This window comes from Schistocerca americana, chromosome 6 (genome assembly GCF_021461395.2).
Source record: "Schistocerca americana isolate TAMUIC-IGC-003095 chromosome 6, iqSchAmer2.1, whole genome shotgun sequence".
Lineage (NCBI taxonomy): Eukaryota > Metazoa > Arthropoda > Insecta > Orthoptera > Acrididae > Schistocerca > Schistocerca americana.
The window spans coordinates 77,114,782-77,186,568 of NC_060124.1; the positions used below are offsets into that span (position 1 = coordinate 77,114,782).

Sequence of the window (71,787 nt, forward strand, 5' to 3'; positions counted from 1 at the left end):
TCTAGAACACAGAATTGAGTTTTATACAAAAGTCTATAACAGGTTATCAGTAGGCTTCAGGCAGCGAACTGTATATTCCGACTCGGGAAGAAACTAAACTATAGCTAATTGTCTGCATATATAATTTATACGAATGTACAAACTTTTACTATCTGTAACCTGTCATAATTGACGTATTATAAACTTTATTTACTCAATTTGCCGTCGCTAAATATTACTTCAGGATAACGCAAATAACTTCACTTGTGTTGGGTACAAGGAGGCTAGTTTGGTATGATTTCACTCAATGCTTGTTTCAGAACTGCAGTAGACAATTCGATCTCCTTGTAGATTCTTCTCGTTTCCAGGAATTTTAACCTCAGTGTCAGCCGATCGTATAAAGTAATTACTCTCCTCATACAAATACTTTTGCGTATTATACTAGGGGTTACTAGATCAAAAGAGAATTGAATGTTTTCAAATCCGTCTGCAAATAATGCGCCTAGGAGTCGGGTTCTCTCTGGAACTCGCGAAGTAAATTAATGTGTGAAAACTGCCTGTACTTAAACTGCCACTATCCTGAAAATTCTGATCGGTGATTCTCTTTTTTGCGTTTTGTTGCAGTTTCTCCCCCAGTCCAGGTTGTCACACAGACCTTAACAGAATTTCCTCCATTACAAATTTCTGAATAAATTGAGGTTGAGACATCCTAGTCGCTTGCTTCTGAAATTTCGCGTTCGAGCAGTAGAATGAAACTTGTATCGTGTGGAAACCCAACATTTGCAGCGATTTATTGCGCGCACGGAACTGTGTGTGGATGTCTGCGCAGACAGATCCTTGCATGTGCTCGAGCCATAAGATATCTTTCGATATGAAATATATTCTTAGGCGTTGTTGCATCGTGAAGGATGCGGAGGGAGGCAAAGAGAAAAAGAGGGTGGAACATGAATGGAATTATATAGAAAAAGCTTTGCAAGATGATGAACTGCTTCTACCAGTTTTGTTTTGCACAAGGTGTATCGAGTGTTTTAGTTAGTTCGGAATATTCAATTGTGAGAGACCGCTTAAAACTTTTACAAAATATATCGTAGTGTGTGACAGAATTTGAAATCATTAACAAGCTTTAAGCATTTTAATATGGTACTTGAAAAACACAGCTGTTTGTGATGTACTGTGAGTTTATGCCAACAGTAAAAGATACATATCAATTAATATTTATAATTGTGTCTTGTGTTGAAGCAAGCTATTTGTTGTAGTAATACGCCTTTTTTGTTCTGTTTCTAGCCAGCACATACGTTGGTGAACAATGTTCCAGCCTGTACGTACAAATTTTCAGTCCTGCTGCATAATAGGACAATGTTGCAATAAAGGTGGAACAGTAGAGCTAATGAGGTATTTACCTCTTAGCACTGTGGTTGCTGTGAAAAGAATCAATTTAGACAATTATGATACAAATGGCTTTGCGGAAGAATTAGAGCTTTTGCAGGTGAGTATTTAGCAAAGCATAATTTGTGTCAAACGTTGTGCTTTAAGCGTAAGTTTGAAGTAGAACTCTTAATCTGTTGACAAACATAATAGAGCTGTTGATAAATACAAATTTCTTTTTGCAGACTGAACTCTGTGTTTCACGACAGCTTTCACATCCTAACGTGCTGTATTATCACCTAGCATTTGTGTCGGGCACTGAATTGTTAATGGTATCACCATTGATGGCCTTTGGTTCGTGCCAAGATTTAATACAGAATCATTTTGTTGGTGGTTTACCGGAACTTGCAATTGCTTTAATCCTCAGAGATGTTCTTCTTGGTCTCGAATACATTCACAAAAAAGGATTTATTCACAGGTGAGTTTTGTTATTAAGTCTAACAACAAGAATAGTCTCATGCAAAATGTGTTAGCGCATATTGTTCCTTGGGATTGGAAATGTCTCTCTTCCTCACTTGTGTCAGTGGGAATAGACATATCAGTAGCTTGTTAAGTGCCCAATGAGAAGGCAGCAAAGATTTGAAGCAACTGTCAATTCCTTTTATAAGTGTTTCCACGGAATGTGCATTATAGTGGAAGTGGTTGTAATTGCAGAAATATAAAGGACAATCACCATTGATATGAGTTTGTGGCTCATGTTTTAGAGGTCAAATTACAATGCAGAATAATGAGAGATAAATGCAACCTCTGACCGCCAACTATTTTCTGAATCTCTGTGTGAATTCTTAGCTGGCTGTAATTTCTTTTCACATCACTACAGGCTTTGCAAGCACACAGCCAAACTGTCTCATTCGAACCTAATGTAGACCTTGAACCATGCTACTGATAATGCTGTCGCTACAATGTTCATTGAAAAAATTTTTAAAGCTGTGGCAGTGTAACAACAAAACAGATAATTTTCAAAGGATATACACTGTCCAGTCACATTAATTTGATGACTGTCAGAAGCCTGAATAACCATCATTTGCAGCCTGGACTGCTATGAAATGTGCAATAAGTGTGTCAGTAAGGTTCTGGAGTTGCCGACAGGTATGTGGAGCCTTGCTGACTCCAGTGCCGTTGCCAGCTCATTTGATGATCCATGGCACAAGCAGTCTGATCAAGACGGTCCCACAATTCTCAATTGGGTTTAAATCTGGGGAGTTTCGTAGCTAGGGGAGCATGGTAAACTCATCCTGTTTCAAACCATGCACATACACTGCTCACAGTGTGAAACATTTCATTGATCTGCAAACGGATGCCATTGTGCAGAGGAAAAAAAAATTGCATGTATTTGTTGATGTGGTCCCCAAGGATACATGTGTACTTGTGTTGATCTGCTGTTCCTTTCAGAATGAAGAGATCACACAGGGAATGGTACGAAAATATTCTACATATTATGACACTCACCGAGGGAGTGCCACGAAAACATTCCCCAGGTCATGATGCTCTCTTCTCCGGTCTTGACTATTTGCTTTCACATGTTTCATGCCATACACACCAACAGTCATCTGCCCGCTGGAGCATAAAATGTGATTCCTCTGAAAAGTCACTCGGACATCCAGTTGCAGTACTGGTGTGAAATTCCAACCTTTGTCACCTTTGAACAGCAGTCGGCATGGGTGCATGAAACAGCCACCTGCCAAAGAGGCCCATACACAGCAATGCTCGCTGAACAGTCGTTGAAGAGACACTGTTGGTAGCCTCGTGCTTTATCTGGGTGGTCAGTTGCTCAACATCTCCACAGCTGTAGTTCACTGCCATCATCTATGGCCCACAGTGCACCACAGTTGCCTTGGTGCTGGTTTTGGTAGCATCGTGTTGCCACACATGGTGTACTTAAATCATGGCGTCTTGTGAACAGTTTAGAAACTTAGCCATTTCAGAAGTGCTTTCACCCTCTGCACAAAAACCAGTGATCATGCCTTGTTGGACATCAGGTAAATTGCTCCATTTTTGCATTATGACAACATCTGCACTGTTCTTTGCCCCCCCCCCCCCCCCCCCCCCCCAATTGCTAGTGCTGCCATCTGAGTGGTTATTGCACATGGATGTCAAAAATATGGGTGGTCGCTCTGTGACTGCCCGTGTATAATGGTTTTAGTTTTGATGCTAAAAACAATACCTCTTTTCTTGCCACTTCCGTTACTTAAAACTATAGTCCCATTGACTGAGTGTTACATGCTTAAACTTTTGTTCTGTGTAGGAAAAGAACTCCACCTACTCCTGTAGATCACTAGCAAGTTTTCAGTGCAATTCAGACAAACATTAGCATTTAATTGCAGTTGAGAATAACATAATTAAATGTTTTGGTTATTGTCTAAAGGGCAGAATCCATTAGCAGAAATGTTATTTCAACCTTGGAAACCTATAAAATACAAACATATGGTTCACTCATAAGTTAGAGTGTGATGCACAGATCAGGTGCAAGTAGTGTGTATGCTGGTCTGGCTTAGCTCAGTTGGTTTGAATGCAGCAGGTGTTGACAGAGTGGATAGTGACATCTAGCCTAAACCATATGCTCATTGTTAGCATGTTCCAACAGAACAAAAACATCCTGCAACTGCAGAATTGCAGCACATCATTTATCATTCTCTCGCAGTGCATTTGCTTACTAGTGCATGAATGTGTTATTGCTCTGTTTGGAACCAAAACAAAATGCTGTTACTGTGGTACCGGGTTGTGTCGCAGACTGTCTGGATAAATAGCCACCGACAAATGGAATGAAGCCTGTGTGTTTTAGGTTCACTGAGGTCCCAGCTAGCTACAGATCATCCAATGGCGTTTGTTCATGATCAAGAGGCTTTGTTAGCTATCATTCAACAAAACACTTACACATGGACACTAGGCATCTGTTAAGCATATACTGTACGTACATCACTGTCACTGTACAATATGCAGTTAACACATGAATGTCAATGATCATGTTTTTAATGTTCAGGTGATACGTTAATGATTTTTTTTTTAGCACTGACTGTGCCATTACCACATATTTTTGTTTTAGAATCAATTTCATTGTCTTAAACAGTGAATCCATTAATCACCACAATGTGCAGTGTTGGTGTCACTTGCCCTATTGTATGCCATATGTCAGAGAGCTCTTAACACTTTGTGGACAAAGGCCAAGCATAGCTTGGGTGACAACTTTGTGTTAAAAAGATCACGCCCGATCACAGGTCGGGCAGCAATTTTCTTGACATGCAACCCATTTATTGCTAGAAAATTGGACCCACTACATATGAGAACGTGTGTGGACGTCTTGCTACCTATCCCTTAATAGGTGCTGCTTTCTGTTGTCAATTTCAAAAGCAGCATTAGCAAACGTTTAAGCCTGTCACAAGGGACTGAGCCAATATGGTGATCACATTGATGTGATTTCGTTTGTGTTCTCGTTAGGTTTCACAGTTTGCTGTGATTCTGCTGTAAATACACTATGTGATCAAAAGTATCTGGACACCCCCAAAAACAATTGTTTTCCATATTGGGTGCATTGTGTTGTCACCTACTGCCAGGTACTCCTTATCAGTGCCCTCAGTATTCATTAGACAAAATGAGAGAGCAGAATGAGGCACTCCGCGGAACTCACAGACTTCGAACATGGTCAGGTGATTGGGTGTCACTTATGTCATACGTCTGCACGTGAGATTTCCACACTCCTAAATATCCCTAGGTCCACAGTTTCCGATGTGGTAGTGAAGTGGAAACGTGAAGGGACACGTACAGCACAAAAACGTACAGGCCGACGTCGTTTGTCGTCTGGCAGAGACCACCAACAGTTGAAGAGGGTTGTAATGTGTAATAGGCAGACATCTATCCAGGCCATCACAGGAATTCCAAACTGCATCAGGATCCACTGCAAGTATTAAGACAGTTAGACGGGAGGTGAGACAACTTGGATTTCGTGGTCAAGCGACTGCTCATAAGCCATACTTCAAGCTGGTAAGTGACATACAATGCCTCGCTTGGTGTAAGGAGTGTAAACATTGGACGGTTGAACAGTGGAAAAATGTTGTGTGGAGTGACGAATTGTGGTACACGATGTGGCGATCCGATGGCAGGGTGTGGGTATGGCGAATGCCCTGTGAATGTCACCTGCCAGCGTGTGTAGTGCCAACAGTATAATTCGGAGGCGGTTATGGTTTGGTCGTGTTTTTCATGGAGGGGACTTTTTGCACCCTTTGTTGTTTTGTGTGGCACTATCACAGCACAGGCCTACATTGATGTTTTAAGCACCTCTCAACACGATCAAGCACCTATTCATAATGCCTGCACAGAGCCCTGACCTGAACCCTATAGAACACCTTTGGGATGTTTTGGAATGCCGACTTCGTGCCAGGCCTCACCGACCAACATCAATACCTCTCCTTAGTGCAGCACTCTGTGAAGAATGGGCTACCATTCCCCAGGAAACCTTCCAGCACCTGTCTGGACGTATGCCTGCAACAGTGGAAGGCTAGGTGTGGTCCAACACCATAATGAATTCCAGCATTACTGATGGAGGGCGCCACAAACTTAGAAGTCATTTTCAGCCAGGTGTCTGGATACTTTTGATCACATAGCGTATGGCATGTTTGTTGAGTGCGCAAGAAAATTTCGAAGCGGGGAAGGAAGAAATTTTTCAATATCTCATCTCGCACTTTTTCGTTGGAAGGCTAATTATACTTTGTCATCATTATTTAAAAATTTGTTATCTATGAAAGAATACGAAAAATAAATCTTGAAGCTTGATTTTTTTTTTCAATAGCTTGATCTTTTTTCAGTATGTATTATTACCAGGACTGCCACAAGTTCTGGAATTCTGGGAATTTCAAACATGCCAGGGGGGGGGGGGGGGGGGGGGGGGAAGAAAACCATTGTTTGCTTACTGAGATGCCACGCATCGTCGCTGGCTGCGTGCAGCTGAGTACATGCCCCGCTTCCCTACTCCCTCCTTCTTACTCCTTCTCCCCTTCCTACCACTCCACTCAGATTGCAGTCAGTGCTGCCACCATTTCTTGCCGACAGCCTAGCAGATGCCAGGGAGAGGCAGGGGGGCATGAGAAGTGGTTTGTTTGGGTCTGATTCTCAGAGACTGTTGACGAAGTGGCCAGAGGCAGAGGTCATGTGTGCATGAGATATGTCTGAGTGATTGTGTGAATGAATGTGTGTGTAGGCGGGCGCGTGCGCGCTCTCTCTCATTTTCTGACAAAGGCTTTGACCAAAAATGTTGTTGTGTGTGTTGACTTGCTACCTATCCTCATTAGTATTGATTCTCAGAGGATTCGTGCAAGTTAATCTGTTGCATGGATTGGTCATCGTGGTCTCATTTCATCAACATGGTGACACGTGAATAGCTGGCCACGCAAGTGGAGTTCCAGGACGGGCCAAAACTCAAGCCATTTTTGTGGGTATCCCTTAATGGATCAGGTCTGCCAATCTGAAGCCCATCGGTTCTAGTCTCACCGGGGCTGTGTCTGTTTGTGCATGGCGTAATGCAACGGATTTCCATGGCTTATCCACGAACGCAGGACTGTGGTGCTTATCGCCAAGACAGAGGCCATGGGCGATGGATTTCATGAACTGTGACTGTCTCACCGCAAGTACACTGTACAGTGCAGCATTTTATAGATATTTATTTATTCTAGTACGTTTTTGACACTTTGAAAGTACGTTATATATTAGAAAGTATGGACGATAAGAAGGAGAAAATTTGGCAATTTTTATGCTATGTACTCATTTCTTTCTTGAAAGAAAAGTCACACAATACCTGTAAAAAATAGATGTAACACAATGGGTAATAACCGACAATAACAGATGTAGTAAAACCAACATTTTATTGCCTGTCACCTACTGTGTTGGTTTACACAGCTCTTCCCTGCCTTACACACTTCTTTCAAGAGGCCTACTTTTTTCCGAGGTTATTTCTGAAATCAGTGAAAATATTTTAAATGTGTTTTTTGACTCCAAGGAAGCATGTATTTTTTGTCATAAATTGTTTCATTTTATTGAAATAAATTAATATCAGTGGTCTTAATGAAATATATACACCATTTGGCTTGCTTAACAGTTCATTACAGATGATGATACACAATTTGGCTTACTTTCTCCATCTAAAAGCGGTTCATTACAAAAGATGTTAATGTTAGTACTTACGATTTTTGTTCTTACATTTAGAAATATGGAAGTCCTTACATTTTTTTGTCTTATCCTTGGGATCTTAAAATTGTCTGGGAAAAAAGCTAAAACTTATCTGGAATTACTGGACATATCAGGGAATTTCACTTGGGCTAATTTGAGCAACCCTTGATTACTCTTGAACATACATCAGTTACATATGTGCCAGTAATACTTTAAAAACACCATAAATAGCTGGTTTTCTAGGCCTGATATTCTTCTAAATGGCCAGTCTCTAAAGTGTTCAGAGAAGGTGTGTGAATGTACGCTGTGGAATATTGGCTAATCATCTCATTGTTTGCAATTTCTCTTGTGGTCATCTGACGAAGCACGCTAACTGCCATTTTTGAAAAATGAATTCCCACGGGTGCTGAAATACGTACCACTACTGGACAACTTCAGGATGTGGTTCTAACATGACTGGGCTCCACTGCCTTCAGCAGCAGTTATAAAGTAGAATCATCTCCATGCTATATATTGTGGTAGATGGATGGGCCTGACTAGATTTACCCAGTAGCTTAAAGAACACTTAAACTGTGATGTTAACTGGTGAAACTAGTATACTGATAAAGGGTGCAAGTGCATCCATACCAGATAGAGTAAAAAATAATGCAACACCCTTACTATTAGTTCACAGCAAATGGTTTAACCCTCTCTCTTATAGATATGCAAGCTATACAATTCCAAGCAAATCAAAATGACTTGCAGGAATCAAAGATATGGGCATTGGGGTGGCCCTCGGCTGAGGATAATTTTCTGAAAGATAGTATTTTCCTGCTCCCACCCCATTATTCTGTTACATTTGATACCAACAAATTTTCTGTACAAAACTTATGCTCAATTGGACAATTATTAAGGGGTGTGTCAATGCCCTATTCTGATAATAGTAAATTTAACATACTTATATCCTGTTTTCTCAGGAACTATCCATGGTAATAAAAAACATTTGCCAGGAAATAGTTACATCTTATATACTCACTGATATACTATCAGCTAGGTAACTGTGCCAGGAATCAAGATATGAATTTTTAAATGAAGGTTTTAAAAATTTATGTAATTTTTAAAAATATTTTTTACGATTGTGCTATTAGCACAATTCAACCATTATAGATCCACACAAAAGTAATATCTATAAGAGAGAGCTATGCTTACTATTTCCTCTTAGAACATCTGTATATCTTGAAACATTAGTAGGGGTGCATGAAAGATTCATAAGAGCACACAGTTATTTGCAGCTCTAGGTCCTTTACCCTCTCAGCCCATAGAAATATCTGATGGTCATCCCAAAAAAGTTATTGTTTTTACGTTTCTCAGATGTCCAGAATTCTTTCTTACCCTCACAAACAGAATAAGACTCTTCCAAACTTAAGAACTGGAAGTTTCTTTTGAAGACTTTTCAGAAATTATCATCTCTCTACCACACAGGTTACAGCATGTGGTTTGATTAAACATCATTTTTAGTACACTTAAATCTAGTGTTAAACTGATATCACTGGCTCTGGTTTCACTGTACACTTCATTACTGTTTACAAGCTTCTTCTTGGAAGTACTTGGTGGGAAGAACTTTGTTCAGTGTTGCTTACCTTAATCTATTTCCCTGTATATAAACTTCCAACAGGACATGTTCTGTAGAATCTATTTTGCGTATTTCTTCTCTTCTAAATATTCTCTTTGGTAGAGTAATAAGTAACCTATGCAGCAGAATGTTTACTATTAAAAGAAAAAAAAATATTGCTTTCTAGAGCAAACAGTTCCTTAGATGTCTTGTTGTAATTGAACAAGTGCTCATGTAACATGTAGAAATTATTTGCATGGAAAAATTATTTCGAAGTAAATTGAAAGTACTTAATCATCAAAAATCAATTAAATGAACATTAAATTAAAGTGAAACCTCAGTTTTCCATAAAAACTAAAAACTGATGATTTATACCCACACCACCTTTCGCACACAAGTGAACCTGAAATACATCGAAGTTGGAACACCCAGTGATTAATTTGATCCTTAAAATTGTGAGAATCCAGCTGTAACTAAACTTTGTCTGCTACTGACATTTCAGCTGTATACCATTCAACAAGTTTCAGAGCAAGCTGGAAAGAGTGATGGTAAAGTGCTCCCATCCACCTTATTTACTAGTAGGTTGAGCCACGGCTCTACAAGAACAGAAAGTCATAGTAGAAGAAATACCATGCAGGCAGTAGAGATATAGTAGAAGAAATACCATGCACGCAGCAGAGATACGTGCTACTGTGATGACCATTGTGAATGATGATGTCTTAAAAATTCTGTTCGACAGGGGGCTGTACCATTGTCTTTTGGAGTTAACTATCACCTTTACCTAATTCCACATTTCATTAAGGTTAAAACTATCATCATGATTAATTAAATAATTCATCAAATGTTGTTAGTGGCTTCCTTGAGAACTGACAACTGTATATCCAGAGGATGGTAAAGTGTTAAAATGTGGATGTTCTTCAAGTCCATAGCGTGGCCTGCATGAATACAGTGCTCTGCCATGGCAGGTTTATTAGGCAGGTATAGCATCAAGGTTTCACACATTGTTTTTGAACTGCACATAAGGTACAGGGTGATTATAATTAAACTTCCAAACCGCTGTAGAAATAAAACCACTGGTTAGAATGACGTCAAATTGCAACAGAATATTAACGGAGAAGGGGGAAAACGTATGGCAGAAGAAAAATAAAGAGTTACTAGAAGGCACTGTAAGTATCATAATTTAATATTGGTCAACTACAAATGACAAATGAATCATACAACAATGCCTAAGGTGTACGTTTGATGTTACTCAGTGTGCATGGTTTTACAGGTGTGATACTATTAGTTACATAAGCCCATCTGCCATGGCAAGGTCATATCACATCAGATGGGAAAAATTTGTTTTTAGTTGTCCTGAGGCCAAAAAGCACAACTCACATCAGTTTTTAATTGTCCTGAGGCCAAAAAGCACAACTCACATCAGTTTTTAATTGTCCTAAGGCCAAAAACTGCATAAAAAGCATTAATCAAATCAGATTATTAATTTTCATGTGACTGGCACAAAACATGTTCAGTATGCTGTCCACCGTTTTCTGCAACAAGTTGAAATCGAGAAACAGCATGTTCCACAACTGATCGAAGAATGTGTTGCGCAACACGTGCCTTCAATGCAGCTAAATTTTCAATTGGGACACTGAACACAACAGCTTTTTGATAGCTCTACAGCCAGAGGTCACACAAATTAAGATCAGGTGATTGGGATGGCCGGGCTGTATGGAAATTGTAGCTGATAATTCTAGCATTTGCGAAATGATGCTTCAGCAGCTGCTTAACTATATTTGCAATGTGCATAGGTGCTCCATCTTGCACAAAAATGATCCCATCCAAGCTGTTGGAGGGCTGGAATGATGTGGTAGCGCAAAAGACACTCATAGCACTTTCCAGTGATGGTACAGGTAACAGAACCAGAAGCACCTGTCTCTTTGAAGAAATATGGCCCTATGATAAATGATGCCGTAAACCTGCACCACACAGTGTCCTTTTCAGAATGAAGTGGTACTGATTGATTTACATGTGGATTTTCCATTGCCCATATTCGACAATTGTGTGTACTGACATATCCAGTCAGATGGAAGTGGACTTTGTCCGTCCACAAAATCTTCCATGGCCAATCATTGTCCACTTCCATGCGAGCAAGAAATTCTAAAGCAAAGGTCTCTCTTGCAGGCAGCTCCACAGGAAACAAGTCGTGCAGATGGGTAGTTTTGAATGGATAGCAAAGAAGGACGTTTCTTGGGATTTTATGCACTGTGTGGGTATGTCCGATATGCAGACAATTCTCTGTGCACTACATGTGTGCACACAACCTGCCATCGCCTCCTGCATTGCTGTGGCCCCTGCTTCCACTGATGTCAGATCAGCTCGTTTCCTCCCTCTACCAGGTTGCACACCAAAAGAACCCATCTTTTCGGATTTCCGGATCATTTTCTCTAGACCCACGGCAGTCGTAGGTCCAACACCTTTTTTCAAACCTTTCAGTGTCTGGAACTTCTGCAGAGCGATGTGTGCACAGTCACTGTAGAGCGATGTGTGCACAGTCATCATTCTTGTAATACGGCTGTACAAACAGAGCGATCCCGCATTGAGACAGTCATGGCGAACATCGTAGACATGAAATGAGGGTAAGCCTTGTACCTGGCATGTTTATACCACCTTCAATGGGTCGTGTGCATCACAGGTGTTTTTATTTACGTATTCTGACACCGCCTATTGATCAATTTTCACCCCCCCCCCCCCCCCCCCCCCCCCCCCCCCCGGCCTTCTCCAGTAATATTCTGTTGCAGTTTGACGCCATTGTGACCAGTGGTGTTATTTCTACAGCATTTTGCCTGCCTTGCATAGAATCAAGCCAGCCTTCACAGAGCCAAGGAGCATGACCATCTTTGGTGCTACCAGAAAAATAATCTTCGCTTTACATTTAGAGAGGATATGACCTATTTTCTCTTCAGCTTCTTGAGGTGGGACACTCAGGGGTTTGAATTGCAGCATCTTACGGATCTTCAGTTGTGAATAGCCATTATCTTCCAAGAATCTTGAGTTCGTCCTGTAGGTGATGGTCTGTATCAGTGTAGATGCAAGCACTGGACGGAGCACTGTGATAGTGTTGCTATGAAACAAAGTTTACAAAGGCCATTTGGAAATCAAATCATGACTCCAAGCAGCTGTACAACTTTGCTCGAGAGGCCATGCTGGCATCCATTTTGAATTGCATATGAAAGGGAAATAACCAAAAAGTGAAATAAGGTTATTGTCCCATTCCAATAATTCAAAAAGCATCCAAGGGGCTCATACCTTTACTCTCATTCCACTGTCTTTATATTATTATTATTATTATTATTATTATTGGTATATCAACTGTGAAAATAATTTCCTAACAGTATACTTTCTCAGAAGATTTGACCATCATTGACACTTGATTTATTGCAGTTGCCGTAAGGAACAGTGTTCAGTCTCATCATTGGTGAGAGACTGCTTGCGTTCTGGAAAAGGGCCATTAGTCTGTTATCATCCAAAGGGACCTGCTGCTTAATTCTTTCCTTGTCTAAACCTTGGACTTTGTACAAGGTGTACCACTTTGCTTCCCCCGTTTTTTCCCCCAATGTTTGAGGCTTTAATGAAACAAATTGGTTACATATGTATCGTTCAAAGTATTTTCCATCACTGGCCACTACTTTCTCCCATCTTTTGGACAGTGTACGAATCAGGCATCGAAAAAATTGTTCATGTTTTGAAGCGATTCACGAATTGATTCAATTTGTGACTTCTTCATGAGATCGGAAGTGTTGGTCAGCCAGGCCATGCACCATTGATATAAGCAGGTAATAGAGGGAGCAATGTCTGGAGAATAGAGTGGATGGGGTGGGACTTCACATTTTAACATTTCCAAGTACATTTTGATCTCTTTTGCAATGTGGAGTCGAGCGTTGTCGTGCTGCAAAATCACTTTATCGTGCCTCTCACTATGTTGCATCCGTTTGTCTTTTAGTGCTCTGGTCAAACGCATTAATTGCATTCGATAACGAACACCTGTGATTGTTTCACTTGGTTTTAACACCTCATAGTACGTGGTGCCGAGCTGGTCCCACCAAATGCAGAGGATGATCTTGGAGCCAGGATATCCCCATGATTTTTTTGCATCTAGGGTTGTCGTAATGAACCCATTTTTTGTCCCCAGTCACAATGCAATGCAGAAATCCCTTCCGTTTTTTTCCTCTGAAGCCACTGTTCACAAACGCCGTTCAACATCTCTTGGTTTCGGCTCACACGGGACCCAAATTTGTACTTTCTGAATCAAGACCATAGCCTCGAGACGTTTTGAAATGGCTTGCTGTGTCACTCCCACTAATTGTGCCAATTCTTCTTGAGTTTGACACAAGTCCTCACTCAGCAATGTCTCCAATTTTGCATCTTCGTAAACATTCTCTCTTCCACCACTATGTCGGTCTACAATGTTAAAACCACTCACGACATGTTCTTTCACTAATAGCGTCCTTACCATACGTACTTGAGAGCATTCGCTGTTTTCTTCATACTGAAACAAAACAGTAACACCTCCCGCAAATGACAAGAATTAGGCTCATAAACTGACATTTTCAATTAAGAACAACTTTATGTCTCAGGCACAAATTGACTAATGTTTGAATGAGGTTATGTTGACCGAGGTCCAAGCTAACTGCCTGACATCTGCGATCTGTTTCTTTCAACCGCTACTTACCGTTGTCGCCGCCTATCTGCAAACAGCAGAAGCAAAGTTTTACACCTTGTTGTTGTGTGTATCCTCCCCACTGGAAGAGTCAATACATTGACCTTAAATCATCACTTTTAATTCCATCCTGTCATAAAGGTCATTAGGTTATTTCATTGTGCAGCTTGCTTTATTTATCCTCTTAGTGAAGAAAAGACTGCTGACAACTCTTCTAAAAATTAAGACAATGTGTTATACAGTTGCTTTCACTTCCAACATTTGTTATGTAAATATATTATCAGGAAAATACTATGAGATTAGTAATCATTTAATTCAAGTCTTTGTTAGCTTAATATCTGTGCTTAGCTTGTGGAGAAAAGTACTATCTCCTGGTTTGTTACTAAAATCTGCTAATTATTTTAAAAGATATAATTTTGTTAATTTTATGTATCAAGAACTTGCTCTTTCACCTTCTGGAAGATAAAATCACTGTTTGTAAGCTCACACAGGGAAAACATAACATTATGTAAAAGGAGGGTGCTGAGATTTTCCAAAATACGTTTTTTCAGGTTTCTAATAAAATTAACAAAATGTTACATCATTATTGTGTTACATATAAAGATCTTCAAAATAACAGTTTCAGTTTCCTAGTATCAATAGTGTTTAAGTTTGGTCATTTTTATTTCTTGACACTTTCAGTATAATGAGCAATTTTCATTTATTGAAACATGAAAAACATATGAACCATGCATCAAAAGATACGAAATTTTTTATATTACTCTATGGGCACATACAATAAACAAAGAATCTAGCACCATGAGGGCTAAAGCTTTGGTTGATTTGATATGGGCTGTAACATTTTGTAGAATTTAATGAGTTGAACATTGATGTAGTTTTTTCTTGTAATGTTATTACAGGGCCATCAGAGCAAGTCACATATTAGTTTCATCTAGTGGAAGGGCCTGTTTATCAGGGCTCAGGTATTCTTACAACATTGTGAGGGATGGAAGAAGAGTGAATACCGTGCATTCATTTCCAAACAGTACGCAGAAAAATTTGAACTGGCTGAGCCCAGAAGTACTGGAACAGGTCTGCAAGTATATGAAACATACACTAGTGGTGTAATTTATGAAGTAAATGTGTTTTTCATACCTAATGTATGTTCATTTCTTGCAGAACCTCAAAGGTTACAATGAAAGTTCAGATATTTACAGTATTGGCATAACTCTCTGTGAGTTGGCTAATGGTGTGGAACCCTTCTCTGGTATGCCCACAACATTGATGTTAATGGAAAAAGTCCGTGGCTCTGTTCCACAGCTTTTGGATGTCTCCACAGTTTCGTTTTTTAAGGAATATGGGTTTTCTCCTCAGCCTTGTGGTTTGTTGTGCGAGGATGAAGTAACAGAAGAAGAAGAAGATGAAATTAGAGGTAAATAGTCTCTCTCTCTCTCTCTCTCTCTCTCTCTCTCTCTCTCTCTCTCTCTCTCCCCCTCTCCCCCTCCCCCTCCCCCCCCCCCCACTCCCCTCCCTTTCCCACCACTCCCCTCCCTTTCTCACACTCCCTCATTCTCTCCCTCCTCTTCCCCATCCCCTCTCTCTGTTACTTGGTGATAGTTAATTAGCTTAAATGTAGTGGCTACAGTCACAGACGTTTTACAGTAGTAAACAAAAAGAGTCTTAATGGAAATCATCAGTAGTCTTTATAAGTTTCTGCCATTTGGATCTATAATTGTCTTATATGAAAGATGTTAATATAACCTGTCACACACTTTAATAAAGGGCTTTATATAAACACTGAGCTCTTTTTAAACCCAAGTAATAAAAGTACAGTGCAGCACTTCATGTGTTCATATCGCACATAACAGATTGAGACGTGGAATGACGAATGAGAGGCACTGCTCTATCTGTAATTTTCTGTAGCAGTGAAGAAGTAAATTATGAAAATTTTCGAGTCTTTCAGTAAAACAAATTCTCTTAAGAAGTGTACACTAGGCATTACTTTGTGCGTCAGGCACGAAAGCAAATGTCTGTCTGCCTGTATTTATTTAGTTAAAAGATTTTAATTTACATGTGTTAACTTAATTATTAGATATTCAGACTCCAAAATATAGTCTTGCCTTTTTTCTCTCACAGCTAACAGTTCCAATGGTTTCTAGTACTTATGATGATACTTGTAGTTTTTCTTCAGTGTTGACTGTGAGTTGACAGAGAGAAATTTTAATGTTCATAGCCTTTCCAAATGTATCATCTGTTTGAATGCACCCCCACTCCTTCCTCTCTCTCTCTCTCTCTCTCTCTCTCTCTCTCTCTCTCTCTCTCTCTCTCTCTCTCTCTCTCTCTCGCACACACACACACACACACACACACACACACACACACACCTCACCACAGTGACACTGTGTTACAGCCATGGTAATTTGTGTTTGGGTGTCAGTGTGGATATGTGTGTGTGAATGAGTGTACTTTCTGTGAGAAGAGGAGCCAGGACTCAGTGTTTTAAGCATGAATGGTTCCCTTTCTGTTATTTTACATAGTGTCCATCTGGTATTTCCAATATTACTAACAAACAGCCGTGTTATCTGGCTAGATTTGTAAAGGGAAGAAAAACAGTACTAATGATTGTTATGATGCTTAACAATAATAATTGTAGTGTTCCTCTCTCTGTTCTGCTAAAGGTGGAATATCCAAAACAATCATGTTTTGGTTATTGTATCTCTGGATTTATGGACTTTCAGAAAAAATAGAAAAATCTGGAATCGGAATTCTGCCTTACACAATACACTATTAATTTATTGTCATCTTCACTTTGAATGGTCATGTTAGTGGGTCAGTCTCATTCATGAAATCTCTTCTTGGGCTTTCCAAGATTTCTTTTTCTATGTGGTACAAATTTCATGGCCTCACTCTTACATTCTTTCCACATAGTCATTTCATTTACTCTATATATTTACATATTATATGAAACTGTGAAAAGGCCAGGCTGGAATAACAGCAGTAGGGAAAGGATAGATTGCTGTGGATAGATAGGTGCCCACCACATAGGAGGTGTTGAGCTGCAGATAGGCCCAATGAAAAATTTCCCCTCCCACTACAATCACTTTGCCTGGCTGAGACTCAATGTGTTTTTCGTATATTAATATTTGTTATTGGTTCAGATTGTAACTCTTTTCTAGTATCTTTATAACTATGGCAGTATCTGTACTTTTTTTATGACAGTGGACCTTTAAAAATCGGAGAAGTTAGATTCAATCACCTTAATGATATTCTTAAGAGCTTTGAAAGAATGTACAAAATTAGACTATTCATTTGAATTACATAAATCAAAATCCTATAAATAAATATTATGTTGCCAGAAACAGAATTTAGAAACTAATTTCTCCAATATAGTAAAACACAGGTTCCCAAGCTTTTCTTCACCAACATGCAAGTAGTTTCTATAACGGTACGTGGGTTGGTGTTATTGTATGTTCCTTTTATCTCTCTCTGCAGAAAACTGTAGACACTGGGCTCTCAAAATTTATATTACACAGCTTTCGGTACTGTGTCTTATTTATAGAGATTTTAACACACATGGCATTTTGTGGGATAATGTTATTATCTTATTGTCATTTTATGTGTTTTTCTGTTGGTCCTTAGGTGTTTCTGTATTTATGGAGATGTATTCTTCTTTGCATCTAAATGAATGACTATTTGTTTTGTGCCATACATGTCCCTCTTCTTTTATTGGTGAAGCGTGATTTCTGATGTTATTAATCCGTGTGTGTCATCCTGGAGTTCTCTTATCTGGTCAGCTACTCTAAATGACAGATTTTTTGCGTGTTTTTGAACGCATTTATTATGTCACTACACTTTCACTGTGTGTTGACAATCAGCATCTCCATAAATGTAGAATCACCAAAGGAACAATGGAAAAAAATGTAAAACGACAATAAAATAATAATGTTGTCCCACAAAATATGTATTATTCTCCAGTGTCATAAGTCTCCTCATTCACGCTTATCTCCCCTTTTTGAATTTGCCTTACTTTCTTCTACCGTTGCATCAGTATGAGAAATTGAAGCTGAATTAGTGGCGGGTTCTGTAAAAACTGTATCAGCATCAGAATCATTCATGTCAACAGTTTCTTCAGACCAATAAGTAGTACTTTAGGAAAGCTCTCAGCTGTTACCATCCTTCATCTTCCTTGATTTCTCTTTCATAACTCTAATCCTTGGCCTTACCTCTTTTGCTGCCAACTTGCAATCACTACCTCCAAGATAAACTCTACAGTTGGACTCTTTGATGTAGTAAAAAGAGTTAATCCGCTACTATTTTTATCATGTTCAAACCTCCTACAATAGGCAACATCCAAAGAGATTATGTAGATTTGCGGAAAACTTGCACTCATTTTTTGTGGGTTTTATCTTTCTCTGAGCACCTTTTTCAGATTGCGTCATTCTAAATGCAGGTCTGTAAATTTCTTTGAAAATGTGGTAGAGCTCTTCTAGGAAACCTAGCATTCTCCCAAAATATTACACATTCACACGCAACTAAATTATCACTTTTACTGATAGTCGATTTTCAGTTTATGTACGTTATAAAAGAAGACCAGCAAAACCTGTCGATTATATGGTAATTTATGTCCACTGATCTGCTGCTTAACTTCACTGACTAAATAAGTAACTGTTATTACATTTTAAACTAATCACCATGATGTAAATATTCACAATGTCGTAGAATGGAAACACACACACAGCTGAAGGTGGACAGTATGACAGCAGTTGCCACGTGCATAAGCAGTAATAAACAAGCATGTAGCTACATGACACAACTTCTTTGCCACTGGGGCATGAGATCCTTATCTTCAATTTCAACAAAATAGGTCTTAAAAATATTCTTAAAACAAAAGGATATGTAAGGGGGTATGTGTGAAGAAATACAGTGTTTGAAAAATAAAGAGCACCTAATGTATACGCTTTGTTTTTTGCATTTTTGCAATATTTCTACTTGTTAATTGCCACTTCCGTCAACTGCTACATTCCCTTTCTTTCCCATGACCTAAAACTTTCTTGACCAATGGGGGTACGACACCACCTTGGCTTTGCCCCTGGACCTGCCCTCTCCGTGACCTATGCCAGCTTCCCAAGGATAGTATCCCCCACCACGTATAGTTTTGGGTGTGCCTATATTGTTGGCGACACCCCTATTAGATTTCGGCTTCCTAACCAGTGTTCCGTTTTTACTGCAGAGCTTTATGCCGTTCTCCAGGCTGTCCAAGACATCCGTTGCCATCAACGGCTACAGTATATTCTATGCTCGGATTCCTTCAGCTCTCATCTCAACCTCCATGCTCTTTATCCTGTCCACACTCTGGTCTACTGGATTCAGGACTGCTTCCACATGCTCCACTTGAGGGGCGTGTCTGTGGCATTCCTCTGGATCCCAGGGCATGTAGGTATCTGCGGAAGCGAGACAGCTGATGTGGCGGCAAAGGCTGCAGTCTCTTTTCCTCGGCCCACCATCCGCATGGTTCCGTTTGCCAATCTACAGATGGTTTTATGTTGTCATGTTGCTCTTTTATGACACACACATTGGTCTACACTTCCTGATAATAAATTACGGGACGTGAAACCTCTTCCCTGTGCTTGGACCTCTTCCTCCCGGCCTCATTAGCGGGAGGAGGTAATTTCAACTAGACTCTGGATAGGGCACTGTCTCTTTAGCTGTCAACATCTTTTAAGTGACGATCCTCCCCCACTTTGTTCCCACTGCTCTCAACCGTGGACAGTGATACACCTTTTACTTCAGTGCCCCTATCGGAATCCGCTACATGCCCTTTTACAGCTGTTGGCTGATCTGTATTCCCTTTTAGCAGATGACACGCACTCAGCCGATTGTGTCCTTGAGTTTATCAGTGTCAGTGAGATGACATCGGTCATTTGAAGCTCTTTTTCATGGAACACAACCCTTCTTCAATAGCAGTTCTCTCTGTTTTCCTTTCGTTTTTAGTTTCACTCCCTTGAGAGTTTCGATCCCATTGCTGCCAATTTAAAATTCGATTTTTTACCCTTCAGTAAGCCACAGAATGGGCACTTACGACTGTAGCAGTTTTGCACCCTAAAACCATAATTTAAAAAAAAAAACAATTGTTGTATTACATCGTGATATAGTCTTTGCTATCTTCAGTGATGTTAATGAATTTCAGCTTAGTTATAAAGTGGAATCCCACAGATTGCACATTCACTTGTGTATTGCCCTGCTTGAGTTTCCATGCTTTCTACACTGTGCACTACAATATGCACTGAGATCTGTTCCTCAACTTTGCACCGACTGGAGTATGCCTTTGCGATGTTTGTTACAAAATTTTAAAGCTGTTTATAGTATGGAGATAACCTAAAACTATGAACCACATACATAATTGTTTAATTACCTTAATCACAAACACATTTCCCATAGCTTCAGAAAAGAAGATAACTTTTTCTTGTATTTGGCTCTGTACAAGATGGCAGCCAGTCAAGGAATATTTTAGGGAATTGATTTAAGAAATTTATTTCAAAGGCCCAGTGGAATCTTTACAAGTTTTCCCCCAGAGTAATTCATACCACGTCTATGGGACACAAGTCACTTGCCTTTCAAAACTGAGGTGGTTCTGTCCAGTTAAAGTGGCTGACAGGAGACGCCCTGAGCCCTCTGCTGCAACTGTTAGCGAATTTATGCCTCTTGTAATCCAGACCTCGAGCAGAACAGACGTCTTTTTGGAAAGCAGAGCCTTTGGCTCTGCCTTTCATGACTGGCCACCAACATAAGTTAACATGAACAGTTTCCTCTTCTGTTGCCCATTTTAATTAATTATTCGACCTCCTAGGCTGGCCTAAACCTGTTAACTTCTGACCCTAGGCGTGCCCTTTGTACTCTGTATATTGAAATATATCGTGTTGATTGTACTTAATTTCCTGTTTTGTCATTTAACGGCATCTCTGGATGCCCGCTATCAAATCCTGACTGCTTAACTTCCTGCACACTGTCGCCACGAGGCATATTTAACAGCCTTCTTCCCCCTTCCCTCCCAAGCTATACATTAACATCGGTTGCAGAAGTCCCTCGTAAACTTCCCCTAACTCTACAGCTCACTGCGGGACTTCTGTAACCTGGAGTAATAGGTAACAATGCTTGCAGGAAACCCAGTGGTTGCTTGTTCAGACCACCGCTCAGGTAACATCAGGCCTCACTTGAATTGTAATGCACAGAGATTGTGAAGCTACCAAGCCTGCTGAGGCTCATTAGAAATTCGCAAGGCTAAATCAAAAATATTGCATAAATTGTATTTGTGAATCCAAGCAAGGGACATTTTTAAACTTTGTTTCCATGAGTCTCACCATTGCTTTCAGTTTATGCTGGGTGAACAGTGCTTACCTTGAGTTGTTGAGTAGATGTCACTAGTTGGCATCTATCTGAAAGCTTCTGGCAGTTCAGGTTATTCACCATTGTGATGACTGTGACATCTGGGCCAAAACATTCTGTGATTATTTATGCTACCCTTTATTGTACATTTTCAATATTCCCTATTAGTTCTATTTCTTATGGGCCCCACACACCTCAATAATATTTTAGATTTGTTTGCACAATTGTTTTATGATCTAGCTCTTTTTGCTGCATTTTCCTAGCATTCTTCCAATGAGCTGAATTCTGCCATCTGCTATACCTGTAATTGAACCTTTACATGATGATTCCAGCTGTGACCCACTTATATTGTAGTTGTGGGAGACAACAATCATGCTTTTTGTTAAGTGCACAACTTTACATTTCTGAATATTTAAAGCAGATTATCAGTCTTTGCTCAACTTTGAAATCTTACGAGGTGAGTGAATATTTTTACAGCTTATTTCAGAAACTACTTTGTAATAGATAACTGCAAACCGTTTAAAGTTTAATATTGTCTGGCAGGTCATTCATATACAACAAGAACAGCAATGGTACCGACCAACTTTTCTGGGGCCTACATGAAATTACTTTGTCTGCTGATGGCTCTCCATCCATGATAACATGCTATGTCCACCCTACCAAAAACTCCTCAGTCCAATCACTAATCTTGTTTGATACCCCATATCATCATACTTGGGTAATGAGGGTTGGTGTGGTAAAAAGTAAAATGCTTTTTGGAAGTCGAGAAATGTGGCATCAACCTGATTGCCATTATTCATGGCTTTCATTATATTGTGATATTAAAGCGTGTGGGTTTTGGTGGCCCATATGTTTTTGGAATCCCTGCTGGATGTCATAGAGATAATTGCATTTGAATTCACAGAGAGAGGTCCCGAGCAGTGGAATCAACTTTTTGAAACTATCTGTATGGTGATGTAGTTTACAAGATCCTAGGTATCACACCCTGCAGCCATTCACCTCGGTGGGCCATTGTTCGCGAGTAATCAATGAAAAAATTTCAGAATTTCATGGAATGCACTACAACTTTAATGGCGTAATGGCTACAATACTAGTTCCATATGTCAGAGGTTGTGGGTTTGAATCTGTAAGATGCACTGAAAATTTATATTTAAAGCCTTCATTGAAATAACATTGATCATAGTTTTTATTTAGTTATTGGGTTTTAATGTAATTTTTTTATTTCTATTCCTTTGACATATAATTTTTAATCACCTTATTAACTTTTTTACTTGCCCTCATTTTTTCTTCCCATCATTCTTTATCTATCATAATATTTCAAAATTTGAAAATGCCATTCTATTGGTTAAAAAACAAAAGATGAAATAATCTATTTATATATGTGCAGCGGTGTCAAAAATATGATTTTTGCTGCAAGATTTCCATTTTCTTGTTTGGTAATCATCATACGAACATTTGAAATGTAAGTTCTTAAGACATACTATTTAGGCAATTTCAAGAAAATGACAGTAGAAATTTCATGCATTGAGTAAGTACCAGAACATTGCGACTCTGAGCATGAGGTGGTGGTGTCAAAGTGGTTAGCACCCCTCCAAACACTGAAGATATTCTTGACCATGTGATACTATTTCGTATCTATGACACTTGAAAGATAATATAATGAAGAAATATGTGTATTTGCATGTACTTTTATTGAATTTCCATATTATTTGACTGTTTACCGATTTTTAATTACTACAAGAATATAACTATTGGCAAGTAAATGAACAAATGCAAAATGTTTTCCCAAGCATGTATGCCTGTTGTGAATTGTGAAATCCCTTACACCTGCAATTGGATAAGGCACCCAGAATTGCTTTGGAGCTGGACGCTTCAACCTGCAGACTTAGACACAGGCTCCCTTCAGCAGCTAATGTGGATAGTGGTAAAATTTAGTGTATGTGTGAATTTTTTGCAAATCACAAAATTGGAGGTGACACTCCAGAGTCTTCAGCTACTACAGATGATGAATGTCATGAAGATTCAATGCATAATGCACTTGCAAAATTCAATTAAAAGATGCCTTCATTCACTGTGATAGTTTTCTTGAAGAAGCTGACCTCGTTGGTACAGAATCATCAGCAACAATTTCTGCAGGTGCAATGGCAATTGGAGAAGAATTTTATCAATCTACTGTCAGTGTTAGGAGGAAAGACATTTATTACTGATGAGGACCCCATTCATTCCGACGAAGTAGCTGAAGAAAGCCTATTATGTGAAACTGAAGATTTTTGCGACTGTGAGGATTACACCTCCAGTTTTGCAGTAAAATGTAGATGATGTGATTTTCAAAAAATTCACACTTACACTAGTCTCACTGCTACTCAAGTTAAGTGCCAAATGGGGCCTTTTCTGTGTCTGTACGTCAAAGCATCCAGGTATGCAGCAGTTCTGGGTACATTACACAATTGCAGGTGTAAGTGATTTCACGATTCATGACAGGCATGCACATTTGGGGAACATTATGCGTTTTTTCATTTCATTCTCTATAGTTATAAATGTAATATTTTTTTGTGATAACTGTAATCAGAATACAGCCAAATTACTTGGCAATTCAATACAGGTGCATAAAAATACACATGTTTGTTCATTATATTGCCTTTGAAATGCCATATATATATTAAATAATATGACATAATCAAGAGTATGATGAGTGTTGAAAAAATAGGCATGGGGAAAAAAAAGGGACGAGCAGGACTTGATCCATGGTTCCACGGACTACGAAATTAGAACACTATCCACTTGGATGCTATCCCATCATGCTCAGAGTTGCAACACACCGGTACTTATTCAGCACACAAAACTTCTATTGTGAATTCCCCTTAATTGCCTAAGTAGTATGCCGTACTACCCTTGCACGTAATGTTGTCCAAATGGATTACTAAAAGTGTACAAATTTTAAAGTAAATCCATGATCCAAACAGTGTGGCCTTCCCTTGTAATTAGTTCTCAGAGAAGACTTATAGTATTGTTTCACAAGACGTCTTACCACATCTACCATTTACAAAACTGTAGTTATCCAAACCAGTTGTTGAACATTATAATCTCTTCTAACGATGACAGTATGATTCGGGAGTGTATGTGTTAGTGGGCAGAGAATTTCTTTAAGCTTTTGGTTTTATCTGGCATTGACCCATTGGAAATATGTAAACAAAATAAAAATGAGAAAAATGTCATTTTGAGTGACCATTGTATCTAGTAGTATTGTGGCCATGGATATTCAATTTGAGGAAGAGTACATTCAGAAGTACACCAATGGGGAATATTACATGCAAGATGGTTTCTGTTCACATTACAGTGCTGAAATGCTGGAAATGTGTGATGTGCATGGAATGTGATTGACTTATAACCATGTGTTTTTTTTTTTCCAAAATTTTAGTCTCAATTGAATTAAGTCAGACAAACAATTTCTTTTCTTCTTTTCTCCACTTTGAAGTTTGACCGAATTATCTGACTTTCCATTATTACAATTGACCACACACACACACACACACACACACACACACACACACACACACACTCTCTCTCTCTCTCTCTCTCTCTCTCTCTCTCTCTCTCTCTCTCTCTCTCTCTCTCTCTAAACAATTCCAGGATCATAAAGAAAAGAATTATGTACATCCATCATTTGAGTCTTAAGTTGTAATCTTGAGTTTGTACAAAAATTCCATAGAAAAAGCACATTCAGACTTTCTCTAATTTTCCAATTTTTTGGACAACTTTTCTAACTTTTTTTTCCCGAAAAAGGTTATTTGAACCGCTACGAACATTCTTAAAAGAAAATTAGCCATGTGTGTCCAGCCCTGCTCAATTGATGCTCTTACCAACAAACATAATTTTATTTTTATTTGTATAAATGATGAATTTGGTTCCCAGTATTGTTGTCTGGTGACACCAAAGTCACTTTTGTATGTTCTTATGCTTAAACCATGAGCTAGAGAATGTCGTGTTAAGTGGTGCTTCGGAATTTATCAGGTGGAGTGCATTGTTATTACTCTCTTTATGGAGGCTGTGTTTACCAGTGGTAGGGGAGAAGATCCATTCTTGCCATACCTTACTGTACATATCTCCTATCACAATTTTATATCATTTTTTTTTAACACTGTCAATAAGCTTGCTCCATTCCCTGACAGAAAGTATCCTCGTCTTCCCCTCAGCAGGGGCATGTGCATTTAAGAGCCTGCAGTTTTTCCATTTTATTTGTATCCTTGGACTTATTGCTTTAAATCCTATTACTAGTAGTTCAGTGCTTTGGTTATAAATACCACACCAAATTTGTCTTCACTATTGTGGCTGCTTTAGTACATAGTACACTGGTGTTTCTGGAACACATTTTGTCCAGTCTATCTTGCCTTTTGCAAGGCTGTGGTAGCCATTTTGTAAGTTTTTGGTGTTCCATTCAGACTTCCAAAGGCTCCATTTTTGTATAATGTCAGTGTGTTCCATGATCAAATTCTCATATTCCTTGTTAGTTTGCCATGTCTTCAGCATAACATCCATCTGGCTGTATTTCCCTGATATTTCGCAATAAGACTTTTTCTAGGTATTGGTTATTAGCCCTTATTCCAACCCCCTATTCTTCGGAAGACCATTTCCCCCACTCTCGTATGCCCCGACCTTGTTTCTCACTGAGGTTAGGTATCTAATCCTCCATAGGTTTGCTCAGGTTTTTGCTAGTTTGGCTAAACAGCCCATACCAACAAAATATAGATGTACAACTAAATAACACTGAGAATGATTGCGGTTGTTATCAGATCAACACCTCCAGAATGGCTAAGACACATTCCACCTCCTCAACTGTGATGCATAAATGCAGTCATGAATGAATATAATAAAAATCTACCAATCCATCAAGATACTGATGATGCAAATCACAAAAGACTCTGCTCTAGATGACCATCCATAGTAAACACAAGGGTCGCTGTGGAAGGCAAGTTCAATCTCACTAATGCATAGACTCAAGAATGTACTGAACAACAAAATAATAATATGCTGTCACCTGAAAACTGCTAGGATTTGACTTTCCACGCCAAATGTGGTCAGTGCTAAACAGAATTAGAACCCAACAGGGCAGATGTGCTAATTTTTTACACAAAGGGGGTTAGCATCCATCACCACTTTGTGATTGTGGAGAACCACAGGCCATCACACCACAGAAGAATGTCCCACAAGATCATAAGGTGTTAAGACCAGTAGACTTCCTGGTGGTAACTCCCAGGTTGACAGATTACATAAATATTCTGTTTGTTTATAAGATATTGTATATATTATGCTCTACACTCTAAGTGTTAGAAAACCATATGATAAATAAATAAATAATGCAGGTGAGTCAGAAAAAAAGCCTATAATGTATGAATATAGTATTAGTGGTGTATTTCTTGAAAGTCACATCGATTTAATATCTAGGCGTTACATTGCAAAGTGATATGAAATGGAATGAGCATATAAGCTCGGTAATAGGGAAGATAAATTGTCTGGTTTATTGAGAGAATTTTAAGAAGGTGTAGCTCATCTATAATGGAGACTGCATATAGTACATGAGTGTGACCATTCTTGTGCACTGTTGAAGTGATTGGGATATCATGCCCAAAATTAGTTTAGATTTACTGGAATAAAAGAAAGACTCTGTCCAAGGTCATGCATTCAAATTGGTGTTTGATAATTAATACCAACTTTAAATGTCAATTAATGTGGATGCACTTCAAATGGGCAGTCATGGCTACTGTGTGGTTTTCTTTGATTGTGTTCTCAGTACCTGGTTACCAGAAAGATTCAGCATGTTCGTTCAGAATAGGTTGTGACTTATGTATTAGCGTTCCTGTATCCTTGTGAGATGTTCCTTGGATGAATAAAAATTAATAAATAGAAGTTATATTGAGGACACTGGAATAAGTGTTATCTGAATGGTCTTAAAAACTGTCTAGTGTGTATGCCCAGCGGACACTAATGTCCAGATGACACAAGACTCAATTCATTCACCTGTTTACCAGGGTACATATTAATTCAGAGAAACAATCTAGCAGATCAACAACCAGAGAGTGTTGCATAGGATGTTGTCATGATTTTCTTCTACTTTGGTACTAGTATTTTAGTTTGTGACTTTGGTTATTTGTTTATTGATGCTAATGGCAATGCTTTGTGTGCCTCAATATAAATAATGAAAAACAACAATCAGAAACTCAGTTGTCTGCTTTTGTGCGAAGAATTCTGATTGCTGTTACACATGTAGGTATATCTTATTCTCCAACTACTGCATCATACACTCTGTTTCCCTGACAAGGAAAGACCAGAAATGTGTTTGCTAGTTCTTGCACAATGAAGACCGTGCTGTTACTGCCAAAGTGGTAACCATCTACAGCAAAGAATAAAATTTTATTTAGTGTCCCTGTAGGCCACAGGAGTGTATGCCATTGCAGAGAGCACTTGTAAAAGACATAGAAGTGTAGGTGGAATTACATTTATTGTGAATGAGTGTTACCATAATATTAAAGGAACTTCATTTGCTTGGGAACTTCTCACATTAAGTGAGAATAATTTGTCCTTGTCATGTTAGCCACATAAATAAATGGGAGCATTTTGTGATCAGGTGATAGGGCAGAATGAAATATTTTCTGCAGAAGATAGTGCACAGTAGTAATGCTAGTGTATTGGCTGATAGAAACCAAATGTGATGAAGATGAAAAGGATAAAGGCAACAGGAAGTGGAAATAAAATATGTAATACTAATTTAACTTGGTAACCTGATACAACATCCTGGTTAGTCCAAAATACCCATTGTTGTCCCTAATGTTCTGTTATTTCCACCTGGGGTAATCCTTTCTATAATAGTATTTTTTGCATTCTTTACTGTAGTCTGACACATGTTGCTCAACTCCAATCTTGGTAAATCTGTATAAATGGATGAACATAGCTATTCGAAGCTGAATTGATCTTATCAGTTTAAATGTTGTGAGTTCTATACAGTTAATTTAAGATGACTGGCTTTTGGTCAGATGATTGAGCAGTGCGAAAAAAATTACACATTTGATTTTTGTTCAAATTTTCATAGCCCAATGAAGAAGGGAAATGGACAAATGACAAATAGGATACAAAATTGACCAGCAAGAGCTCTAATATTGCCCAAAAAATAAGTAAATAAATAAAATAAAAAATTACTTGCTTGAAAGTGATCAGTGTAATTAAGAAACACTGAATTAGTGATTTGAGGGAAAATTGAAATATTTCACGATCAGCTGCTTCCAGCTACGTAAATGAGGTGCCGAGAAGTTCATTGTTTCAAGGCCTAGTTATTTTGTGCATAAAAAGCCACATGGGTGTAGAAATTCCGGAATTCTTTTCTTCTGTCTTTCATGTTGAAAAAATAAATATCGGATTACAGCATAAACTGAAACTTCTTTGTTTTCTTGTGATCTAATACTGTAACAATAATAGAATATTGATCAATATTTAGATACATTGTTTCATGATTTCTGAACAAAACTTGAACATTTAAAAAGCAAATGAAAATTAGAGTACAAATGTTATGTGAAATGATTTGGTAAATAGTAAGAAATAAAATAGATTAGAAAAATATTTAATGCGCCACATTCACTTGGCATGATTTCTAGAATCATTCAGAGACACATCAAATGTTTCTGTAATGTATTTTATTTCTTATTTTGACAAATCACTTCACAAAACATTTGACTTTTTAACAATTTTTTCCGACTTGTTCCTGACAGCTTAAGAGATTTTTCTCTCTCTTCCTGAATTTTGTAGGGTGATATGAAGATAGTTCTTTCTGTAGCCGCCGCCCCCCCCCCCCCCCTCGCCCCCCCCCCTCCCCCCCGTCAAAGTGGGAGTCTCAAAATATATACACATCACAATTAATCTGTTTGTACCTGTAGAAGTCTATTTGAGAATTTGTTGTGCTGTATTGTGATTGTGCTGTAGCGTACGTCTCGGGCAAATCATTGGGCTTTCTACATATCATTGTAGAATATTTCATGCCTTTTCAATTGATCTTTAATAACTATGGGTCATTGAGTTTTCAAACTCCAACTAATAAAATCTCTGAAAGAACTACTACTTGCAGAAAATGTGCTTCACAGTTTTGTTTCCATGTTAGAAACTTCTTTGGCAGTCATGCTGTAACTTGTTGATGCTTTGCCTCCATGAATCTCTTTCATACTGTGTGAATCACTACAGATTACAAATTAAGAACTTCATAGTGCTCACTTCATTTTCATTTGTAATGTAATAACTTTGAATGTACGGTGTGCACCTCGCATTGTATGTTCACAGTTGAAAGAAGTGTGCTCTTAAACTTATCTCCAGAAGATTAGCCTCTCACACAAAGTACAATATTGTCTGCTTACATTAAACTTTGTGACCAATATTTCAGTGACTGAATCTGTGGGACCGAGCAAGTGACAGTCTTCCTCTGACTGAGTGTGCTCACTGTGTTGCCAGTTTTATGAATGACACTGAGTAACATTAATGTTGTTTACTGTCTGTCTCTTCTCTCTACTCTCAGAAATATATAGAATATTCTTTAATGCCCTTGTAAGGTCACCTATTATAGCATTATGAACATATTTGTGCAGACCAAATAAACATGTATTTGAATTATACCATTAGAAAAATTAAAACTAACATGTAGATACGAAGCTTTGCATGGTGGGCAGTCTTAGCAATGTGCCAGTGCCTTCCAAATTTACCAACATTATGAGGAGAGTTTCTGAAGACTGTCAGTCAGCTGTGTGTATGTTGCAGAGCATGACTTTGGCAGTCACAAAAGAATAAACTGCTTAACTTGTCTGCAGTTTCTCCCTCTGCAGACATTAGTTATCTGTGTCTATCTCTCCCTGACTCAACTGCCTTGTTGCTTTGAATTACATTTTCTTTCATACTCAGATATCATTTTTTCCTTGTCTTACTTTCTGTTCACATCCTTACATCTCTGTTATATACGGAAATATTTTGCTTTGACTATACAAGTCTGTCCTGTCAGTGTTCAAATGTTCCAAAGGGAATATTGAATTTGCAGCCTCACAGTTGATTCAGTTTGCTCATTAGGTTTTATTCATTACTCTCAGCTTCACACACGAGGTGAGTTCTGCTCTATATTTTCTAGTCTTGTACATTTCCAGTTCTCTATTTTGCATTATTATGTATTGTAATTCTAAATTTGGGTGCTGTTCTTCATTTTTGTATACTATTATGAGAAGGCACAACTTTTAAATGCAATGTATCTTATTTGTTCTTTGAAGTTTCAGTAGAACATATTGGATACGGTGACACAGTGGCAAGTGCCCGTTACGAACAGAGACGTGCAATGCTGGAACGTACACTTTCTGAGGCATTCCATGACTTGACACAGTTGTGCCTGTTGCGAGAACCATCAGCACGTCCAACGGCTGCTCAGTTGTTACAGCATCAATTTTTCAAGCAGTGTCGGCGGGCTTCCCAGCACTTACCTGATCTTCTGCGGCCTGTGCTGCCTCTCACTGACAATAGGACAGCAAGCTATGGTGAGCAGTCACCGCAACATGTCTCACGAATTGGAAATTGCTGTTGCTTTATGGTGATGAAAAGATAATTTTTACGAGATTGTGTTTCACAAAAGGAAGGATCATTGTTAGCAGTAAAAGATAAACCGCATAAGGACATGGTAAAAGCTACACAACTTATAATGGAAATGAAGATAGCACTTTATCACATTTTGTTTTGTTTCTGTGAGACTTGTAATATCTCGCATCCATTTCTTAAATTTCTTGTAATAGCAACTACTTATTTCTTTGTGAAAATGGTTTTAGAGTAATTTCACTCCATGGCTTTTAAAAACAGATTATGTTAGTGCTGTTGTACTGTAAGTTCCTATATAATACCTCAAGTGCACAAATGGCACTGATGTAACTCCCAATTTTTGCTGATAAATCTTTCATATTTGGGAGTGAATAAATACAGCTATAATTCTGTGATATTTTTCAGACTTCACATTGAATTTAGCTGAGAACAGATAGATAACAATGTGAAAGTAATTTGTTGTTCCTTTTTTGCATTACTAGTGAATATAAACAATCACTGAATGAATGAGTAGCAACTGCTACAAACTACACAACAGATAGACTTCACACTCAAGGCAGTTATGCAAATTTCACTTGTGTCTCCAGAAGACTAATTTGTAAAATTAAGGCAATTATTAATTACAGTAAAAACAAGCTTGAAAACATCATGGAGAATTGAATTTGTAGACACACAGTGATGGTAAAGCCAATACAAGATGTATTAATTAAATTCTTTAATACACATAATTTATATGAAGTAGGAATAAAGGCAATGATGCAGAAATGAAAGACCAAAACAGTGAAAGCAATCAGCAGTTTGTAGTGAGGTAGAACAAGTAATGAAGAAGTGTAAGCTGGCACTGATACATTATATTTCAGCGTTCTTCACAAAAATATATTTGGTGATAAGGTGCCTGTGTGATAGTGATGAGCATAGGGTATAAAATGTCCAAATTGTGGAATGGAAATTTAAACACTTCAGAGAAATGTGTTATCACTTAAAAATAGGCAAGTAGAAAACAGTGTGCAGATGAGAATACATATTAAAGTCGGTGATAAAGGTGACAAGTAGTACGGAATGAATGTAAAAGAAAACATTGGTAATTGGAATGAAAACTTTTCCTCATCCATCTGACTTGAGCGTGCACTGAGCATTGTGTATTCAGCAAAGGCCAAACATTTTCTAACCACAGTCTTTCTGACAACCCCACTCCCCTCTTGGTTAGGCCTCCACTTACTATTTCTTTTCAGCTGCTAATCACCACTGATCCCCTCCATCACTTGATCCTCTCTCCCCCATTTGTTCACTTGAACCCCCATTTGCTCACTTGAATCCCTCACGCTTAATTGATCTCCTCCCTATCGTGATTTCTCACATGCCATCATCCTCACAGCCTCCCCAAATCCTTTCCTCATCTTGCTGCTTTATATGTCACATCATTTATTCATATATTTGAGCCCTCTGAAAACACACATGCACACCCCTTGTTCATCTTTTATAAAACTCCCTTCATATTTCTACATGGCATTTGCAGTATAGATTAGCATCTAAGCATGTACACTGCACCTCCATCATTTTGTATTTCTTTCTCCATAATATCACTTTTTATCATCCCTGATTTATTTTTGCAGTATGTCAGATGTCAGAACCTCTTTGTTCTAACCAATATATTAAAGCAATGTTTTGTCTCGGTTGGTTGGTGTATGTTAATAAAAGACCCGTGAGTGACATGTCTATTCACAGTTCATCTTGCTGCTTTATATGCCACATCATTTATTCATATATTTGATCCCTCATTTCAGCTGTTTCTAAAATTTTAGCATTTAATTTTCATTGTTGTATTGCATTGTATCTATAGTTACATTGATCAGAGTCATAGTTTTTTCTGCTATTGGCAGTATAAAAATTGGACAAAGTAGAAATTCGTTACTGGTAGCAAAGAATTTTGTGTAATTGTATCACAAATTTTCTGTTTTGTATTGAATTAATCTACCAGCAGAAGCTCTACTGAACTAGTTAATGTACTTTTTTGTAGGATTTTAAGCATGAATGATAGCTGTTTTTTAATAATTTTACTTTTGAAATTGGGTTCCACATCTTGGAGTTAACTGTTGATAATCACGAAACTGTAGGCTTTTGCCCCACATTTCACTGAATAGTTTTGTTAGTCCTAACTAAACTAGAGTAGATTAAATTATTTCAACATTTGAAACTCATTTAAAAGAATTTATTTATGTATGAAGTAGCAAAAGTCTTTGGAAAAAATCAGACTATATCAGTATTCATTGAGAAACCTACCTTTCCTTTTGCTTCAATGTTTTCAGGTACTGAAACAGTCCATTTTTTTCCAGGTGATCCAGAATTGCTGTTTGTTTCTGAATCACTATCAGATTTAGAGATAGCACCTTTAAAATGGAATTTTTAAGTGTGTGTGACATGCTTTGGGAACTGGTGTGGTTGAGTGTAAAACACTATGAAAGTCTGACAGACACATTGCTGTTTTGCAAAGGAACAGTGGCCACTCCGGGTGCCAAGTAGTGCCATTGTTTCAACTACACTAACTTATTTGTTGATGTGGTGTATGTTAATGTTTCTAACATATTATACTCTCTTCTGTGAAGGGATTATTTGCCAGTTTGTTGTAAATGTTTATGTGATTACAAATACAGAATTAATATTAATTTAAAGTAATTCCTGTTGTTTGTGAAGACTGAAGGTTTCACATGCAGTGTCAGCACATGGCTGTCTGTTGCTTTGTTTTAGCCTCTGATACCAAAGTTTTATTAATTGTAATGGAGGTATATCTTATTGCTATTTTTGTAAATCACTGTAATTGAAACCTTTTATCTAAACAGCAAGTCACTACATAAAGAGCCAGTACAAATGTTCTAAATAAAATATTTTAAATGAAGCAGTGTATATAAATGGGTTATGATCCACAGCAAATAAAAGGTTTGTAATGTTGAAGATCTCATATTTCACAGAATGTGCAAATTTTAACGGCAGGGAACAAAACCCATTGTATTGGTATTCTAAAAAGTGATTCATGTAAATGCATGTAATCAGATGTGCAGAAACTTTTGTGATAGATATGTGGATGGCTGTGTGGGGTGGTGTTATTCAGTATCTGTGGGTTGTACAAAATTCTTTTAATTAGTAGCTTTAAAATAATTTAAGCTGTGTACTCATTATTGTGAAAGAGATTTATCCTTATATGTAGATTCTATGTTCTTATTGATATTATTTCAGCTGTTCACTTTCAGAATTTAAAGGTGCTAAGTTTCTTAAATTTGTGAATGGAGTAAAATCAGAGTATGACTTTGTACACTTGTTTTTGAACAAGCTTAATACTTCCTATCAATGAAAAAGGGTAGAATAAAAATTATTCCACTTGAAAGTATGTTAAGAGAGGTGAGTGAGTGAGAGAGAGAGAGAGAGAGAGAGAGAGATTAATACATTTAATTATTGCTTGTAAAAAGCATTTATTCAGTGCAAGTCCCGTGTTCAAGGATTTATTAGAGAGAGAGATGCATTGTGTGTCTTTAATAAAATTCTTATTGTATGTCCCATGTATAATATCAATTTTTCTGCCCATCTGATTAAATTACAAAGATGTGAGTAATCAAGACTAAGGAACAGAATCTGTGTATATTTGCCTTTGCTTTAATCTGCCAGTACTGAACTGCAAAATAAGTGGCACAAATTTATCTACAATAGTAATGACATATGACCTGCTTTTAAACAGGCATATATCTGTATTAAAACTTCATATCTGATGTAACACGCCTTGAAGTGTGTTACCTCACAAATTAGTACTGATGCCATCACATATTTTACTAATTAATAAGTTGTGGGCATCAATGATAGAAATTGGATTGATTGTTATTTCACATTTTGAGGCTGCTGCTTTTAATAGGTATGAGAACTATATGATGGATTCTGTTACAAGCAGCATAAAATAGTAACATGAACTGACCAATTTTACAAATGCCTTTATTAAAATATCACCCTTTCCTATGATGCTAGTTTCTTTGTTCAAAGTTTCGCAGATAGTGAAAAAAATTGCATATATTTTTATGTATTTATAAATATCCTTCATTTTTCACTATTGCAAGACGTGGTATAATTTTTTGTAAGCTACTGTGATCATCAAAAGAGTTCTCCTAGGTGCAAACATTGTACATTTGTGCAATCATTAAAAAACTAATGTGAAAGATGAATAAAGCACAGTGAAGGCAGGAATTCAATTTTTGCTATTCACTTATTCACATTCTGGTGTTTTCCTTTGCTGCCACTAATCCTGCTTTTCCAAAATGTTTGCGTTGTTATTCTTTCCCTCTCCTCCTCAGAAGAGTGTAGTTTACGCTACAGGTACAAGGCATCTGCATAAACAGTATATGTTTGGTATCTTATATTTTTCAATTTAACCATGTGCTTAAGTAAGTGAATTTACATTCTGCAGAACCCAGATACAGAACATCCTCCAATCACAGATTTACATTTTCCATTGTTATTAAATATCTCAAAAATATATGCCAGACAGGCCTCATTCAACAAGACTGTGGTTGATTTATCACATGATAGTAAACGTACCTCAGGTATAACCCTTTCTGTGATACTCTCTTCTCCAGTGAAAAACAGAACATAAAACACAGTTTTGAGAAAGCCCTTCTGGAGGTTTCTTGTACATTTATACTGATGTCATTTAATAATTAAGAAGTTATGGGCAAAAATAAATTAACTTGTCCAAGTATTAGAGTTTTTGCTTTCTAAATACCTGTCGGCATTCAAACATCCCATGTTCATGGAAACGAAGCACTCATAAAGTACATGGTTAGTATTATAATTAAACTGTTATCATGGCATTCACAATTGTTAAGCACGTGGAAAGACGGGAACTGTAGCTGCTTAAAATAATAGGATAAGCAAGCTTGCTTTCTGCTAATTATTTAAAATAGGAATTTGCAAATTTTTAAAAGTATAAATACTGTATAAGATATTTTAAATGATTTACTGGTATAGTAATGTATTTATTTAGTCTACTGAAGCAATTTACTGGCAGCTGTGTGGCATTGTCATGTATGAGATCTACAGATGTGTCCTTGACCAAACCAGAAGCTTTGAACAGTTTCTGTTGTTGTCCTTGGCAAAATTATTTAATCTCACTCGGTTGTATACTTTCGTCTAAAGTCTCTGAACCAATGAAGCTGTTAGAGATGTATAGACTAAAATCACAGATTTGCTGTCTCTCTTCAGTCTTCTGCTTAGATGACAGGTTTCTTAACCTCTTTCTCAGATTAGTACTTCAATCTACAGCTCTATTGGTATTTTTTGTAAGCCTGTGCTGCTGGTTGCGAAATAATCTTGAAGTTTGTCTTCCTTCAAATCAAACTTACGATTGTTTCTTTATATTAATTTGCATTAACCAACATTCAAATATTTTATACCTGTAGACACCTTGAACTAGGTAGGTATGAAACATAGAAGACAGGATAACTTATAATATTGTCTTGTAAAATTTGTATATTGTGTTTTTACTAGACATTTTTTTTCCATTTTGTTCTTTTTTCCAATATCATTTAAATGTTACAAAGCAGAAGATTTTTCAAAGACTAATTTTACTTTTGAATTAGTTGGCAGTTCTTTCATCAAACACTGTTTCTTTTGCAGTAATCATACAATGAAGACTTTTACGACTGGATGTTTCAGCTGCGGGAATTCTTCCAGGTTGTATGACCGTGGTCCATGGAACTCTTCAATCCCTGATGTTTTGTCCAAAGCTATGTCTTCGGAGGTGCTCCTGGTTGTGCGGAGTCTTGCCGACAATCGGACGAAACATCAGGGATAGAAGAGTTCCATGAACCATGGCCATACAACCCGGAAGAATTCTTTGATTTTTTCCTCTGAAATTTTGTATTGTAGATTAAATTGCAAATTTATTATGTCCAACTTGTTTTTGCAAGTAACAAAAATTTACTGAATAAAAACACAATCTTACAATACTTTCTTATAGAAACTTCTCATACTACGGTTGATAACTAATCCCCAGTAGTCAGTACTAATGCACCATGCAATAAACTGTATGACATGACCATTAGACAAACAGTGAACATTTTCTTGGTATGAGTTACAAAGTTTAAATACAGTCAAAATAATACTTTTTTTCGCATAAAATGCACCGAGACCTTAGACATTAATGTGCCCATACTCTGATTAAATTATATTTTATGTATTCCTTGAAAAGTCTTAATATTTCAGTTTGTTATTATTATGTTAATTAAATATTGCTATTATTATTTTAGTGAATTTGTCTACGTGTGATGTAATATTAGTAAAGTTGTTAAAGTGAAAACAATCTAGCAGTACTATGCAAACATATATGATAAATATCTTACGAACACATTAAAACACAACCAAATGCACTTTGATAAATATATGCTTTTAGTCATCACTTTGCTTTTCAACATGCTAGGTCAAATATAATGTTCACTTTATAATAGAGGGAAACCTTCCACGTGGGAAAAATGTTCACTTTGTGTTACGAAAGTCGTCCTTCATTGTACACAGTACAGGCCAGGGCATAATTCCACACAATACCTTTAAATGACTGGCAAATTTGTCGCTAAACTGCCGTGATCCAGCTTTGCTACTTGAAAAATTATTATAAAACAATCTGCGCTGTAAAAACAATAATGTAAATTTTAAATGGGCCGGGTAATGATGTCAGACTGCAGTGATGTTCTTTTCTGTCTGCTGTAGACAGTGCTATAATTCTAAAAACTGGGATTATTTGACATATGTTTAACACTTCCACAAATAACTCAAATCACACTTTAAGTTATTATCTATTGGCATTAGCTCAATAAATTACATTACATTAGATTACAGACCTGGACAAGCAGTATATGTAATCAGAATGAGATTTTCACTCTGCAGCGGAGTGTGCGCTGATATGAAACTTCCTGGCAGATTAAAACTGTGTGCCCGACCGAGACTCGAACTCGGGACCTTTGCCTTTCGCGGGCAAGTGCTCTACCAACTGAGCTACCGAAGCACGACTCACGCCCGGTACTCACAGCTTCACTTCTGCCAGTACCTCGTCTCCTACCTTCCAAACTTTACAGAAGCTCTCCTGCGAACCTTGCAGAACTAGCACTCCTGAAAGAAACGATATTGCGGAGACATGGCTTAGCCACAGCCTGGGGGATGTTTCCAGAATGAGATTTTCACTCTGCAGCGGAGTGTGCGCTGATATGAAACTTCCTGGCAGATTAAAACTGTGTGCCCGACCGAGACTCGAACTCGGGACCTTTGCCTTTCGCGGGCAAGTGCTCTACCAACTCAGCTACCGAAGCACGACTCACGCTCAGTTGGTAGAGCACTTGCCCGCGAAAGGCAAAGGTCCCGAGTTCGAGTCTCGGTCGGGCACACAGTTTTAATCTGCCAGGAAGTTTCATATCAGCGCACACTCCGCTGCAGAGTGAAAATCTCATTCTGGAAACATCCCCCAGGCTGTGGCTAAGCCATGTCTCCGCAATATCGTTTCTTTCAGGAGTGCTAGTTCTGCAAGGTTCGCAGGAGAGCTTCTGTAAAGTTTGGAAGGTAGGAGACGAGGTACTGGCAGAAGTGAAGCTGTGAGTACCGGGCGTGAGTCGTGCTTCGGTAGCTCAGTTGGTAGAGCACTTGCCCGCGAAAGGCAAAGGTCCCGAGTTCGAGTCTCGGTCGGGCACACAGTTTTAATCTGCCAGGAAGTTTCATATCAGCGCACACTCCGCTGCAGAGTGAAAGTCTCATTCTGGAAACATCCCCCAGGCTGTGGCTAAGCCATGTCTCTGCAATATCCTTTCTTTCAGGAGTGCTAGTTCTGCAAGGTTCGTAGGAGAGCTTCTGTAAAGTTTGGAAGGTAGGAGACGAGGTACTGGCAGAAGTGAAGCTGTGAGTACCGGGCGTGAGTCGTGCTTCGGTAGCTCAGTTGGTAGAGCACTTGCCCGCGAAAGGCAAAGGTCCCGAGTTCGAGTCTCGGTCGGGCACACAGTTTTAATCTGCCAGGAAGTTTCATATCAGCGCACACTCTGCTGCAGAGTGAAAATCTCATTCTGGAAACATCCCCCAGGCTGTGGCTAAGCCATGTCTCCGCAATATCCTTTCTTTCAGGAGTGCTAGTTCTGCAAGGTTCGCAGGAGAGCTTCTGTAAAGTTTGGAAGGTAGGAGACGAGGTACTGGCAGAAGTGAAGCTGTGAGTACCGGGCGTGAGTCGTGCTTCGGTAGCTCAGTTGGTAGAGCACTTGCCCGCGAAAGGCAAAGGTCCCGAGTTCGAGTCTCGGTCGGGCACACAGTTTTAATCTGCCAGGAAGTTTCAGTATATGTAATAACTCTCTGGAAGACAACTAGAGAGAGAGAGAGAGAGAGAGAGAGAGAACCTTTATGTATAGAAGTCGGTTGAAGGTTGCAGATGAACACTTATCAGTACAATGATATTGTTTATTTCTCAAATACATCATTATTGTGTTTGTTTTTTAAACTATTATTATTGTATTGTTCACATAAAACACTGTCTTTGTACGATTTATAGTCACATGAGTTTGGTTTTTGTGTGTACCACTGCATCTGCTAAAAATATTATTATTACATATTGGTATAGGGAGACTATAGACAATGAGTCTTGTGATTGGTGGCCCTCATGTAATACAGCATAATCGCGGCACTGCAAAAATCTGTCAAGCAGCAAAACAAAAAACAAAAAAAAAGTGCCATATTGTCAAGATTCCCTTTAACTCCACTTTAAACTAAGACAGAAAAATGTGTGTAAGTATACTGAGAAATCATTATCATTAGCACATTGAAATATAAAATATAATTCATCAACTGTCTTCACTTGGGTGTTGCTGGTGGTATTTCTACAGATTTAATGCCACCTGCTCCTTTTCTAAAAAAAAAAAGAAAGTTAATACAATACTGTACTTACACTTCCAGGTGGAGACATTTGTGAAATCACATAAGTTGAGTAGTTGTGTGCCTGTGATAGCATAGCTACTGGTTATGTAATCCAAGCCCAACTGGTCCCATTGGACAAAATATGTTTTGTTGTGCATTATTAACATACTCGGTGAAATGCTGGCTCAACATCTGGCAAAAAATCCAGCGAGGTTCTGGTTGTATGTAAAAGTACACCAGCAGCAAGACACAGTAGGTACTTTCACTGGGCAATAGCAATGATAATTTTAACTATGACAGTGCCTTAAAGTGGAGTTACTATCAGACATTCCTTCACCAAAGAAGACACAGTAAGTATTCCAGAATTGAAATTGACAACAGCTGCCAACAGGGTTAATTAGAAGGTACTTTTGGTGTAGCAAAGGAACTTAAGTCACTTAATGAAGGCAAGTCTTCCACTACAGGTTGTACATCAGGTAGGTTCCTTCAGAGTATGCTGATGAAATGCTCCATTTTAGCAATATTATACAACCACTTGCTCAATCAAAGATCAGAAGCTAAGGACTGGAAAGTGGCATCGGACGCTCCAATATACAAGAAAGGAAATAGAAGCAATTTGCTGAATTATAGACCCACATCTTTGACATTGAGTTGCAGTAGCTTTTTCTAAAATATACTATGTTCAGACATTATAAAATACCTTGAAGATATTATATTGACACACAATTGGTACTGATTCAGAAAATATTGTACCTGTGAAAAACTGGCTCTGTTGTCACACAAAGTAATGGAGTGCTATTGACAGAGGATTTCACGTTGATTCCATATCTCTCAATTTCTAGAAGGCTTTTGACACTGTTCCTCACAAGTGGCTTCTAACCAAATTGCAAGCCTATGGAGTGTCGTCTCAGTTGTGTGACTAGTTTTGTGATTTCCTTTCAGAAAGTTCTCGATAGTGATTGATGAGAAGTCATCGAGTGAAACAAGTGATATTTGGCGTTCCCAAAGGAAATGTTAGAGACTCCCCATTCCTAACTTATATAAATGATTTAGGAGACAATCTGAGCAGCCTTCTGAGACTGTTTGCGGGTAGCGCTGTCATGTATCACCTGGTAAAGTCATTGGAAGACCAGAACAAACTGCAAAATGATTTAGAGAAGACATCTGTATGGTGCATAAAATGTCAATTTCCCCTAAATGATAAAAAATGTGAAGTCCTACACATGAGCACTAAAAAGCTCTGTTATGTTTTGGTTACATGATAAATCACACAAATTTAAAGGTTCTCATTTCATCTAAATACCTGGGGATTACAATTATGAACGACTTAAAACTGAAACACTCGTGTAGAAAATTCTTTGGGTAAGTCAACCTAAAAAGTGTGCTCAATTGGCAGAACTCATATAAAGGACAACTACTTTGCTAGAAGGCCTTACAATTTTGTCATCTCATTACATACATACATAAATCATGGATCTAAAGTACAGAACACTCGTCAATATAAATAATGTAACTGAGATACATCCAATGTGTCAAAAAACCTAAAATTAATGTTAATTTACAAAAATTACAAATTTATTTCATTACTCTACAAAAAAAATCTTTATCATCATTTAAAAATTTGGTGATTGAATAACATTTTTGCCCTAGGGTGGTATGTAATTTTATCTTCAGTAAACCTAATTCCATACTGTGAAAGTTTTTCCACTTTTAATTTATTAAAAGTTTTCATACCAACTTATTGAAGAGTCTGGTGGTAGAGTTTTAGTCTATGAGATGGAATATGAAATTGCCTTTGTTTCTTGTGTCATACACATGTTGAAAATGAAACAAACAAAGGAAAATCCGGGATGGAATTATGACAGTATTATGAAAAGGATAGTTTGCTGCTGCTCACCATCTAGAGGAGATGTCGAGTAGCAGACAGACAGAACAGAGAGACCACCATACATGTTCAGCTTTCAGCTAAAAGGTCTTTATCTTTTTTCTAAATAGACCACCACACACACAGTCTCTGGCCATTGAGGCTGGGTGCACCTGATGGGAAGAGCAATCTGGATCGTGGGAGTAAAGAGGGGGAGGGAGAGCGGAAAAGGAGGCGAGGAGGAGAAGAAAGACTAGTTGGCGTGTTGGCGGAATAGAAAGCTGTGTAGTGCTGGAGTGGGAACAGGGAAGGAGGTAGGCCAGTGGAGGACAGAGTCTAACAAAAGTTGTAGTTGGGGAGTGGCTTATGGGAACATATGACATAATACAGGGAGAGTTCCCACCTGTACAACTGAGAAAAGCTAGTGTTGGTAGGAAGGAGCCAGATGGCGCATGATCTGAAGCACTCACTGAAGTGAAGATCATTGTGTTGGGCAGGATGCTCAGCAACTGGGGTGGTTGGGCTCTCTCTTGGTGGCAGTTTGTTGGTGGCCATTCATTTGGACAGACATCATGTTGTTTGTCATGTCCACATAGAATGTTTGCAGCTTAGTTTTTAGATCACACAACTGCTCTCATAGGTATTCCTGAATTTGATGAGATAGGTGGTGCTTCTGACTGGACTGGAGTAGGTGGTAGTGGGAGGACATATGCTACAGATCTTGCTTGTAGGTCTTTTTCAGGTGCATGAATCATGAAGCAAGGGTTTGGGAGCAGCAGTGGAGTATGGATGGATGAGGATATTGTGTAGGTTTGGTGGGTTGTAGAATACCACAGTGAGAGGGACGAGAAGGATAGTGGGTAGGATATTCCTCAATTCATCGCGTGATGGGTCATTAAAACCCTGGTGGAGAATGTGATCCAGTTGGTCCAGTCCTGGGTGGTACCGAGTCACGAGAGGAGTGCTCCTCTGTGGTCACATGGTAAGTGACTGGCGAGACAAGGCACAGGAGATCTGTTTCTGTGCAAGGTTCGGATGGTAATTTTGTTCTGTGAAGACCTCAGTGAGACCCTTATATTTGTAGAGGGACTGTTTGTCACTACAGTGTCTAGGCTGTATGGAAAGGTAGAGGAGAACCAGGTGAAGTGAATGGGGGAGGCTCTGGATGATCTTGATCTTCACCTGGAAGATGGCTATACCAGTATCTCTACCTACCACCAGCAAAAACTACACTTCAACAACTACCACCCCTTCCATATTAAGGAGTCCTTGCTTTTTATCGGTTAAATATGATTTGAACCATTTCAAAGCACTACCTTCTATGAGGTGTGATTGTAAAAATTTTCAGAATGGGCTTGTAATTGTGCAATGGTGGTACTTATATGCTACTGTGATACATCTCCTTCAAAATAGTCTCCTTCAGACTCCAATGGTGTTTCCACTTTAGGAAACATTCCTGGAAAGTTTTTTTTTCCTGAAGTGTGTTAAGGACACACTCCGTATTTGCCTGTATGTCTTCAGTCGAGTCAAACTGCTTCCCTTTCAGTGAAAATTTCAGTTTAGGAAACAGAAGACTGCAGGGGCCAAATCAGGGGAATATGGCAGTTGTGGAAGCACAGGAATTTGGTCAAAAATTCAGTGATGGAGGAGGCACGATGAGCCGGAGCATTGTCATGGTGTAGCACCTAACTCCTGTCTTTCCACACTGCAGGCCTTTTCCTCCGCACCTTTTCGCACAAACGTGCAATGACACATTTGTAGTATTCTCTGTCCACCAGGGGTAAATTCATGATGCACAATACCGGAAGAATCGGAAAAAAAGGTCACTAACATTGTCTTTGAAGTGTTGGCAGAAGAGCCAACACCGTGTTGCTAGAGGAGGCCGAAATGCACGCTTTTAAGCTCACGCAGATTGGCGTGAGGTCTGGAACAGTTAAGGGAATTAATAGTAGCAAATAAAGTACGTAATACTTAACTTTAATCCGGAAGTGGTGTACATCGCTCTTGACGGTACATGTTTTATAATTGCACTATAAACTGGTAATGGCGCCTTGCTAGGTCGTAGCAAATGACGTAGCTGAAGGCTAAGCTAACTATCGTCTCGGCAAATGAGAGCGTATGTATCAGTGTAGCATCGCTAGCAAAGTCGGCTGTACAACTGGGGCGAGTGCCAGGATGTCTCACTAGACCTGCCATGTGGCGGCGCTCGGTCTGCAATCACTGACAGTGGCGACACGCGGGTCCGGCGTATACTAATGGACCGCGGCTGATTTAAAGGCTACCACCTAGCAAGTGTGGTGTCTGGCGGTGACACCACAGTCTTCACCTTCGACCGACTTTGCCGTGCTTTTTTCGGTCGTGGTAAACCTAGAGTCTTCCGCTGCGAAGACTGCACTTTGGTTTCAGGATCATATCCATATACCCACAATTCGTCACCTGTAATTACCCTGTTTAACAAATCTGGGTCATTTTTAGTCTGCTTAATCAGATCTTGACACACTTCAAGTCAGTATTGTCTCTGATCACTTGACAACACTTTTGGAATGAATTTTGCGGACACTCGACACATGTTCAGATCTTCAGTTAAAATTGACTGAACTGCATATAAACTTAAATGTAGTTCATCAGCCATCTCCATAATTGTAAGTCTATGATCAGAGCACACTAAGTCGCAAACTTTCACAACATTTTCATTCGTTTTTGAGGTGGAAAGATGGCTGGACCGTGGTTCATCTTCAAATGATTCATGGCCATTTTTAAATCTGTTGAACGAGACAAAAACATTTGACTGGTTCATACAATTATCTCCAAAAGCTGTTTTCAACAGTTCGTAAGTCTCAGAAGCTGATTTCCTGGTTTTAAAACAAAATTTCACACAAGCTTGTTGCTCCATTTTTAAGTCCATTTTCACGCAGACAGAATCTGGCAACTAGCCCTAACATACCCACACTCAACCAGCTGCCACGACAAACTGAATAAAGGAAACACAGTTTCCTGTCAGAGGGCATTCAAGGACAAGGCAATGACTCACTCCCCACTCTCCATGTACCTGCCCGCCAAACAAGTAAGCAGTAGCGGATCCATTCTTAAAACGTTTCAATCACACCTTGTATGTCATATCTTTCTAATTTATGTAACAATAGAGAGTCATTTACACAGTCAAAACTCTTTGTAAGATCGCAGAAAATTCCTGTTGCTTTTTGAGATCTGTCCAGAGAGAAACAAATTTCTAAACAAAGTTGTTGATACTGCATGTTACTCTTCTCTTTCTGGAAGCCAAACTGATTTAATCTGATGATAGATTTTGTTATGAAATGTTGGATCTGGATTGTAAAAACATTTTCAAATGCTTTTGGGAATTTGGGGAGAAGACTTACTGGTTGGTAGTTGCCTCCATCTTCCCTTGTGCCTTCTTTTATGACGGCTTTACCGCTGCATGCTTTGTAGCATCTTCAAATGACTGGTTTAGTATTTCACATAGGGGTCCTAATATTATACTGCCTCCACTGTGTATGTCCATCCTATTCTGGAGTACTGCTGTGCAGCATGGGATCCTTACCAGATAGGATTGGTGGAGGACATCATAAAAGGTTAAAAAAGGTAGTTTGTATTGTATTATCACGAAATAGGGGAGAGAGTATCACAGATATGATAAGTGATTTTGGATTGCAATCATTAAAACAAAGGTGTCTTTTGTATCAGTGAGATACTTCACAAAATTTCAGTAACCATCTTTCTCCTCTGGATGCGAAAGTATTTTATTCAACACCACATAGATAGGGAGAAATGGCTACCACATTAAAATAAAAGAAGCCCAGAAATAGTCTGAAAGTGATTTTATGAACCCTCTGCCAAACACAGTAAGTATGTATTGCAGAGTAGTCATGTAGATCTATGTCCAACAGAACCAGATCATTATTGCAATCTAACAACGAGTAAGTGTTTGATGACGTATATAGGTTTGTTTTTCCTTTTACTTTCCGAGAAGGTTTCTTGTACATTTGGATGTATATTATTTGAGGCTGTCTGTCCATTTTTTTAAGGTTATGACATTACACTGAAGCGAACTGAGATTGTGATCATGATCACTATAGTTGAGTCGACATTAGTTGATCCATGACTGTAGCCGTTGGGCATGGCAGCTCCACGGGTGTACCACAACCAATAACATAACACCATTTTGTAAACATCTCTATGGCAACAGATTAATTTTGTCACAGCTCTGTAGATGGCATCTGTTTTTGCCTGCAGCCGTTAGTGCTACACAGTTGAAAGCTGGTAACAATGCTAAGAGCTTTTCAGGGATCTACTTACGCTGCCTCAACTGCAGTGACGATTTCTACAATAATAACAATAATAATTAATTGTGTAAAAATTGGTGCCATTGTTATAAATATTTAGGTGGGCAATGAGAGAGTTTTCTTTTGAGGCATAAAATTCAGAGTTCTGCTGTGGGCCAAAACCATTCACAACAAACACCATTTTTGAACTTCGCAATATAAAGTAGTAACTTTTGCAAAGATCAGACACACAGTAGGATTTTAACTGCACTGTATCTTTATGAGAAAAACCAACTACAGCAATGTGAAACCTATCTGTGTTGGTATGGATTCCAATCAATACCTAGTATTGCTGAGTCAGCGTACTTGATTTAAAAATAATAAGAGCAAGTGCTAAGGACACCTGAAACAGAAATAGACAAATTAAAATTTATTGAGATATGAATATTCCATAAGGCAATGACAGCAGGAACAAATTGAAGCATTTAATGTAGAGAGAATGCAATAACACAGCAAGTAAAGACTGAAGACAGTAATGAAAAAGCTTGTTAAAGATTTTGGTTTATTTAAGATAAAAAAAAAACTATAGGAAAAATGTGTAATACAGGTGGTCTGCAATATAATTTGCTTAGAAAGAAACCCGTAACGAGGAGCACAGAAACAAAGTTAGAATGGCGAAGGCAGACACACAGGATTGTTGTGAAAGATATAATGAAAGCAAAATGTTGGGACATACAGGCAAATTAAGTATTATGTCAGACAAGTTGAAAGCAAAGGTGTTATACAAAGTAAAAATACTAAGCTTCTGTTAAATGTAAAAAAAAAAAAAAAAGTTCCCTTCCACCAAGCAAGTGTCTGAGGTAGTGTTAAGACACTAGACTCATACTCGGGAGGATGACGATTCAGATCCCCATCCTACCAACCAATATTTCAGTTATCTGTAGAAAGACTACACCTGATGTTCCTCCCCATACTGAGCTAGAGCTCTATCTCTAATGATGTCGTCGTCAATGGGATGCTAAACCCTTAGGTATGTACTACCTACCAGGTTCAGTTGTGTCTTTTACTCTTTCTGGAAGCATAACGTTTTTGTGACTGTGATTCCTCCACAAGACTGCGTGAAATACATCCCACAAATTCAATAACAAGCAGGTGCACTGACTTTAAGCCAAAGCAGGTTATTTCCAACTATAGATGTGTTGGACCACTGACTTTAAGTCAAAGAAGCCACATCTGCTCCATTGGAGGAGGACTGAAGTAACCAAAGAGTTAATCAATGAGTTTTATTTTTCTGTTTGAGGAACAAGAATAAGGGTTTAAAGCATAGATATGAATAATGTACAGTTACACTGATGGTTATCGTTTTCCAGGGTGTATGCGTGGACAAGGAAAAAAAATTCCCGGATTTCCCAGTTAAAAATATATTTTCTCCCAGGACTTTTTCCGTGTTACGTGACAGTATGCTTTTATCTGGCACTGTAAAACTCATCAATTGTTTGAATGTTAATGGTTTTATATACCGGAGTAGAATTTCCTGGCACTTTAGAAAATGTAACTCTGGGGGGAAAAACACATTTTGAAAGACCTTTGATGTGCAGCAACATGTACGCTGCATATTTTCGTATTACGAAGGTATAAATTCGAATTCCGCCAAACACTACATGTCACTTTGCGAAGCATTGAAATCGAGATTGCGATGCGCTTTTGTAAGCCAGTCATAGCTCATGTCACGTGATCTCGCCAGCTGATGACAGCATAGGACACGTGATGTAGTCAGCCAATAGCAAGATTACTCTTAAGTAGAGCGAACACACAAATAAGAAAAGTTAATGGTTTAAATTAATATACAGGGTTATTACAAATGATTGAAGCTATTTCACAGCTCTACAATAACTTTATTATTTGAGATATTTTCACAATGCTTTGCACACACATACAAAAACTCAAAAAGTTTTTTTAGGCATTCACAAATGTTCGATATGTGCCCCTTTAGTGATTCGGCAGACATCAAGTCGATAATCAAGTTCCTCCCACACTCGGCGCAGCATGTCCCCATCAATGAGTTCGAAAGCATCGTTGATGTGGGCTCGCAGTTCTGGCACATTTCTTGGTAGAGGAGGTTTAAACACTGAATCTTTCACATAACCCCACAAAAAGAAATCGCATGGGGTTAAGTCGGGAGAGCGTGAAGGCCATGACATGAATTGCTGATCATGATCTCCACCACGACCGATCCATCGGTTTTCCAATCTCCTGTTTAAGAAATGCCGAACATCATGATGGAAGTGCAGTGGAGCACCATCCTGTTGAAAGATGAAGTTGGCGCTGTCGGTCTCCAGTTGTGGCATTAGCCAATTTTCCAGCATGTCCAGATACACGTGTTCTGTAACGTTTTTTTCGCAGAAGAAAAAGGGGCCGTAAACTTTAAACCGTGAGGCATCCAGAAGCTTTAAACTGCGCATACCATCACCGAATGGAGTTAGCAGTTGGTGGATCTTTGTTGAACTTCGTCCTGAAGTGTCGTTGCACTGTTATGACTGACGGATGTGAGTGCATTTCAAGCACGACATACGCTTTCTCGGCTCCTGTCACCATTTTGTCTCACTGCGCTCTCGAGCGCTCTGGCGGCAGAAACCTGAAGTGCGGCTTCAGCCGAACAAAACTTTATGAGTTTTTCTACGTATCTGTAGTGTGTCGTGACCATATGTCAATGAATGGAGCTACAGTGAATTTATGAAATCGCTTCAATCATTTGTAATAGCCCTGTACATACCATTCACCAATAATATTGGTCTCGAAGATTAATAAGCTGGAAGAGAAGCTAAGCTTACACATATAATGTTGATCTTTTTTTGTGCTTGTTATACTTTAAGATACATCACACAAATGTGCCAGTAAAATTTTTAATAATGACGCAAATGTCTTCTGGGCTCGAAATTCTTCTAAATGGTCGTCCTCAAAGAGTTGATTTTTAAATGAGAGTCAAAACGCTTTGTGATTTAAGAAATTCATCGTACATTCTCGCACATAGCTCATCTTACATAAAAGGAAATCTCCTTTGAGTGTAACACTTTTCAAACCACCATTCGCAATATTTTATTGCGACCTGTTAGAAATAGGTTCGTTTCAGCAGTTGCAAGAGAGCGTCAGATAACGAGTGTCATCATGCAATGCACATTCGTATGCAAATTTTCTTGGAGTACCAGTACTGTATTAACTCATGTTTGGTTCTTTATTATGGCATAATGCCACACGTGCACTTGAAATGTAGTGAACAGTTGAAACTAGCCAATAGTGTGAAATTAAACACTTAGTTTCAAATAAATTGACTGCCAGGTCGTATACACCCTGTTTTCTTCAATACTGCAGCAATTAAGAAAAGAAAAGATGGAGGTGTTCTCATTCTGCATAAGAGCCTGATGCCTATAAATATTTTCTACTAATTAAAATGGCAATAATAGGTTTGTGAGAATAGACATTCAGTGGAAGCTTTGAGGACTTGATAGAAATTCAAGTGCACCATCTGTGAGTTCTTCAGTTTTTAACAATGTATAAGATAACACTGGTTTTGGTTAATCCATCAAATTATGAATAAAGAATATGTTTATATGTAATAGCAGAATGTGCTCAGATGACCCATTGTGTTCAGTGCCAAGACCCCCAACTATCTCTTTACTGTATGCTGTTCCTCAGTATTGGTGTTGGTGGCCAAGTACATCATGTCACCTGTAAAGAGTGACAGCCTGAAGATAGCTGTGGGTGTACAATTTATTTATTATTTTTATGCAAATGTAAAGGCCTCTCTCAGTTATTTTGCAACCACCCCAGATGTATGCAGTGTATTCTTCTTAACTTGGGACAAGTATATAGTGACAGAATGCAAAAACACCATGCCTAGCTAGAACATCCACACTTGCACTAAATTTTATGGATAATGACATAGGGTTGTAACTGGAGAATGTTGGAACGCCACAATTTTATCACTTTGCATGGATTAGAAAATCGAGCTACATGGATTCAGGGGTAGCTTTACTGTCGCCTAACTGTAACTACGGCTCCCACACCTCATATATACAATGGGAGCGGACTGAATACAGAATACCTGTTGGTTTTCGTGACTTACAGAGACCTCAAAATGGTTAAGCGTTTGCGTAATGAAACATTAAATCACTTCCTGCTACTTCATTTGGGCAGCTACTGACTCCATGAAATTGTTCGAAAACAGAGATCACTTGCTTTCTTCTCAGTGCAAAACTTCTCAGTGTCTTTAGGAATTTTTCTAACTGATAAATTTTTTTTTTACAACTTACATGAGATCCTCAAAAATTACTATGCCTGGCATTATCACTGTGAAGGACCTCAAACTTGGCACAGATTCCTCACTTGAACAGACTGATGTAAATTAATTAATAGTTTTGACCTTTGACCATCACTGATACTAGATAATCTACAGTGATATGATCAAAAACAGAAAGAAATGCAAGTTATTCCAAAGTACTGCTCTGATCAAAACATGACATTAAGCCCTTGAATATAATGTATAACTAAACTCTCATACCAAATCTGATCTCCATTGCGATCAAACTTCGATAAAATATTAACTCGTGCATTGTTCCTAATAAGAGCGTGGAACTCTAGCTGTGGGATTGTTTGTATATTCTGAACATATCCATATCGAGTAAAATTTACAGATAACTTGGCAGTGTGGAACGCACTTATCAGTATGACAGACACTCCCTCTGGCTTTGGTACACGCACTGATTTGGTTGGGAAGTGTGTCATAAAGCCATTGTACACTCTTCTAGGGCAAGCTAACCCACAGCTGTTGTAAATGGGCTTTTGGATACCCTGGACGCTGGCTCTGGGACAAAGTTGATGTCAGAATTGGACTGTCACATATTCTATCAGGGGCAGATCTGGAGATCTTGTTGGCAATGTGAATACCTCAGTATCACACAGGAAGTTCATAGAGCTAAGGCCCTTGTGTGGGAAGCACTGTCCTCCTGAAAAGTGGCACCACGATACTATTGCTTGAGACATGAGATTGCAGGATATCTATGATGTGCTGTTTTGCCATCAGAGTTCTCTCGATGGCCACCAGTCGTGACCTGAAGTCATACCCAATGGTTTCTCACACCATGGTGACAGGAGTAACACCGCTGTGCCTCTCCAAAATATGGGAAGTACAGGGTCTCTCCACAGATTACTGTCGTAATTACCAATGGTGGTCATCCAGGGTAGTCCAAAACCAGGTGCGGTGCGATGACATTCAACAGCACTCCATGCTTTCCAGATATGGCACCACTCAAAAGGCAGCCATTTGAGTTGTGGTGTTAATGGCAGAATATGCATGGAACAATAGTTCCTTAGTTCAGCTGCTGCTAGTCTCCAAACAATGGTTCAGGATGACACAGAATATTGCAGGGAGCCCATTACATGCTCTTGGTAGCAGTTGTAGATATGAAGGGGTTAGGTTGTGCTTGGTGTACAATATGATGATCCTCCCTTGTGGTGGTTGACCAGAACCTTGACAACAAGTATACTTCCTCCGGCATTCCCATGCAGTCCAACACTGGACCACAGTCACACTGCAGTGCCCCACAAATCTGGATATTGCAGAATTCGACCAGTTGGTTAAAAGTTTTTTTAATTTTCTAATTTTATTTTTATTTATTTATTTATTTTTAATTTTTTTTTCTCTGCCAGGTCCTGATAACGTTTTCTCACATGATTACACACTAGCTCTGTGTTCTTCACAGTGATCACGTGATGTCAGGCACTGTTCATCTGTTCATGCCCCTTTTGTAGCCTGCCAGATCTGGTATCAACACTAAACATAACACTCTGTGAGCCATTTACTTGTCACAGTGAATTGCAATTCAAATCATCTATGCATCCGCTGATGCTGTGTAAGTTTACAAAGTTACAATGAGTGTCGTATTTTGTTCAGCGTTTGTAAATGCTTTGTTTTGTTGAACTTCCATTGTAGTTTGGTTGCTATGTTGCTGAAATACTGATTGGCAAAGTTTGCTAGTTTTTTGGGGTCATTATATTGATATCATTGTGTTGAAACTGCATGTTTATTGGATAATAGGAAAAAATTAAAGCCAATAAACATGCAGTTTCAACACAATGATACCAAAATAAATGCCCCCAAAAAACTAGCAAATTTTGCCAATCAGTATTTCAGCAACATAGCAACCAAACTACAACAAAAGTTCAACAAAACAAAGCACTGACAAACGATGAACAACATACCACACACAATGTTGCTACGACCAACCACAGCAGAAGTATGCAATGTTGTGAGTAACCTAAAATATAAAAATTCAGCAGGCATAGATGAAGTACCTGTGTGCTTACTGAAGGACTGTACAGACAACATCAAAGACCCTTTAGTGCACAGATTCCTTCCCAGACATACTAAAGCATGCAAAAATCCTACCTATATATAAGAAAAGTGACCCAGAAATCACAGAAAATTACAGACCAATCTTGTTGCTTTCATCCTTTTCAAAAGTCACAGAGACCATAATGAAAAACAGGCTCATGGGGTACTTAACAAAGTCAATCTTCTGAGTAAAGAGCAATTTGGTTTCCGGGCTGGCAAAAGCACAAATTTAGCTGTAGCTCATTTCGCAAATGTTATCCTCGAAGTACTAGACAAAGGAGACCACAGAACAGGGATCTTCCTTTATTTGACCAAAGTGTTTCACACAGTAGACCACACAATTTTGCTGAACAAACTAAATGCACTAGGAGTAAGAGGAGTTACAAACATCTGGTTTCATTCATACCTGCAAGACAGGGTCCAACAGGTGGAGATCACTCAAACTAACTCCAATCATACCTTTTCAACTCAGAATGCATCAATATAGGTGTCCCCAAGCAAATGTTCTGGGCCCAATCCTCTTTTTTAATATACATCAACGATTTTCCACAAAGTGTCAAACATGGTGAGTCAGTACTGTTTGCTGATGACAGTAACATCTCAATCAAAGCTGAGTAGCCAAGTGTACTCAATGGAAAAGCTGAAGAAACACTTCAGCATGTATGGCAGTGAATAGAGGCTTAAAAAAAAAGTATTAGTTTTCACTTAAACAGAAAACTGAACAGTACCAAGCTAAAAGTTAATGATGAGCACATAGAATGTGTACCATCAACAAAATTTTTAGGCAGGCATGTTGACTTTCAACTAAATTGGACCGAGCACGCTGCGGTAATTGGAAAGCGAACAGCTTCAGCATGCTATCTACTTAGGATAATAAGTTCAGTGTGTAGTAGCTTGTGTACTAGAACTGCACATTTTGTGTATTTCCACTCTCTAATTAGTTATGCAGGGTGTATACGACTCCGGAGATCCGGGAAAAACCGGGGAATTTTTTCATCCGGGAGAAAACCGGGGAAAACCCGGGAATTTTTTAGAATTCCGGGAATTTTTCATTGTTTTTGTTGTCAGTAAAATTTTTGTAATTTTGACTGGTAAGAACCGATACTCTAACAAAGGATATTACTGTATCCCGCTACTGCAGATAATACTGCAGCAATAAAACATGAACGAGAAAAAACGAAAATAAAACTTAAATTGCGAAGGAAATGCGCCACATACAGCAACAAACCACAGTGCTCTTACAAGCGTCTGCCAACAGCAAAATGTGTCAATGGCTTTAGGGACACTATGAAATGTTCCTGACAACAAATTGCATCCGATGGGAGTGACGTCACAACTGTTTACATTAGATTCGTTTTAAACAATTACGAGCGGGATCAAGCGCATTCGCAGTTGAGTAGTACCTTCTCCCGCTTCTGGCTAATGTATAAAAATTTTGTACTACTACTTTTCGATCTCATGCTTGAGAAACTGGAGCGTATGAATGAAGTGTGAAACTAGTCCCTAACGTAAAGCTTTTTGCTTGTAGTAGGCCTAACAGGCATTGATATTGGTACTTTGTGAATTATATTCTGTCGTTACAAAAACGACCGTTTGTGCCAAAACAGTCTCGTTTATTTAGTGTGTGTTACAATTGTTGCAGTATTAGAAAGGCCTAGTTTGTTTTATCTAGCAGACAGTGACAAAATAGACCTAATCAGATCGGGAAACCACACCAGTCTTATGCCCTATCGTAGAAGCGGGGCTGATGCGCAGCGTACTCTGAGTTATAGTGGGGAAGCGGGTATTAATAGCTTTTTCAAGACAGTGACATTTCGATTTTTCATGTAGCAAAACGTTTGACGAACTTTGATAAGGTAATAGATTCTTTCGCAGAAAGGAAAGCACGCCATGTAAAGCTGTAGCAAGATTAGAGAGAAAAAAAATTCTAGGAGCTAAGGCTTGAAGAAATGCGTATTATCTTGCTTGTCTCATGTCTTTACTGTGTCTATATATCCTTTATTTAATTTTATCTCACACAAAGCAGCTAGTTGTTAGCTGATAGGGAATAAAGACTGCAAATTTTCTGAAAAGTTCTTTTTTTTAAAATAAAATATAGGGACAGGATGTGAAACCGGCCGACTGTAAGCAGGAGAGGCACCACAGGACATTTTAATTTCCACAGTCCTGACTATGGTTTGATGGCTTCAATCACAAAACATACACGTTTCAATTCCACAGAGCGAAATACAGTGACGTGCGATAGAAGAATGCTGTGTGAGGAGCCGAGGCACTGCACTTTGGCACACTTACGACCAAATAACATGTCTTACATTTCCTCGAACACTTATGTTTTAAGCATCAGACTCTTCAGAAAGCTGTGGTCTACAAAATGAACATATTTTTGAAAATTCTTTTTTTTTTTTTAATTTTTGACGTCCCATCTCATACGCTCGAGGGAGTGGCGGGGTATTGCCCCGGTTCGGAAATATCGTAGACCCGGGGCTGATGTGCAGAGTAGTCTGAGAAGAACTGCTCTCTATTCCGGCGTGCGGATAATGTGTCTGCTAATTTTTGTAGTTTCACCGGTTCTACAGCTAGATGGCTGTCGCGACAGACCAGTACCGTTCGCGGCGGACCGTCGTGTAATACCGGCTTTAGAACTGCTCTCTATTCCGGCGCGCGGATAATGTGTCTGCTAATTTTCGTAGTTTCACTGGTTCTATCGCTAGATGGCTGTCGCGACAGACCAGTACCATTTGTGGCGTACCGTCGTGTAATACCGGCTTTATAGTGCGGAAGTGCGTAGTCTCCACGTGACCCGTGTTTACATTTAGTGATTTTGCTATTTCCTCTTCGTTTACTGCTCTTACGTCAAATGAAAACAAAACAGACTTCTGTGACCGGGAGCTATCATGTGAAGTAAAATACCTTCACATAATTGTGGATGGCTGAAATGTGTTATTAGTTGCAGATTTTATTTTATTTCCATCTTCCTGACAGTCAAGCATTAATTACCTTGCAGAACAATGAAGTTATTTTTATCGGTTTGCTAAAGAAATTTTCTTTTACCTTTTCCGCTGAGGCAGACAAGTGTTTAATTCCATACACTGTTCGCTGCACTTCAAGTGCGTGTTTTCAGCTTCTAGCACATATGGCATTATGCCATAATAAACAACCAAACATGAGATAACACAGTATTGGTACTCCAAGAAAATTTAAATCCCAAAAACCACATTGATAAGCTTAATATCAGGTCGTGGCCTACTTCACTGGGAATGTGGACATACGAATGTGCACTTTAAATGTAGACATTTTAGTATGGGTCACGAAATTCCGATGCTCTTGGAGTATCCTCTGATGTCTTGTTTCTTTTATGACATAATGTATGATCTTTTAATGTTTTACACATACGAACATATGGGCTCCCTACGGCATTGTAGCTGCGCAAGCGCGGTGACGCCTGTCAAAAAAAAAATGGTTCAAATGGCTCTGAGCACTATGCGACTTCTGAGGTCATCAGTCGCCTAGAACTTAGAACTAATTATACCTAACTAACCTAAGGACATCACACACATCCATGCCGGAGGCAGGATTCGAACATGCGGCCGTAGCGGTCGCTCGGTTCCAGACTGTAGCGCCCAGAACCGCACGGCCACTCCTGCCGGCTGACGCCTGTCATCTGGCGCTCTCCGGCAACTGCGGAAATGAACCTTTTTCTAACAGGTCGCGGGAAAATATTCCGAATGGTGGTTGGAAAAGCTTTACCATCAAAGTAAATTTCCTTTTACATAAGTTGAACTATGAGGGATAATGTACGATGAATTTCTTAAATCACAGAGCGTTTGACTCTCATTTAAAAATCAACTTTTTGATGACGAGCGATTTGGACGAATTTTGAGCCCAGAAGATCAGACATTTATGCCGTTATTAAAATTTTACTAGTACATTTGTGTGACATATCGTAAACTGTAGTACGCGCATAAAATGGTTCAAATGGCTCTGAGCATGATGGGACTTAACTTCTGAGGTCATCAGTCCTCTAGACCTTAGAACTACTTAAACCTAACTAACCTAAGGACATCACACACATCCATGCCCGAGGCAGGATTCGAACCTGCGACCGTAGCGGTCACGTGGTTCTAGAACCGCTCGGCTGGCCATGCATAAAAGACCAATATTATATGTGAAAGCTTTTCGTTTTGTGTAGCAACACTATGTATATTAATTTAAACCATTAACTTTTTCTGTTTGTGTGTTCGCACTACTTAACAGTGATGTTGCTATTGGCTGACTACATCACGTGTCCTAAGCTCTGAATACCCGCTGTCATCGGCTGACAAGATCACGTGACATGAGCTATGACTGGCTTACAAAAGGGCATTGCAATCTCGATTTCAGTGCTTCTGAAAGTAGCATTTGGTGTTTGGTGGAATTCGAATTTATACTTTCGTAATACGAAAATATGCAGCGTAGATATTGCTGCACATCAAAGATCTTTCCGAAACGTGATTTTTCAGCATGTTTAGTTTTCTAAAGTGCCGGGAAATTCTACACCCGTGTATAAAACCATAATCATTCGAAGGACTGATAAAATATACAGTTCCGAGAGAAAATATACTGTCAGTTAACAGGGAAAAAGTATCTTCACTCGGGAGAAAGTGTATTTTTAACTGGGAGAGATCTGGGAATTTTTTTTCCTTGTCCACATATACCCTCTGTTATGGCATATCCTTCTGGGGATCAACAGAGTGGAACAGACAAACAATATTTAAGTTGCAAAAAGGGCCATACGAATCATAACAAAAAGTAGCAGTAGATCATATAGCATGGAGCTATTCAAATCTTTGGGTATGTTGACAGTTCTCTGTGAATACATTTTGCAGACAGTAATATACATAAAAAAAACATATTGACCAGTTCCCAATAAACAGTTCCATACATGCACATGAAACCAGACACAGAAAACACTTGCACCTCTATAGGAAAAACTCAAAATAGCATGTTATATAATGGAATTAAATTGTACAACAATCTTCCACACGCAATCAAAGACATAAGTGAAATAGATAACTGCAGGAAATTGCTAAAAAAATATCTCTTGGAAAAGCGTTTTTATACTATCAAGGATTACTTGGAATGGTTTAAATATATAGTTACATGTAAAAATTATCAACTGTGTTATTAAGTGATTTAACAATGTATCTTTATGTTACAATATTCATGAATTCCAATTGTGATAACTATAAATTTGTGTACCTATTGTATACAGGGTGGTCCATTGATAGTGACCAGGCCAAATACCTCACGAAATAAGCATCAAACGAAAAAACTACAAAGAAATAAACTCGGCTAGCTTGAAGGGGGAAACCAGATGGCGCTATGGTTGGCCGCTAGATGGTGCTGCCATAGATCAAACGGATATCAACTGCATTTTTTTAAAAAATAGGAACCCCCCATTTTTTATTACATATTCATGTAGTACATAAAGAAATATGAATGTTTTAATTGGACCACTTTTTTCGCTTTGTGATAGATGGCGCTGTAATAGTCACAAACGTGTAAGTACCTGGTATCATGTAACATTCTGCCAGTGTGGACAGTATTTGCTTCGTGATACATTATCCAAGTTAAAATGGACTGTTTGTCAATTGCGGAAAAGGTCGATATCATGTTGATGTATGGCTATTGTGATCAAAATGCCTAACGGGCGTGTGCTATGTATGCTGCTCGGTATCCTGGATGACATCATCCAAGTGTCCGGACAGTTTGCTGGATAGTTATATATTTAAGGAAACAGCAAGTGTTCAGCCACATTTTAAATGTTAGCCACGACCTGCAACAAATGATGATGTCCAAGTAGGTGTTTTAGCTGCTGTCATGGTTAATCTGCACATCAGTAGCAGACAAATTGCTCGAGAAACTAAAAAATGTCGGTGTTGAGAATGCTACATAAACATCGATTGCACCCGTACCATATTTCTATGCACCAGGAATTGCATGGCGATGACTTTGAATGTCATCTACAGTTCTGCCACTGGGCACAAGAGAAATTATAGGACGATGACAGACTTTTTTTGCATGCATTCTATTTAGCGACGAAGCATCATTCACCAACAGCGGTAACGTAAACCAGCATTATATGCACTATTGAGCAATGGAAAATCCACGATGGCTGCGACAAGTGGACGATCAGCGACTTTGGTGGCTTAATGTTGTTGTTGTTGTTGTGGTCTTCAGTCCTGAGACTGGGATGATGCAGCTCCCCATGCTACTCTGTCCTGTGCAAGCTTCTTCATCTCCCAGTACCTACTGGAGCCTACATCCTTCTGAATCTGCTCTTGGTCTCCCTCTACGATTTTTACCCTCCATGCTGCCCTCCAGTACTAAATTGGTGATCCCTTGATGTCTCAGAACATGTCCTACCAACCGATCCCTTCTTCTAGTCAAGTTGTGCCACAAGCTTCTCTTCTCCCCAATTCTATTCAATACCCCCTCATTAGTTATGTGATCTACCCATCTAATCTTCAGCATTCTTCTGTAGCACCACATTTCGAAAGCTTCTATTCTCTTCTTGTCTAAACTATTTATCGTCCACATTTCACTTCCATACATGGCTACACTCCATACAAATACTTTCAGAAACGACTTCCTGACAATTAAATCTATACTCGATATTAACAAATTTTTCTTCTTCAGAAACGCTTTCCTTGCCATTGCCAGTCTACATTTTATATCCTCTCTACTTCGGCCATCATCAGTTATTTTGCTTCCCAAATAGCAAAACTCGTTTACTACTTTAAGTGTCTCATTTCCTAATTTAATTCCCTCAGCATCACCCGACTTAATTCGTCTACATTCCATTATCCTCGTTTTGCTTTTGTTGATGTTCATCTTATACCCTCCTTTCAAGGCACTGTCCATTCCATTCAACTGCTCTTCCAAGTCCTTTGCTGTCTCTGACAGAATTACAATGTCATCGGCGAACCGGCTTAATGTATGATGTGGCATTATGGGAGGAAGGATAATTGGCCCCCATTTTATCGATGGCAATCTAAATGGTGCAATGTATGCTGATTTCCTACGTAATATTCTACTGGTGTTACTACAAGATGTTTTGCTGCATGACAGAATGGCGATGTACTTCCAACATGATGGATGTCCAGCACATAGCTCACGTGTGGTTGATGCAGTATTGAATAGCATCTTTCATGACAGGTGGATTGATCGTCGAAGCACCATACCATGGCCCACACGTTCACGGGATCTGACATCCCCGGATTTCCTTCTGCGGGGAAAGTTGGAGGATATTTGCTATCGTGAACCACCGACAACGCCTGAAAACATGTGTCAGCGCATTGTCAATGCATGTGCGAACATTACGGAAGGCGAACTACTCGCTGTCGAGAGGAATGTCGTTACATGTATTGCCAAATCCACTGAGATTGTCGGTCATCATTTTGAGCCATTATTACATTAATGTGGTATTTACAGGTAATCACTCTGTAACAGCATGCATTGTCAGAAATGATAAGTTCACAAAGGTACATGTATCCCATTGGAACAATCGAAATAAAATGTTGAAACGTACCTACGTTCTGTATTTTAATTTAAAAAACCTACCTGTTACCAACTGTTCATTTAAAATTGTGAGCCATATGTTTGTGACTATTACAGTGCCATCTATCACAACCCGGTCACAATCAATGGACCACCCTGTATACTTATGTTGAGAACATCCATACAATCCTGATTGTCTACAGATGGATAAATAAATTGGCATATGACCCTGTCTTCTGGTGGCTTCTCTTCTTTGTCATGCATTGTATATTGCTCCAGTCAATAGTAATATCCCAAGTATTGTATTAAAACAATGTGCAATAACCAAAATGAACTGCAAAAAAGATGTGTGTTCCTTAGTACACTTAGTCTATCAGCAAACATATCACCTTTGTTTCATTGTCAAATAATGGAAAGTCCAGGAAGAGATAACAATAATGTGAGAAGGATAGATTGCTACTCATCACATAGACAGACACAATAAAAAAGACTGCTAAAATATTGAAGCTTTTGGACAAAGTCCTTCATCTGAAGCAGAAAACACACACACATTCACACAAGCATAACTCTCTCTCTCTCTCTCCCTCCCTCCCTCCCTCCCTCTCTCTCTCTCTTTCTCTCTCTCTCTCTCTCTCTCTCTCTCTCTCTCTCTCTCTCTCTCACACACACACACACACACACACACACACACACACACACACACACACACGGCCTCAGTGGTGATGCATGTGTCAGTTGTGCTTGTGCTTGTGTGAATATATGTGTGTGTTTTCTGCTTCAGAAGAAGGACTTTGTCCAAAAGCTTCAGTATTTTAGCAGTCTTTTTCATTGTCTCTTTGTGTGACTCGACACCACATTTCATTGTCACTTTGATTTGAAATAAATAATGAGTTTCACTTGCCTTTTAGGGCAACTATTGTCATTCTGAAAACTTGTTGAGAACAGTGCTGTATGAAAATACCTACATGTGTATCTACTGTGAAGTGCATGGCAGATGGTGCTTCACATTGTACCAGTTATTATGACTCCCTCCAGTTCCATTCATGTATGGACTGCAGAAAAAATTACTTTAAATGCCTCTATGCCTGCAGTTGGTTGGTTGGTTGGTTTGGGGAAGGAGACTAGACAGCGAGGTCATCGGTCTCATTGGATTAGGGAAGGACGGGGAAGGAAATCGGCCGTGCCCTTTGAAAGGAACCATCCCGGCATTTGCCTGGAGCGATTTAGGGAAATCATGGAAAACCTAAATCAGGATGGTCGGACGCGGGATTGAACCGTCGTCCTCCCGAACGCGAGTCCAGTGTCTAACCACTGCGCCACCTCGCTCGGTATATGCCTGCAGTATTTAAGCTAATCTTGTCCTTATGATCACTACAAAAACAATACATAGCAGGCTGTAGTTTATTCCTAGAGTCATCAATTAAAGCAGATTCATGAAGTAAGTAGGCTTTCTCAGGAAAGTTTTTCATCTATCTTCAAGTGTCTGGTAGTTAAGTTTCTTCAGCATCTCTTGGACACTCTCTCCCAGATCAAACAAACCTGTGACCACCCATGTTCCCCTTCTCTGTATACGTTCAATATCTTCTGTATTCTATGATGGGTTGCACGAGTGATTTTTAGGCTAGCTCCCACATTTTCCCAATATTTTGGCTATAAATTGAAACCTGCTTTACTCAAGACTTGAGCCAACATGATCATTCCATTTCATATGCCTACAAAGTGTTACTCCTAGGCATTGCTATGAGTTGACCAATCCCAGCTGTCATTTCTTGATACTGTAGGCATAGGGTACTATGTTTCTTTGTTTTGTGAAGTACACAGTTTTACATTTTTTAACATGTTGCCGATTATTTGCACCACTTTGAAATCTTATCAAGATCTGAGTGAATATTTGTGCAGCTTTCTCAAGTCAGCATTTCATTACAGACAACTGCATCATCTGTGAAAAGTCTGAGGTTACTATTAATAATATCTGCAACATCATTAATTTACAACAAGGGTTCCATCACAGTTCCCTGGGTCACATCTAATATTACATCTTTATTTGTGGATGACTCTTGATCCACGATAATGTACTGCACTGTCTCTACCAAAAATCCTCAGTCCAGTCACAAATTTTGCTTAATACCCATTACTATCATACTTTTGATAATAAGTGTAGATGTGGTACTGAGTCAAGCACTTTTCGAAAATCTAAAAATGTAGCATCCACCTAACTGCCTTGATCAGTGGTTTTCAGAATGCCATGTGAGAAAAATGTGAGTTGGGCTTCACATGACTGATATTTGCTGGTTAGCATGGAGGAAGTCATCCTATTCAAAATACCTTATTATGTTTGAGCTCATAATATGTTATAAGAATCTGCAACAAATGATTGTCAAGGATATGGATGGGAAATATGTGGGCTTCAGTTCTAAATATCCTCTGTAAGAAGTAGAAAATTAGCTGACCAACCATTTTCATTGTAACTGGAAAAAGGATGAAGGAATTCCTACATTTTGTAGCAGTGTGTAAAGAAGACTAAAGAGCATTACAACTTCATAGTCAAAGAACTGTCGTATTTGTTTATATTTTGTATCTGCACAGGCATGAACATGCTGTGAAGTTGTCACTGTCAGCACAAACTATAACTATACCAGCCAACAGTGGCTCAACTACAAGCCCAGGAGCTTGAAGCATAGTTGTATTTACCTGTGCTAAGATGCCTCCAGTAGCTGCACCCCCATCTGGATGAAAAGTAGTGTCAAAAGTAGGCTATTGTCAGTGATGTAATCTACACTGAGGCTACTGTTCAAGCAGTTTTTAACTGCACTTTGGCACTGAACAGCCTACAGTGTATGACCAGATCATGTTTCATGTATCATAGTTTACACACATATTATACTTGACTAATGTCCTACATTGTGATTGTTCGAATGCAATAACATAATCACAGTTACTTATGTGTGGCAAGTAAATTGTTAAAAGAGTTACTGAATGAAGTTCTCAAACTATTGTCCTTGAAATCTGACACTCATGTAAATATAAACATGACGTGTGTAGGAAGTAACTGTAGGAGATAACACTTCATATTCTGTTCCTATTATCACAGTGTGCATTATTGAAGTTTTGTACAATCCTCGATATTGATTACATATTCACTCTCCAATCAAGCATTTAAAACAGCCACAAAAATACAGAATGATCTTCTGAATGCAAAGTTTATATAGAACTCAGCACAGTTTATAACTTGGAATTTGTGCAAACTCATCTGCATTACATTTCCCAACATTTTGAACACAGGTCTTCCTCATTTCATAACCTTCCACAGACTGACTAAAATGGCTTCCAGCAGCCTCTCTCTTTTATAAAATTACAGTATGTAGAACTGTATTTGTTGTATACTGGCTTTTTACAAATCATATTTAAACATTTACATTTCTAATTAACTGAACAGTAGAGAGAGATTCTTCTGAGTGTGAACTTGTAGATTTAAAAGTAAATGCTATTGAATTACACTGTCTAGCTTTTCCAAAATATGGTATTTTATTTCAGTAAGAATGCTTTAACTATGAATGCTAATTACTATGAAACTAAATAAGAGCAAAGATGCCTAACATGTGTAGTTTCTGGTACAGTAGTGGTAAAGGAACATAAATGATACCCACATCAAATGTATGGATGGTGGTTTATTGCCACATATTATGGGGCACCACAACATGAAAGATACACACAAATTCAGAGAGGGGACTGTTATTCCAGAGAGAATTTGCACAGTACACTGCTGCCAGGAACCAAAGAGGTATTTTTTACTCACAGCAATGGGTCATTGGCCGAGTTCTCACAGACCCCCCTCCCCGTCCCCTGTAGCACAGAGAATGGGAGGATGCGGTAATCTTGCAGATGCTGGGGTCTTGTCAGGGACAAGACTGTAGAAAGCAGGGTCAGGATGGCAGTTGGGCTGTAGTAATTGGATTTGAAGCAAGGAGTGGTACAGTAGAATCCTCAGCGCCATGATCTGTGTACATTGTGAGGGAGTGACCTTCGATGTCATCCTGAAAGTAATGTAGGGCTTTGTACACTGTGAGCAGTTCACAGTCAGAGATACACCATTTTCATTGAGAAGAAATGAAGGGCTTGGGTAATGCCGCCAAGTTCCTGTTGTAGGATGCCCCTGATTGAAAAGTCACTTGCGTCCATGATGGTTGAAAGACGAGTGTTAGGAGATGGGTAGGCTAGGATCATGGCTTTGGCGAGGTTATCTTTGGTGTTGTCAAAAGCTTGTTGGAGGCATGGAGTCCACAAGAGATGGTACTTGGTGATTTTGTTTTTGCCTGCAGTTTTTTTTGTTTTGCAGTTAGAGGGAGTAAGGTGGTGGCAGCACTAGGCAGGTGGCATCAGTAGAATTTGATCATGCCTAGGAAATGCAGTAATTTGTGGTAGTCTGAAGGGGGTGGTAACAGTATGATTTGATTAGTTTTCTTGGGAGTAGGATGGATACTATTATAGTCAATGTGGTGGCTGACGAAGGCTACCTCACGTTACTGCAACTGGCATTTAGCGTCATTAATGATTGCACTGTCCTGTGCTAGTAAGTCACAAACAGTGCTCGTGCTCTTCTGATGACTGCAGCCAAGTTTGTGCTGCGTTGTTAAATCCATATGACATGAACAGAAATTCAAAAAGGATGATGAATGGCATAATGATTGATGGGGGGTCATTGGAATGTCCTCCTCACTCATAGGACTTTGTAAGCATGCTTCCTTGCAGTCCACCACGCTGAAATTTGATGCAATTGCAAGAGAATGTGTAATGTCTTGCAAGTCAGGAACTGGATAACTGTCAGTTATGGTGATGCACAAGTTTGAAGCTCTGTAATCACCACATGCTCCTCAAGTATCACCTTTCAATAAGACAAGTTTGATGGCTGACACCCAAGCACTATTGGAGGGGTGCACAATCCCTGCTTTTAATAATTCATCTACAGTGGCCTTTGCTATGTGTAATTTGAGTGGAGGTAGGCGGTGCAGTCAGTGTTGAACAGGCAGACCTACAGTGGTGATGATCCGGTGTACTAAGTGTGAGGAACATAGGGGTGCCCAAGCTCCAGCTTATTGGCTGAGCTGGCAGGTTCATGCAGAGTATCTGAAAGTGTCACTAACCTGGGTGTGATATCCAGTTGGCTGTGTGAATCGATCTGCAGGGTGTACTGTGATTCTGTCAGGAGAGAAAGCGACGACGATGTCTTCTAGGTTGAACTCAACACAGATGAAAGTGCATGAACATCGATGTAAATCAGCAAGATTGCGCCATGCATCTTCCAGTATGGTGGCAACTGTAGCAATACATCAGTAAAGGACATCATTTTCTTCCTGCATAAGGGTGTTCGAGAGGCATATTTTGAAATATTGTGTCTTTATAGAATCTTGTCGATAGTGGTTAATGGTGAGACACAGAGAGAGATGTTTATGAAGACAGAAGGTGAGCAGGCAGAGATGTTCATGAGGACATATGGTGAGCAGGCAAGCAGGAATTAATACAGGTCATCAACAGTGTGAAGGGAGTTTGTTGCTGATGACCTCGATGATGGGTTGACTGCCATCTGCATGAAGTAAAACACTGTGACCCATCTCATTGAACAGGTACATGTGCGGCAATGGAAATTGTTTAATAATTGCTTGGAAAATTGATTGGGAAGAATAGTTGAAAGAAATTTTGAAGGTAATTCATAAATCTGTGCACAATCATGGGTGAACTTTAACTGATACCAGTATCAACAGACCTTTAATATCAATACACTCAATGTCAATAAACATAATTTGTATTACATACTGCTTCACATTAATTCCATTGCGCTTAGTCTTGATTGTGACAATGTCGATGCAGGAATGCTCCTCCAGATACTGGGTAAATTCTTCTTGTCTGCACCGAACCTGTTGAGTTCAGGACCTCGGAGGCGAGTGAAATGATGAACAGATAGTAGTTGACCTCTTAACCATGCGAATAAGTATTCCTTTTCTAATAACTTTTTGTAGCACTTTTTAATCAGCAGTAAAAATACACGCTATCACTTTCCAAAACAAAAAGGTGAAGATACATGAATTAATAAATTGAAGAGTGTATTTTTTACTTTGCATTATACAGATATTTAATGATGTGTCAAAACATTATCCTTGCCACAAAACAACTTGTTAATTTACCTTTGGTGTGGTGTCTATAACTCATTCAGTTTACATATACCTTATATATAAGGAAAGGAAAGAACAAAAAAATAATGTGATTCAATACAAGATCCAGTATAAGATGGTAGTGTCATAAGAAGCCTACGCTGAGGATGGGTTCTGTGACATCAGCAATGAAAAAGGCTTGTGGGAATGTGGAATTGGCACCCGGATCATTGTCGATGGTAGTTGAGTCGCACACAGTAAATGTAGTGTTGTTTGGCACGTCAAGTTGAGAGTGTGTGACCTAACAGTGGGAGGGGATGGCCTGTATGAGTAGGCACTCCAAGATGGTGGCGTGTATACAAACTGTGGTAAATTGTTCCATAAACTTCGAGTTGTTATCATCAGTAAAGTGTTATTCATGTGACATTATAGTGGAAAAAGGTATTAGAGCATGCTCACTAATGCATAAATAGTACCACTCAAGTTGTTTTGTGAAATTAAACTCTGATAAAATCTCGTGCGATTGTGGTCAACTGTGTAACGGTCTCCAAGTAGCAACGGAAATGTGCAGTACCAGAATTGAACTAAATGTGTTACATGAGCTTTATTGTGGTATAAGGAACATACAGCGTGATAACACTACACAAGAAAATCAGGTTTTAGTTATAATTGGTGGCGCAAACGATGTTTATTGCAATGAACTAAAAAGTGCTGTCCATGACCACCGAAAACTCTAGAGACAGTGAAAAATGAAAGTGTAATAGTGACTGGAATGCCACACAGATATTACCTAATAGAAACGTCATGTGTCAACCACGAAATTATTAAGGCCAACGGGCAATTTCACAAAATATGCAAACTATACAGAAACACAAACTTCCTAGATGTGAAATTCTTGGAAAGGAGACACTTCACCAGGCATGGTATGCATTTAAACATTCATGGGAAAAAGTTCATTGGTTCTAGAATAAATGAGATGGCTGAGATGATGTACACAAAAAACATCATCATGCCTATTATTGTATTAACTCAAAACGGAGAAGCCATCTCATCACAGCAACAAAAAAGCAGCAGAACAAACACAACCAATAGCAGTTACACAAAATGCAGCAGTACAAACAATAATCGAAGCAGAAATGCCAACAACAGCATCACCATCAACAGCAGCATCACAGACAGGAGTAACAGCAGAAATCCCAGAAATAGCAGAAGCAGCAGCAGACATGGACGCAACTATCCATGGGGCAGCAAGTAGATGGAAAAGGACACCTCCTTCCCATCTGAAGGATTTTTAATTGCAGATATGACAAAAAAGAAGCCACCAAGATAAGTAACATTAAATGTCTAACAGTACTCCACCAAAATATTCAGTGTGTAAAAAAACAAAGTGCAACAGCTGGAAGTCGAGTTACAAACCTTAGACAACACTGTTATCTGTATAACAGAGCACTAGTGTAAAGAAAGTGAAACCTTATATATTAATTTACCCTCACATGTCCAGGCATGTTCTTATTGCAGAAACACAATGAAAGGTGGAGGATCATGTATTTATGTTAAGAACAACATTGAGTTTAAAGTCAGAAATGATATTATCATGCTAAGTGTAGGCAAAGACTTTGAAGTGTCAGCAATAGAGATAGTTGCTATAAATATGCCCAAGAAACTAACCATATTATGTGTATATCGTTCTCCCAGTGGTAATTTAGAGATATTCTTTTCAAAACTTGTACAAAGCCTAGAACTAGCGTTGACTCTGAAACATATATATATCCTTTTGTGTGGGGTCTTTAACATAAATACAACTAAAACAGATGACACCAGTAACACATTTACGGATATCCTACATAGGTTTGATATATCATCACTAGTCAACTGTGCAACAAGAATAACCACACATTCATCATCTACCATTGACCATGTAGCTACAGATGTAGGCAGAGAAAACTGTGATGTACTTGTCAAAAATCTGGGACTGTCTGACCATCTATGTCAGATTATAAAAGTAAAAACTTGTGTAAAAAAAGAATCAAAACTGCATGTATACAAAAGAGTCTACTCTCCATCAGCTTTGCAAGAGTTTTCCTTAAAGTTAGCACATAAAAGTTGGGAAGGAGTATACATAGAAACTAAAGTGAATAGCAAGTTCTCCCATTTTAACTCTGAGTTTAAATTAAAATTTGAAGAAACATTCCCCAAAGCATTAATTCCCATTGGAACCCACCTCCAACAATAAATGGATTACTAAAGGAATTAGAAAAAGTGCTCAAACTTGTAAATACCTAAACTCCATTAAAAAGGACAATAGTGATCCAGTTTTTTTGCACTACTACAAAAACTACAGAAGCGTCTACAGGAAGGTACTCAACACTGCAAAAAAATCAGCCAACAATAGGTTCATGAATTTAGCCAATAATAAAAGTAAAACTACATGGGCTGTAGTGAAACAAGAAACAGGAACTGTGAAGCAGAGAGGTACAAACACACAAATCAGGAACAAGGAAAACTTAGAAAGTAACATGAAAGAATTAGCAAATTATGTGAATACCTACTTTAGCAGCATTGCAACAAACTTACAGAAAGTTTTTCCAAAAGGTGCTAATCAACCAATACAGAAGCATACAGCAAACTCAATGGTATTGCTTCCAACTACTGAGGAAGGAAGTATGCAATGTTGTAAGGCAATTAAAGAACAAAAACTTGGCAGGTTTAGATGAAATCCCAATGTGTGTGCTGAAAAAATGCATAAACGGTATCAAAGCTCCACTAACAGAAATCATAAATGAATCAAAACTGGTTGCTTCCCTGACTATCTGAAGTATGCCAAAATTTTACCAGTTCACAAGAAAGGTGACCTAGAAAACGTTGAGAACTACAGAACCCCCCCCCCCCCCCCCCCCCCCCCCCCCCCCATGGACCATGGACCATGGACCTTGCCATTGGTGGGGAGGCTTGCATGCCTCAATGATACAGATAGCCATACCATAGGTGCAACCACAACGGAGGGGTATCTGTTGAGAGGCCAGACAAACGTGTGGTTCCTGAAGAGGGGCAGCAGCCTTTTCAGTAGTTGCAGGGCAACACCCTTGATGATTGGTTGATCTGGCCTTGTAACACTAACCAAAATGGCCTTGCTGTTCTGGTACTGCGAACGGCTGAAAGCAAGGGGAAATTACAGCCATAATTTTTCCCAAGGGCATGCAGCTTTACTGTATGGATAAATGATGGTGGCATCCTCTTGGGTAAAATATTCCGGAGGTAAAATAGTCCCCCATTCGGATCTCTGAGCGGGGACTACTCAAGAGGACGTTGTTAACAGGAGAAAGAAAACTGGTGTTCTACGGATCGGAGCGTGGAATGTCAGATCCCTTAATCGGGCAGGTAGGTTAGAAAATTTAAAAAGGGAAATGGATAGGTTAAAGTTAGATATAGTGGGAATTGGTGACAGGAGGAACAAGACTTTTGGTCAGGTGAATACAGGGTTATAAATACAAAATCAAATAGGGGTAATGCTGGAGTAGGTTTAATAGTGAATAAGAAAATAGGAGTATGGGTAAGCTACTACAAACAGCGTAGTGAATGCATTATTGTGGCCAAGATAGACACAAAGCCCACGCCTACTACAGTGGTACAAGTTTATATGCCAACTAGCTCTGCAGACGACGAAGAAATTGATGAAATGTATGATGAGATAAAAGAAATTATTCAGGTAGAGAAGGGAGACAAAAATTTAATAGTCATGGATGACTGGAATTCGAGAGTAGGAAAAGGGAGAGAAGGAAACATAGTAGGTGAATATGGATTGGGGCTAAGAAATGAAAGCGGAAGCCGCCTGGTAGAATTTTGCGCAGAGCATAACTTAATCATAGCTAACACTTGGTTCAAGAATCATGAAAGAAGGTTGTATATGTGGAAGAACCCTGGAGATACTAAAAGGTATCAGATAGATTACATAATGGTAAGACAGAGATTTAGGAACCAGGTTTTAAATTGTAAGACATTTCCAGAGGCAGAAGTGGACTCTGAGCACAATCTATTGGTTATGAACCGTAGATTAAAACTGAAGAAACTGCAATAAGGTGGGAATTTAAGGAGATGGGACCTGGATAAACTGAAAGAACCAGATGTTCTATAGAGTTACAGGGAGAGCATAAGGGAACAATTGACAGGAATGGGGGACAGAAATACAGTATAAGAAGAATGGGTATCTTTGAGGGATGAAATAGTGAAGGCAGCAGAGGATCAAATAGGTAAAAAGACGAGGGCTAGTAGAAACCCTTGGGTAACAGAAGAAATATTGAGTTTAATTGATGAAAGGAGAAAATATAAAAATGCAGTAAATGAAGCAGGAAAAAACGAATACAAACATCTCAAAAATGAGATCAACAGGAAGTGCAAAATGGCTAAGCAGGGATGGCTAGAGGACAAATGTAAGGGTGTAGAGGCTTATCTCACTAGGGGTAAGATAGATACTGCCTACAGGAAAATTAAAGAGACCTTTGGAGAAAGTAGAACCACTTACATGAATATCAAGAGCTTTGATGGAAACCCAGTTCTAAGCAAAGAAGGGAAAGCAGAAAGGTGGAAGGAGTATATAGAGGGTCTATACAAGGGTGATGTACCTGAGGACAATATTATGGAAATGGAAGAGGATGTAGATGAAGATGAAATGGGAGATATGATACTGCGTGAAGAGTTTGACAGAGCACTGAAAGACCTGAGTCGAAACAAGGCCCCCGGAGTAGACAACATTCTATTAGAACTACTGACGGCCTTGGGAGAGCCAGTCCTGACAAAACTCTACCATCTGGTGAGCAGGATGTATGAGACAGGCGAAATACCCTCAGACTTCAAGAAGAATATAATAATTCCAATCCCAAAGAAAGCAGGTGTTGACAGATGTGAAAATTACCGAACTATCAGTTTAATAAGTCACAGCTGCAAAATACTAACGCAAATCCTTTACAGACGAATGGAAAAAGTGATATAGCTGACCTCGGGGAAGATCAGTTTGGATTCCGTAGAAATGTTGGATCACGTGAAGCAATACTGACCCTACGACTTATCTTAGAAAATAGATTAAGCAAAGGCAAAGCTACATTTCTAGCATTTGTAGACTTAGAGAAAGCTTTTGACAATGTTGATTGGAATACTCTCTTTCAAATTCTGAAAGTGGCAGGGGTAAAATACAGGGAGCAAAAGGCTATTTACAATTTGTACAGAAAGCAGATGGCAGTTATAAGAGTCGAGGGGTATGAAAGGGAAGCAGAGGTTGGAAAGGGAGTGAGACAGGGTTGTAGCCTATCCCTGATGTTATTCAATCTGTATATTGAGCAAGCAATAAAGGAAACAAAAGAAAAGTTCGGAGAAGGTATTAAAATCCATGGAGAAGAAATAAAAACTTCGAGGTTCGCCGATGACATTGTAATTCTGTCAGAGACAGCAAAGGACTTGGAAGAACAGTTGAACGGAATGGACAGTGTCTTGAAAGGAAGGTATAAGATGAACATCAACAAAAGCAAAACGAAGATAATGGAATGTAGTTAAATTAAAACAGGTGATGCTGAGGGAATTAGATTAGGAAATGAGACGCTTAAAGTAGTAAAGGAGTTTTGCTATTTGGGAAGCAAAATAACTGATGATGGTCGAAGTAGAGAGGATATAAAATGTAGACTGGCAATGGCAAGGAAAGCATTTCTGAAGAAGAAAAATTTGTTAATATCGAGTATGGATTTAATTGTCAGGAAGTCGTTTCTGAAAGTATTTGTATGGAGTGTAGCCATGTATGGAAGTGAAATGTGGACGATAAATAGCTTACACAAGAAGAGGATAGAAG

At 38.9% G+C, this 71,787-nt stretch overlaps 1 protein-coding gene across 3 annotated transcripts; it reads left to right on the plus strand.

The window, feature by feature from the left end:
- The first annotated feature begins 879 nt into the window (after positions 1-879).
- On the plus strand, positions 880-35,684 carry LOC124619373 (STE20-related kinase adapter protein alpha). Of its 3 annotated transcripts, none has more exons than XM_047145698.1 (7): positions 880-993; positions 1,264-1,465; positions 1,590-1,822; positions 14,753-14,924; positions 15,012-15,264; positions 30,503-30,763; positions 33,152-35,683. In XM_047145698.1, the coding sequence occupies exons 2-7, from the start codon at positions 1,286-1,288 to the stop codon at positions 33,223-33,225; spliced, it is 1,173 nt and encodes a 390-aa protein (XP_047001654.1). In that variant the 5' UTR covers positions 880-993; positions 1,264-1,285; the 3' UTR covers positions 33,226-35,683. The 3 variants fall into 3 exon arrangements, with proteins under 3 accessions (XP_047001654.1, XP_047001653.1, XP_047001655.1); XM_047145697.1 differs by having other exon boundaries at positions 882-1,152; XM_047145699.1 differs by lacking the exon at positions 30,503-30,763 and having other exon boundaries at positions 882-1,152; positions 33,152-35,684.
- Positions 35,685-71,787: the final 36,103 nt, after the last annotated feature.

Excerpts from the sequence above, each read along its gene's own strand:
- LOC124619373 (XM_047145698.1), top strand. The coding sequence starts at position 1,286 with ATGTTCCAGCCTGTACGTACAAATTTTCAGTCCTGCTGCATAATAGGA. Across the intron at positions 1,466-1,589 it reads AAGAATTAGAGCTTTTGCAG|ACTGAACTCTGTGTTTCACG; the intron begins GTGAGTATTTAG and ends TTCTTTTTGCAG. Across the intron at positions 14,925-15,011 it reads GCCCAGAAGTACTGGAACAG|AACCTCAAAGGTTACAATGA; the intron begins GTCTGCAAGTAT and ends CATTTCTTGCAG.